This window comes from Triticum urartu, chromosome 5 (genome assembly GCF_003073215.2).
Source record: "Triticum urartu cultivar G1812 chromosome 5, Tu2.1, whole genome shotgun sequence".
In the NCBI taxonomy this organism is placed as follows: domain Eukaryota; kingdom Viridiplantae; phylum Streptophyta; class Magnoliopsida; order Poales; family Poaceae; genus Triticum; species Triticum urartu.
The window spans coordinates 541,931,056-542,003,144 of record NC_053026.1 but is presented as its reverse complement, the minus strand read 5'-3'; the positions used below and the strand labels follow the sequence as shown (position 1 = coordinate 542,003,144).

The 72,089-nt window shown below is 45.3% G+C and overlaps 1 long non-coding RNA gene across 1 annotated transcript; it reads right to left on the bottom strand.

The window, feature by feature from the left end:
• Positions 1 to 34,301: 34,301 nt before the first annotated feature.
• LOC125505949 lies at positions 34,302 to 35,822 on the bottom strand. The gene is made up of 2 exons (XR_007282559.1): positions 34,901 to 35,822; positions 34,302 to 34,744 (listed from the first exon to the last, which is right to left on the bottom strand). It is a non-coding gene; the product is annotated as an uncharacterized LOC125505949 (long non-coding RNA).
• Between the last annotated feature and the right edge of the window lie 36,267 nt (positions 35,823 to 72,089).

The following is a 72,089-nucleotide window of genomic DNA, read 5'->3' as shown; positions in this document are numbered from 1 at the left end:
TACTATCTCAGAGTCAAGTCCATATTTAGTGCTAAATTTACGGAAAACATCGGTATCCATAAAAGATTTAACACGATCAAACTTAGGTGTTATACCTGACTCCTTACCTTCGTCGAGATCCCAATTTTCAGAGTTGCGTTTAATTCTCTCCAATAAATTCCATTTGAATTCAATAGTCTTCATCATAAAGGAACCAGTACAAGAAGTATCGAGCATGGAGCGATTGTTGTCAGAAAACTGAGCATAAAATTTTTGAATAATCATTTCTCTTGAGAGCTCATGATTGGGCATGAATATGACATTGACTTAAGCCTCCCCCAAGCTTGAGCGATGCTTTCTCCTTCGCGAGGCCAAAAATTATATATATAATTACGATCACGATGAACAAGATGCATAGGATAAAACTTCTGATGGAATTCCAATTTCAACCGTTTGTAGTCCCATGATCCCATATCATCACATAGCCTATACCATGTCAATGCATCTCCCTTCAAAGATAAAGGGAAGACCCTCTTCTTGATAACATGATCGGGCATACATGCAAGCTTAAATAATCCACAAACTTCATCCACATAGATTAAGTGTAAATCGGGATGCAATGTTCCATCTCCTGCAAAAGGATTAGCCAGTAGTTTCTCTATCATACCCGAAGGAATTTCAAAGTAAACATTTTCATTTCAGTAGGTTCAGTAGGTTGAGGAGAAACTCTTTGCTCTACCGGTCGAGGTGAAGATACCCCGAACAAGCCCCTCAAAGGACTACTTTCCATAGTAACAAGTGACAGTAAATTTCAGCACACTATATAAATTTTTCCTTACAAAATTCCACCTACCAAAGGCGCTTCACTCCCCGGCAATGGCGTCAGAAAAGAGTCTTGATGACCCACAAGTATAGGGGATCTATCGTAGTCCTTTTGATAAGTAAGAGTGTCAAACCCAATCAGGAGCAGAAGGAAATGATAAGCGGTTTTCAGCAAGGTATTCTCTACAAGCACTGAAATTATCGGTAACTGATAGTTTTGTGATAAGGTAATTGGTAACGGGCAACGAGTAAATAAAGTAAATAAGGTGCAGCAATATGGACCAATCCTTTTTGTAGAAAAGGACAAGCCTGGACAAACTCTTATATGAAGGAAAGCGCTCCCGAGGACACATGGGAATTATCGTCAAGCTAGTTTTCATCACGATCATATGATTCGCGTTCGGTACTTTGATAATTTGATATGTGGGTGGACCGGTGCTTGGGTATTGTCCTTACTTGGACAAGCATCCCACTTATGATTAACCCCTATTGCAAGCATCCGCAACTACAACAGAAGTATTAAGGTAAACCTAACCATAGCATGAAACATATGGATCCAAATCAGCCCCTTACGAAGCAACGCATAAACTAGGGCTTAAGTTTCTGTCACTCTAGCAACCCATCATCTACTTATTACTTCCCCATGCCTCCCTCTAGGGCCAAATAATGGTGAAGTGTCATGTAGTCGACGTTCACATGACACCACTAGAGGGATGACAACATACATCTGATCAAAATATCTAACGAATACCAAATTCACATGACTACTAATAGCAAGACTTCTCCCATGTCCTCAGGAACAAACATAACTACTCACAAAGCATATTAATGTTCATAATCAGAGGGGTATTAATATGTATAATGGATCGGAACATATGATCTTCCACCAAGTAAACCAACTAGCATCAACTACAAGGAGTAATCAACACTACTAGCAACCCACAGGTACCAATCTGAGGTTTGGATACAAAGATTGGATACAAGAGATGAACTAGGGTTTGAGATGAGATGGTGCTGGTGAAGATGTTGATGGAGATTGGCCCCCTCCCGATGAGAGGAGCGTTGGTGATGACGATGGCGATGATTTCCCCCTCTCGGAGGGAAGTGTCCCCGGCAGAATAGCTCTGCCAGAGCCCTAGATTGGTTCCACCAAGGTTCCGCCTCGTGGCGGCGGAGTCTCGTCCCGAAAGCTTGCTTATAATTTTTTTTCTCAACGAAAGACTCCATATAGCAGAAGATGGGCATCGGAGGGCCACCAGGGTGTTGGGGAACGTAGTAATTTCAAAAAATTTCCTACGCACACGCAAGATCATGGTGATGCATAGCAACGAGAGGGGAGAGTGTGATCTACGTACCCTCGTAGACCGACAGCGGAAGCGTTAGCACAACGCGGTTGATGTAGTCGTACGTCTTCACGGCCCGACCGATCAAGCACCGAAACTACGGCACCTCCGAGTTTTAGCACACGTTCAGCTCGATGACGATCCCTGGACTCCGATCCAGCAAAGTGTCGGGGAAGAGTTCCGTCAGCACGACGGTGTGGTGACGATCTTGATGTTCTACTGTCGCAGGGCTTCGCCTAAGCACCGCTACAATATTATCGAGGATTATGGTGGAAGGGGGCACCGCACATGGCTAAGACTATGATCACGTGGATCAACTTGTGTCTATGGGGTTCCCCCTGCCTCCGTATATAAAGGATCAAGGGGGGGTGCGGCCGGCCAGGAGGAGGGCGCGCCAGGAGGAGTCCTACTCCCACCGGGAGTAGGATTTCCCCCCCTTTCCTAGTTGGAATATGATTCGGGAAGGGGGAAAGGAGAGAGAGAGAAGGAAGGGGGGCGCCGGCCCCCTCTCCTTGTCCTATTCGGACTAGGGGGGAGGGGCGCGTGGCCCAGCCCTGGCCACCTCTCCTCTCTTCCAGTAAAGCCCACTAAGGCCCATATACCTTCCGGGGGGTTCCGGTAACCTCCCGGTACTCCAGTAAAATCCCGATTTCACCCGGAACACTTCCGATATCCAAATATAGGCTTCCAATATATCAATCTTTATGTCTCGACCATTTCGAGACTCCTCGTCATGTCCGTGATCACATCCGGGACTCCGAACAAACTTCGGTACATCAAAATGCATAAACTCATAATATAACTGTCATCAAAACCTTAAGCGTGCGGACCCTACGGGTTCGAGAACAATGTAGACATGACCGAGACACGTCTCCGGTCAATAACCAATAGCGAACCTGGATGCTCATATTGGCTCCCACATATTCTACGAAGATCTTTATCGGTCAGACCGCATAACAACATACGTTGTTCCCTTTGTCATCGGTATGTTACTTGCCCGAGATTCGATCGTCGGTATCTCAATACCTAGTTCAATCTCGTTACCGGCAAGTCTCTTTTACTCGTTTCGTAATACATCATCTCGCAACTAACTCATTAGTTGCAATGCTTGCAAGGCTTATGTGATGTGCATTACCGAGAGGGCCCAGAGATACCTCTCCGACAATCGGAGTGACAAATCCTAATCTCGAAATACGCCAACCCAACATGTACCTTTGGAGACACCTGTAGAGCACCTTTATAATCACCCAGTTACGTTGTGACGTTTGGTAGCACACAAAGTTGTTCCTCCGGCAAACGGGAGTTGCATAATCTCATAGTCATAGGAACATGTATAAGTCATGAAGAAAGCAATAGCAACATACTAAACGATCGGGTGCTAAGCTAATGGAATGGGTCATGTCAATCAGATCATTCACCTAATGATGTGATCCCGTTAATCAAATAACAACTCTTTGTCCATGGTTAGGAAACATAACCATCTTTGATTAACGAGCTAGTCAAGTAGAGGCATACTAGTGACACTCTGTTTATCTATGTATTCACACATGTATTATGTTTCCGGTTAATACAATTCTAGCATGAATAATAAACATTTATCATGATATAAGGAAATAAATAATAACTTTATTATTGCCTCTAGGGCATATTTCCTTCAGTCTCCCACTTGCACTAGAGTCAATAATCTAGATTACACAGTAATGATTCTAACACCCATGGAGCCTTGGTGCTGATCATGTTTTGCTCGTGGAAGAGGCTTAGTCAATGGGTCTGCTACATTCAGATCCGTATGTATCTTGCAAATCTCTATGTCTCCCACCTAAACTAGATCCCGGATGGAATTGAAGCATCTCTTGATGTGCTTTGTTCTATTGTGAAATCTGGATTCCTTTGCCAAGGCAATTGCACCAGTATTGTCACAAAAGATTTTCATTGGACCCGATGCACTAGGTATGACACCTAGATTGGATATGAACTCCTTCATCCAGACTCCTTCATTTGCTGCTTCTGAAGCAGCTATGTATTCCACTTCACACGTAGATCCCGCCACGATGCTTTGTTTAGAACTGCACCAACTGACAGCTCCACCGTTTAATGTAAACATGTATCCGGTTTGCGATTTAGAATCGTCCGGATCAGTGTCAAAGCTTGCATCAACGTAACCATTTACGATGAGCTCTTTGTCACCTCCATAAACGAGAAACATATCCTTAGTCCTTTTCAGGTATTTCAGGTTGTTCTTGACCGCTGTCCAGTGATCCACTCCTGGATCACTTTGTTACCTCCCTGCTAGACTTATAGCAAGGCACACATCAGGTCTGGTACACAGCATTGCATACATGATAGAGCCTATGGCTGAAGCATAGGGAACATCTTTCATTTTCTCTCTATCTTCTGAAGTGGTCGGGCATTGAGTCTTACTCAACTTCACACCTTGTAACACAGGCAAGAACCCTTTCTTTGCTTGATCCATTTTGAACTTCTTCAAAACTTTGTCAAGGTATGTGCTTTGTGAAAGTCCAATTAAGCGTCTTGATCTATCTCTATAGATCTTAATGCCTAATATGTAAGCAGCTTCACCGAGGTCTTTCATTGAAAAACTCTTATTCAAGTATCCCTTTATGCTATCCAGAAATTCTATATCATTTCCAATTAGTAATATGTCATCCACATATAATATCAGAAATGCTACAGAGCTCCCACTCACTTTCTTGTAAATACAGGCTTCTCCAAAAGTCTGTATAAAACCAAATGCTTTGATCACACTATCAAAGCGTTTATTCCAACTCCGAGAGGCTTGCACCAGTCCATAAATGGATCGCTGGAGCTTGCACACTTTGTTAGCTCCCTTTGGATTGACAAAACCTTCTGGTTGCATCATATACAACTCTTCTTCCACAAATCCATTCAGGAATGCAGTTTTGACATCCATCTGCCAAATTTCATAATCATAAAATGCGGCAATTGCTAACATGATTCGGACAGACTTAAGCATCGCTACGGGTGAGAAGGTCTCATCGTAGTCAATCCCTTGAACTTGCCGAAAACCTTTTGTGACAAGTCGAGCTTTGTAGACAGTAATATTACCGTCAGCGTCAGTCTTCTTCTTGAAGATCCATTTATTCTCAATTGCTTGCCGATCATTGGGCAAGTCAACCAAAGTCCATACTTTGTTCTCATACATGGATCCCATCTCAGATTTCATGGCTTCAAGCCATTTTGCGGAATCTGGGCTCACCATCGCTTCTTCATAGTTCGTAGGTTCATCATGATCTAGTAGCATGACTTCCAGAACAGGATTACCATACCACTCTGGCGCGGATCTCACTCTGGTTGATCTACGAGGTTCAGTAGTGTCTTGTTCTGAAGTTTCATGATCATCATCATTAGCTTCCTCACTAACTGGTGTAGGAGTCACAGAAACAGGTTTCTGTGATGTACTACTTTCCAATAAGGGAGTAGGTACAGTTACCTCATCAAGTTCTACTTTTCTCCCACTCACTTCTTTCGAGAGAAACTCCTTCTCCAGAAAGTTTCCGAATTTAGCAACAAAAGTCTTGCCTTCGGATCTGTGATAGAAGGTGTATCCAATAGTTTCCTTTGGATATCCTATGAAGACACATTTCTCCGATTTGGGTTCGAGCTTATCAGGTTGAAGCTTTTTCACATAAGCATCGCAGCCCCAAACTTTCAGAAACGACAACTTTGGTTTGTTGCCAAACCACAGTTCATAAGGCGTCGTCTCAACGGATTTTGATGGTGCCCTATTTAACGTGAATGCGGCCGTCTCTAGAGCGTATCCCCAAAACGATAGCGGTAAATCAGTAAGAGACATCATAGATCGCACCATATCTAGTAAAGTACGATTACGACGTTCGGACACACCATTACGCTGTGGTGTTCCGGGTGGCGCGAGTTGCGAAACTATTCCACAATTTTTCAAATGTACACCAAACTCGTAACTCAAATATTCTCCTCCACGATCAGATCGTAGGAATTTTATTTTCTTGTTACGATGATTTTCAACTTCACTCTGAAATTCTTTGAACTTTTCAAACGTTTCAGACTTATGTTTCATTAAGTAGATATACCCATATCTGCTTAAGTCATCTGTGAAGGTGAGAAAATAACGATATCCGCCACGAGCCTCAACATTCATCGGACCACATACATCCGTATGTATGATTTCCAATAAATCTGTTGCTCTCTCCATAGTACCGGAGAACGATGTTTTTGTCATCTTACCCATAAGGCATGGTTCGCAAGTACCAAGTGATTCATAATCAAGTGGTTCCAAAAGCCCATCAGTATGGAGTTTCTTCATGCGCTTTATACCGATATGACCTAAATGGCAGTGCCAAAAATAAGTTGCACTATCATTATCAACTCTGCATCTTTTGGCTTCAACACTATGAATATGTGTGTCACTACTATCGAGATTTAATAAGAATAGACCACTCTTTAAGGGTGCATGACCATAAAAGATATTACTCATGTAAATAGAACAACCATTATTCTCTGATTTAAATGAATAACCGTCTCGCATCAAACAAGATCCAAATATAATGTTCATGCTTAACGCTGGCACCAAATAACAATTATTTAGGTCTAATATTAATCCCAAAGGTAGATGTAGAGGTAGCGTGCCGACTGCGATCACATCGACTTTGGAGCCATTTCCCACGCGCGTCGTCACCTCGTCCTTAGCCAATCTTCGCTTAATCCGTAGTCCCTGTTTCGAGTTGCAAATATTAGCAATAGAACCAGTATCAAATACCCAGGTGCTACTGCGAGCATTAGTAAGGTACACATCAATAACATGTATATCACATATACCTTTGTTCACCTTGCCATCCTTCTTATCCGCCAAATACTTGGGGCAGTTCCGCTTCCAGTGACCAGTCTGCTTGCAGTAGAAGCACTCAGTTTCAGGCTTAGGTCCAGGTTTGGGTTTCTTCTCTTGAGTAGCAACTTGCTTGCTGTTCTTTTTGAAGTTCCCTTCTTCTTCCCTTTGCCCTTTTTCTTGAAACTAGTGGTCTTGTTGACCATCAACACTTGATGCTCCTTCTTGATTTCTACCTCCGCAGCTTTCAGCATTGCGAAGAGCTCAGGAATAGTCTTATTCATCCCTTGCATATTATAGTTCATCACAAAGCTCTTGTAGCTTGGTGGCAGTGATTGGAGAATTCTGTCAATGACGCAATCATCTAGAAGATTAACTCCCAATTGAATCAAGTGATTATTATACCCAGACATTTTGAGTATATGCTCACTGACAGAACTGTTCTCCTCCATCTTGCAGCTATAGAACTTATTGGAGACTTCATATCTCTCAATCCGGGCATTTGCTTGAAATATTAACTTCAACTCCTGGAACATCTCATATGCTCCATGACGTTCAAAACGTCGTTGAAGTCCCGATTCTAAGCCGTAAAGCATGGCACACTGAACTATCGAGTAGTCATCAGCTTTGCTCTGCCAGACGTTCATAACATCTGGTGTTGCTCCAGCAGCAGGCCTGGCACCCAGCGGTGCTTCCAGGACGTAATTCTTCTGTGCAGCAATGAGGATAATACTCAAGTTACGGACCCAGTCCGTGTAATTGCTGCCATCATCTTTCAACTTTGCTTTCTCAAGGAACGCATTAAAATTCAACGGAACAACAGCACGGGCCATCTATCTACAATCAAGCATAAACAAGCAAGATACTATCAGGTACTAAGTTTCATGATAAATTTAAGTTCAATTAATTTACTTAAAGAACTCCCACTTAGATAGACATCCCTCTAATCCTCTAAGTGATTACGTGATCCAAATCAACTAAACCATGTCCGATCATCACGTGAGATGGAGTAGTTTCATTGGTGAACATCACTATGTTGATCATATCTACTATATGATTCACGCTCGACCTTTCGGTCTCCGTGTTCCGAGGCCATATCTGTATATGCTTGGCTCGTCAAGTATAACCTGAGTATTCCGCGTGTGCAACTGTTTTGCACCCGTTGTATTTGAACATAGAGCCTATCACACCCGATCATCACGTGGTGTCTCAGCACGAAGAACTTTCGCAACGGTGCATACTCAGGGAGAACACTTCTTGATAATTAGTGAGAGATCATCTTATAATGCTACCGTCAATCAAAGCAAGATAAGATGCATAAAAGATAAACATCACGTGCAATCAATATAAGTGATATGATATGGCCATCATCATCTTGTGCTTGTGATCTCCATCTTCGAAGCACCGTCGTGATCACCATCGTCACCGGCGCGACACCTTGATCTCCATCGTAGCATCGTTGTCGTCTCGCCAATCTTATGCTTCCACGACTATCGCTACTGCTTAGTGATAAAGTAAAGCGTTACAGCGCGATTGCATTGCATACAATAAAGCGACAACCATATGGCTCCTGCCAGTTGCCGATAACTCGGTTACAAAACATGATCATCTCATACAATAAAATTTAGCATCATGTCTTGACCATATCACATCACAACATGCCCTGCAAAACCAAGTTAGACGTCCTCTACTTTGTTGTTGCAAGTTTTACGTGGCTGCTACGGGGCTTAAGCAAGAACCAATCTTACCTACGCATCAAAACCACAACGATAGTTTGTCAAGTTGGTGCTATTTTAACCTTCGCAAGGACCGGGCGTAGCCACACTCGGTTCAACTAAAGTTGGAGAAACTATCACCCACTAGCCACCTCTGTGCAAAGCACGTCGGGAGAACCGGTCTCGCGTAAGCGTACGCGTAATGTCGGTCCGGGCCGCTTCGTCCAACAATACCGCCGAACCAAAGTATGACATGCCGGTAAGCAGTATGACTTATATCGCCCACAACTCACTTGTGTTCTACTCGTGCATATAACATCAACATATAAAACCTAGGCTCAGATGCCACTGTTGGGGAACGTAGTAATTTCAAAAAAATTCCTACGCACACGCAAGATCATGGTGATGCATAGCAACGAGAGGGGAGAGTGTGATCTACGTACCCTCGTAGACCGACAGCGGAAGCGTTAGCACAACGCGGTTGATGTAGTCATACGTCTTCACGGCCCGACCGATCAAGCATCGAAACTACGACACCTCCAAGTTTTAGCACACGTTCAGCTCGATGACAATCCCCGGACTCCGATCCAGCAAAGTGTTGGGGAAGAGTTCCGTCAGCACGACGGCGTGGTGACGATCTTGATGTTCTACTATCGCAGGGCTTCGCCTAAGCACCGCTACAATATTATCAAGGATTATGGTGGAAGGGGGCACCGCACACGGCTAAGACTATGATCACGTGGATCAACTTGTGTCTATGGGGTGCCCCCTGCCTCCGTATATAAAGGATCAAGGGGGGTGCAGCCGGCCAGGAGGAGGGCGCGCCAGGAGGAGTCCTACTCCCACCGGGAGTAGGATTTCCCCCCTTTCCTAGTTGGAATAGGATTCGGGAAGGGGGAAAGGAGAGAGAGAGAGAGAAGGAAGGGGGGCGCCGGCCCCCTCTCCTTGTCCTATTCGGACTAGGGGGGAGGGGCGCGCGGCCCAGCCCTGGCCACCTCTCCTCTCTTCCAGTAAAGCCCACTAAGGCCCATATACCTTCCGGGGGGTTCCGGTAACCTCCCGGTACTCCAGTAAAATCCCGATTTCACCCGGAACACTTCCGATATCCAAATATAGGCTTCCAATATATCAATCTTTATGTCTCGACCATTTCGAGACTCCTCGTCATGTCCGTGATCACATCCGGGACTCCGAACAAACTTCGGTACATCAAAATGCATAAACTCATAATATAACTGTCATCAAAACCTTAAGCGTGCGGACCCTACGGGTTCAAGAACAATGTAGACATGACCGAGACACGTCTCCGGTCAATAACCAATAGCGGAACCTGGATGCTCATATTGGCTCCCACATATTCTACGAAGATCTTTATCGGTCAGACCGCATAACAACATACGTTGTTCCCTTTGTCATCGGTATGTTACTTGCCCGAGATTCGATCGTCCGTATCTCAATACCTAGTTCAATCTCGTTACCGGCAAGTCTCTTTACTCGTTTCGTAATACATCATCTTGCAACTAACTCATTAGTTGTAATGCTTTGCAAGGCTTATGTGATGTGCATTACCGAGAGGGCCCAGAGATACCTCTCCGGCATTCGGAGTGACAAATCCTAATCTCGAAATACGCCAACCCAACATGTACCTTTGGAGACACCTGTAGAGCACCTTTATAATCACCCATTTACGTTGTGACGTTTGGTAGCACACAAAATGTTCCTCCGGCAAACGGGAGTTGCATAATCTCATAGTCATAGGAACATGTATAAGTCATGAAGAAAGCAATAGCAACATACTAAACGATCGGGTGCTAAGCTAATGGAATGGGTCATGTCAATCAGATCATTCACCTAATGATGTGATCCCGTTAATCAAATAACAACTCTTTGTCCATGGTTAGGAAACATAACCATCTTTGATTAACGAGCTAGTCAAGTAGAGGCATACTAGTGACACTCTGTTTGTCTATGTATTCACACATGTATTATGTTTCCGGTTAATACAATTCTAGCATGAATAATAAACATTTATCATGATATAAGGAAATAAATAATAACTTTATTATTGCCTCTAGGGCATATTTCCTTCAGTCTCCCACTTGCACTAGAGTCAATAATCTAGATTACACAGTAATGATTCTAACAGCCATGGAGCCTTGGTGCTGATCATGTTTTGCTCGTGGGAGAGGCTTAGTCAACGGGTCTGCTACATTCAGATCCGTATGTATCTTGCAAATCTCTATGTCTCCCACCTGGACTAGATCCCGGATGGAATTGAAGCGTCTCTTGATGTGCTTTGTTCTATTGTGAAATCTGGATTCCTTTGCCAAGGCAATTGCACCAGTATTGTCACAAAAGATTTTCATTGGACCCGATGCACTAGGTATGACACCTAGATCGGATATGAACTCCTTCATCCAGACTCCTTCATTTGCTGCTTCCGAAGTAGCTATGTATTCCGCTTCACACGTAGATCCCGCCACGACGCTTTGTTTAGAACTGCACCAACTGATAGCTCCACCGTTTAATGTAAACACGTATCCGGTTTGCGATTTAGAATCGTCCGGATCAGTGTCAAAGCTTGCATCAACGTAACCATTTACGATGAGCTCTTTGTCACCTCCATAAACGAGAAACATATCCTTAGTCCTTTTCAGGTATTTCAGGATGTTCTTGACTGCTGTCCAGTGATCCACTCCTGGATCACTTTGGTATCTCCCTCTTTATGTAAACCTTGTAAAATAAGAGAGAGTAGGCATAAGTATTGTGACATTATGTGTAATAACAGCCCATAATGCAATAGATATCGATATAAAAGCATGATGCAAAATGGACGTATCAGCTACTAAGGATAAAACGATGGGGTCTATCTCTACATAGATAGATCTTGTCTACATCATGTCATCATTCTTATTGCATTACTCCGTTTCCCCATGAACTTAATACACTAGATGAATGCTGGATAGCGGTCGACGTGTGGAGTAATAGTAGTAGATGCAGGTAGGAGTCGGTCTACTAATCTTGGACGTGATGCCTATGTAATGTACATTGCCTGGATATCGTCATGATTATTTGAAGTTCTATCAATTCCCCAACAGTAATTTATTTACCCATCGTTTGCTATGTTTCTCGAGAGAAGCCACTAGTGAAACCTACAGCCCCCAGGTCTCTTTCTCATATTATTTGCCTTTGCGATCTATTTTATTTGCCTTTCATTTTTGGATCTATTAAATCCAAAAATACAAAAATACCTTGCTGCAATTTATTCTTATTTATTTTATTTGGCGTTCGATCTATCAATCTATTACAATATCTTTCACGTCTGTTTGCCTATCTTGGGGCGCCTCTACCCAAAAGGGATTGACAACCCCTTTTACACATGGGGTTGCGAGTATTTGTTATTTGTGTGCAGGGGTTGTTTATGTTGTGTTGATTGGTTCTCCTACTAGTTCGATAACCTTGGTCTCATCACTGAGGGAAATACCTACCGCCGGTGTGCTGCATCATCCCTTCCTCTTTGGGGAAATACCGATGTAGCTTCAAGCCGCATCAACCCCCAGGGCGGCGATGCGATCTAGCAGCTCGTTCAAAGACAAGATATCTGTCGGATCCATCTTTTCAGAGTGTTCAAGGCTGATGTAGAGACGATGTTTGGCGATTGTGGGGGCCACCGTTGGCTTAACAGTCGGGTGAGTGCCCATGGTAAAACCGCCGAGCTGGAGGGCCTGACCTGGAGCTAGGGTCCTTCCAGAAGTGACATTGTCATTGATGACAAGGCGAGCCATCGATCCTCCTGCCGACAGCACAACGGAACTCTCAATGAAAGCACCAATGTCGGTGTCAAAACCGGCCGATCTCAGGTAGGGGGTGCCGAACTATGCGTCTAAGGATCGAAGGTAACAAGGGACAGGGGCAACATGATGTTTACCCAGGTTCGGGCCCTCTTAATGGAGGTAAAACTTAACATCCCCAGTATCACACTACAGTGATCACCCTCTGATAATGCCTAGTCATCATGAGTATCAGTGCTTGATCATAATTTGGATCATAGCTCATTTCAAATTCCAATTCAAATTTAAAATGAAAAATCATTTATAAAAAAATTTGAATGAAATCATTTTGGCTCCAAACCATTTTCTAGCAGTGGTAAATATTACACTATAATTACTAAGCTAAGTCACATATTTTTACAAAACTCGATGGTGGCTAAATAATTTACAAAATAGAAAATAAAGCAAAAAGGAAAAAAAAGAAAAGGGGCAAAGGCCTATTGTACACTTGGGCTTTCAGTGCGTAGTAGCCAGCCCAGCCCACTAGGGGGGGCCTTTCCCTACCTCCTACTGCTCACCGCACGCGGTGGTCGACAGGCGTGCGTCCATGGCCGCGAATGGCCACGCGGCAGCCATTCGGCCTCTCCTCGCCGTCTACAAGGTCGTCGTCGACCCTCCCGCTAACCCTAGCTTGACCCCCTCCTCTCTCGCGCGCCCGCGCTTCTTCCTCCTCAGATCCCCTTTGACCCGAGCACGCTCACCGCCGTTCCTTGTCGCCATCGCGACCACAGCCACCACCTTGCTTCACCGTCATGTCGTGAAGCTCCGCCGGACCCCGCTGCAGCCTCCCCGACCTCGAGCCCGAGCTCTGCATCACCGTAGCCTCAGATTGAGGCTGTCCATCGACTCATGCTGCTCCTAAACTACCAAGGGCCATCGGCGTGCCGCTCGGTGAGCTTCTACGTCTTCTGCTCATCCCCGTTAACCCCCTCGCGCACCGTAGCTACCTCGTCGTCGTTGCTGTGAGCTTGTCGCCGCGGATCACCTCGCCGTCGTGGCCATGGCCCTTGTCGTGCTCGCCTGAGCATGACATCGAGCTCCTGGTGCTCATAGGAGCCCAGCAAGCACGAGCGCGTGCCTCCCCGTGCCTCCTAGCTCCGCTTTAGCTCATCGCCGACGCCGCTCCGGTCGTTCCCGGTGCCTCTCGCTAGCCTTGATGGACGCGACACTCGCTACTCGTTCGAACGCATCCGTGCGCACGCCCGTAACTATGGCCACCTAGGGCCGCACCCTACTCCCCCCGCCCTGCTACCCGCCTGCAGCGTCGTCCCCTGCTCGCTCGCGTGCCCGGCCGCGGCGGCTTCGCCCGACCGCGCCCTCCACCTGCTGGAGCTCCCCGTCGTGCTGCTCGCTCGCGTCGGCCGCCCGCTGCCTTCTTCCCCTGCCGCTGCCCGCGCTTTCCAGCGCTCGCGCGCGAGGCCTCGACCTGGCCAACCGCCGCTGTCGCCCACGGCCACTGCCCCTTTGCCACGCCTGCCTCGCCGTTGCGCCCTCCCCGCACCGCACGTCACGCCCCAACTCACCATGCTGCGGCTGCTACATCTCCCGCCGCCGATGCGCCCCGCTGTCGCTGCCTTGCTACTTCGCCAGCGCCTGACCGCACCTGCCGAGCCACGCCGTTGTCATCCCGCCACCCGTCTGCGCAGCAGCCGTCCCTCGCCGCTCCGCCCGTGATGTTGCCTGCTGCTGGCGCTCCGGGCTGCCGCTGCTAGGCACCGCCCGACGTCGGCGCTCGCCGCCGTTGCCCCGGGCCTGCAGCGCCTCGCCGCGCGTAACAACTGCCTGGATTTGTCCTCGCCCGATATCACGTAACCGTCCGCCCGCTTGGCCTTTGGGCCAATGACGACAGGGCCCCACGCCCCTCTTAAAAAATAGAAGTTTTAAAAACAATAAATATATATATTATTAAAAATAATTAATTAGTTAAACGATTAATTAAACTTAATTAGCCTAATCACCTAGTTTACTTAACTAAACTGTTAGACTAGACTAAACAGTCAATGACAGGGGGCCCACCCCTGTTGACCAGTCAAACATTGACTGGTCAACTAGGACCCCCTGGACACACTAGTCAGCCCTGGGTGCACTACATCGGGTGCAATTGGTGTTTTTGCTATTTTAATTCCAATTAATATAAATTCCAGAAATTTCAGTAAATGTTTAAAACTTTGAAAAATCATAGAAAAATAACCGTAGATCGGATGAAAATGTTTTCTACATGAAAGTTGCTCAGAAAAATCCAACGAATCCGAATACATAGACCGTTCGTCTGCCACACATCCCTAGCATAGCAAACACGCAACTTTCCCCCTCCGGTTCATCTATCCAAAAACGCGAAACACCGGGAATACTTTCCCGGATGTTTCCCCCTTCGTCGGTATCACCTCCTACTGCGTTAGGGCACACCTGGCACCGTTACTTGTCTTTTCATGCATTGATATGCATCTGTTTGCATTGTATTCATTTTTTCTTTCCCCTCTTCTCTCTGGTAGACTACGGGGCTGACTGTCGTGGTATTCTCACGCGGGGGGGGGGGTGCAAGACGACATATGCCACAAGGTGGCTTCGTGTGAGGGCAAGACTGCTGCCGGAATATCCAGGGATGGGTATGCGAGTAGCACGCGCTAGTTTACCCAGGTTCGGGGCTCTCCGGAGAGATAACACCCCTACTCCTGCATGTCTGAGTATATCTGGTATATCTGGTACAGAGTGCTCCTAGAGCTATATCTGAAAGCAGTGCCATGGGCATCTGGTTTCATAAATGCATGTATGTTATGCTAGTGGCTGGCTATGCCCATGGCATGTGGCCAAATGGATGGGTGTGCTCCTACGTGAGTGCCCATGAGAGTGTGTGGTGGATGGATGGATGGTTGCTATATATAGTGTGTAGCTAGCTTAATGTGTAAGCTAGCTAGTGGCATGGGTGGTAGTGGCTTTGGTTGTAAGCTACCTTGGATAGCTTACAAGCCAAGCTATGTAGGCATAGCTGGTGCATGTCATGCTTGTCCCCTGGGGTACTTTATAAATCAGTACCCAGGGGACACGGTACACTATAGATGACGTCGCAGTATGGTCGTCACGTCGGGGTCGCGTCAGGCTGCAGTTGACTTCGGGCAGTTGGCTGATTGGAGCAGTCGGCAGCCAGCAGCCGGCCGGGATGGCCGGGCAGTTGGCAGTCAGCAGCCGGTCGGGGTGGCCGGGCAGTCGGTAGCCAGCAGCCGGCCTGGTGGAGCAGTCGGCAGCCAGCAGCCGGCAGGGGCGGCCGGGCAGTCAGCAACCCGCAGCCGCCAGCCAGCAGCCGGCCTGGGGGAGCAGTCAGCAGCCAGCAGCCGGCCGGGTAGTCGGACTGAGGGGCTTTGCTAGCCCCGATGTTTTAATTTATTATCTCGCCGTCTTCGGGGTATCTGTGTCCAATTACTCCGACAGTAGCCCCCAAGCCTCCGGGCAACTTGGCAAAGTTGGGCGGAGGTTTTTTGGCGAGTGTTCATGGAAATGATCATGAAAAAGACAAAGTTAGTCCACGCAGATATATCAAATGTTTGCTTTTAGCATTGCAAGTTTTATGCAGAGGGTGCCGACTCGGTTTCGTCCGAGCCCCCTTAATCTTTTTCGTGTTCCCTCCGTTTTTTGGCTTGTGCTCTCGCTAGCCAGACAACCGCTCTGCGGTCTGTGGCTGAGAGTGGGCCGTGAAGTGGAGTGTACAGTACTCAGAGTCTGGGAGCAGATTCGACCGAACAGATACTTGTAAAGGAAATGGCTGGGTCGCTCGAACCGTTTTTCTTCCCGGACCTTTTTTGCGTGGGTGGCCTCCAGCGATCACTCTTGCTAGTCGAACAACCGCTCTGCGGTCTATGACTAAGAGTGGGCCTTTGGTACCGCGCACGCTACTAAGCCGTTTGCGGGAACTAACGTCTCAGGCCAAACGGCCAGCCCCCGGGCCAACTCTGGTTGGTGCCGGGGCGAACAGTGATGCTATTGTAATAAAACACGAAGACAGGCCCCGAGCTTCGCTCGGGGTTATCCGTGCTTGCGTGGTGCAAAAAATATGCGGGTGAGGAGCTCACATTGGTTTTCGCGTAGCCGAGGCGGGGTTTTCCGAAGACAGCCGGCGCGGCTCGGCGCTCGCGGAGTGCGCCGGTGCACCCGCTGGGTGTAGCCTTCGATCCCCCGGGTGCTCGAAGGGGGGTCCCGGCCGGTCAGGCTCGACCGGCCAGGCGACGAGGCGTCTTGCATCACCTTTTTTCTTCTTGTTCTCTTCTGCCGGCTGCTGGAAGCCGGACAAAACTCTTCTTTTGTCTGCAATCTTTGCGGGGGCACGTCAGCGCACCCGCTGGGTGTAGCCCCCGAGATTCGGGACGACTGTTGAGCAGTCGGGCCGGATCTCCCGGTGACTACTTTGTCTTCTTCTTCGCGGGGGCGCGGCAGCGCACTCGCTGGGTGTAGCCCTCGAGATTCGGGCCGACTGCTGAGCAGTCGAGCCGGCTCTCCCGGCAACTACTTTGTCTTCTTTCTCGCGGTGGCACGTCAGCGCACCCGCTGGGTGTAGCCCCCGAGATTCGGGCCGACTGCTGAGCAGTCGGGCCGGATCTCCCGGTAACTAATTTGTCTTCTTTTTTAAAGTTTGTGCTTTTTTCTTCTTCTCTTTGTCCGGTTGTGGATAGCCGAGCGCACATTTCTTTTTCATCCAGCGAGGTAGTCGAACTTTTGCTTTTTTTCCAGCCGGCATATCACTTCATTCATCATTTTTTTTCTTGCGGCCGGCTATTGACTTAGTCAGTCGGACCTCTTTTCCTTTGCACAAGCAGTCGGCCACAGCGGGCAGATGGCCTCTCTTTTTTCCTCTCTTCTTCTTGTTTCTTTTTCTGTCCGACTCCACGTGGGCAGCCGGACCTCTATCTCTGTCTCTTTTTTTTCTCAGCACCCGGATACTTTTCTGGCCGGCCCCATGCGGGCAGCCGGCCCCCCTTTTTTTTCTTCTCCAACCGGCCCAGGGGAGCCGGATGCGGGAACCCGGCGGGTGCGCAAGGGGCACAACTGGCCACGGCGCTCGACCCGAGAGCCGGCAGCGGAGGCGCGCGACCTGACCGGCCAGAGGCCCGGCAAGGGAGCCGGCACGGCGCACGGAGGCGCAGGCGGCCTCGGGCAGAGTCGGACGGGGCCAGCGGGAGGCGGAGAGGCGGCGACCCGGCCAGGAGGCAAGGCTGGGAGGACCCGGCATTGGGGGAGCCGGCCTGGTGAGGGCGACGCGGCCAGGCGGAGCGGCGCGCGAGGCCCAGCAGTGAGAGCAGCGACGGGCGGCAGCCGGCGCCGGTTGGTGGAGGTGGGCAAAGCCGGCCGGCGCGGGGCACGCGGCCGCCGGGCGGGGGACGTGGCGTCGAGGACCCGGCGCGGCGCTGAGGGGCCGGCCCGAGGCCGGCGAGCGGGCGCAGAGGTGAGCACGACGCGCGTGCAACGTGAAAGCGGCCAGGCGCGGCCGGGCATCTGCGGGCGCAGGGAGACGGCCGAGGCGCGGGAGGCCGGGTCCGGCCGGGGATACATGGAGCCGGCCGCGGGAAGGGCCCGCCGGCGCGCGAGGGGGCAGGCCAGCCGGAGCGGAGGACCCAGCGCGGCAAGTCGGACAGGCGCGACGACGAGGAACTGCCGAACCGGAGGCGACGCGACTGCAGACAGGGGCGAGTCGGTGCACGAGGCGGAGTGGCCGAAGCAGAGCAGGAGGGGCACGAGCATGAGGGCATGCCCGCTTGGGAAGCCGGGCTGTCTGCCTGGGGGTGAGAGCGGCAGCAGTGGTCGCAGCAGTAGGTAGCAGTAGTAGTTGGCGGTGGCGCAGATAGCAGCGGACGCGCAGAGGGCGGCCGGCAAGAGAGCACGCGCACGCAGTGGAGTAGGAGGCTCGAGTCACGACGGGCATGAAGCCAGAGTACACGCAGCGTCCGGCCATCGTCTGACCGATCCATGGTCATTATCTAGGATGTGTTTGGCCGTTGACTAGCTTGCGTCTAGGACGCGTATAGTGTATGGCTATGATTTGATTTGCTGGACAGCGTGTATGGCTAATGGTTTGACCATTGTTGACTTGCATCTAGCTAGCTTGCAAAGATGGTATGTGAAGGAGCAAACGCGCGCTCCGGCCGGAGCAAGGTGTAAGAGCAGGCGTGAGAGGCGCATGGATGGACTTGGCCGACCAAAACGAGGCCCCGCGCGCGGCGCGCGCGCGGACGGGCGGCCGGCGTCGCAACTGTGGTGATGACGAAGGCGGCGAGGCCGACGGCGAGGACGCGCCGTCCCGCGCGGCCACTCCGGGAGAGGGTCGAAGTCGAGCCCCCGAGCGCTACAAGAGAGATGGTGCGACGCCGCGGCGGTGATGGCGAAGATGGTCCCGCCCGGACTGCGAAACCAGCAGCAGCGCGGTAGCATAGTACCGCCCCACGGTGGGCGCCAAATGTCGTGATATTCTCACGAGGGGGTGCAAGATGACATATGCCACAAGGTGGCTTCGTGTGAGGGCAAGACTGCTGCCGGAATATTCAGAGACGAGTATGCGAGTAGCACGCGCTAGTTTACCCCAGATTCGGGGCTCTCCAGAGAGATAACACCCCTACTCCTGCATGTCTGAGTATATCTGGTATAGAGTGCTCCTGGAGCTGTATCTGAAAGCAGTGCCACGGGCATCTGGTTTCATAAATGTATGTATGTGGTATGCTAGTGGCCGGCTATGCCCATGGCATGTGGCCGAATGGATGGGTGTGCTCCTACGTGAGTGCTCATGAGAGTATGTGGTGGATGGATGGATGGTTGCTATATATAGTGTGTAGCTTGATTAATGTGTAAGCTAGCTAGTGGCATGGGTGGTAGTGGCTTTGGTTGTAAGCTACTTTGGGTAGCTTACAAACCAAGCTATGTAGGCATAACTAGTGGCATGGTACATGTCATGCTTGTCCCCTAGGGTACTTTATAAATCAGTACCCAGGGGACACGGTACACTGTAGATGACGTTGCAGTATGATCGTCACGTCGGGGTCGTGTCAGGCTGCAGTTGACTTCGGGCAGTTGGCTGGTTGGAGCAGTCGGCAGCCAGCAGCCGATCGGGATGGCCGGGCAGTCGACAGTCAGTAGACGGCCGTGGTGGCCGGGTAGTCGGCAGTCAGCAGCCGGCCTGATGGAGCAGCCAGCAGCCAGCAGGGGCAGCCGGGCAGTCAGCAGTCAGCAGTCAGCAGCCCGCAGCCGGCAGCCAGCAGCCGGCCTGGGGGAGCAGTCAGCAGCCAGCAGCCACCGGATAGTCGGACTGAGGGGCTTTGCTAGCCCCGATGTCTTGATTTATTGTCTCGCCGTCTTCGGGGTATCTGTGTCCAATTACTCCGACACTGACACCGCTGCTGGTGCCTTGATCGACTACGTTGATGACGACCCCTCCTTCTTATCAGAGCAACCAGGCAAGCCCCCCCCCTTGATCACCAGATATCGTCTATTCTTCTCTCAACTGCTTGCATTAGAGTAGTGTAGTGATAACCCACAAGTATAGGGGATCGCAACAGTTTTCGATAAATAAGAGTGTCGAACCCAACGAGAAGCTAAAGGCAGAACAAATATTCCCTCAAGTTCTATCAACCACCGATACAACTCTACGCACGCTTGACGTTCGCTTTACCTAGAACAAGTATGAAACTAGAAGTACTTTATAGGTGTTGTTGGATAGGTTTGCAAGATAATAAAGAGCATGCAAATAAAAAGTAGGGGCTGTTTAGATAAAGACACAACTAAGTTAGTTTTAGTAGAGAGCTTGTTGTTATGAGAAAGTTATTTTTCCCTAGGCAATCGATAACTAGACCGGTGATCATTATTGCAATTTTATTTGAGGGAGAGGCATAAGCTAACATACTTTCTCTACTTGGATCATATGCACTTATGATTGAAACTCTAGCAATCATTCGCTACTACTAAAGATCATTAAGGTAAAACCCAACCATAGCATTAAAGTATCAAGTCCTCTTTATCCCATACTCAAACAACCTACTTACTCGGGTATGTGTTTCTATCACTCACGCCACCCACCATAAGCAAATCATGAACATATTGCAAACCCTACAGCGAGAATCCCTCACGCTTGCGCGACACGGAGAGCACCATAGGACAGCACCAATAATAAAACATGCAACTCAAACCAATCACGATCATCAAATAATCCATAGGACAAAACGGGTCTACTCAAACATCATAGGATAGCCATACATCATTGGGAAATAATATATAGCGTTGAGCACCATGTTTAAGTAGAGATTACAGCGGGTAAGAGAGGGGTTACACCGCTGCATAGAGGGGGGAAGAGTTTGTGATAATGGCGGTGAAGTTGTTGGTGAAGATTGCGGTGACGATGATGGCCCCCGGTGGCACTCCGGTGCCACCGGAAGCAAGGGGGAGAGAGCCCCCTCCTTCTTCTTCTTCCTTGACCTCCTCCCTAGATGGGAGAAGGGTTTCCCCTCTGGTCCTTGGTCTCCATGGCATGGGAGGAGCGAGAGCCCCTCCGAGATTGGATCTGTCTCTCTATTTCTGCGTTCCCAGATTATGCCATTTCACCATTTCTTATATTCCCGGAGATCCGTAACTCCGATTGAGCTGAAATTTTAACACGATTTCTATCCGGATATTAGCTTTCTTGCGGCCAAAGAAGGGCATCAACCACCTTACGGGGTGGCCACGAGGGTCAGGGGCGCGCCCAGGGGGTGGGGCGCGCCCCCCTGCCTCGTGCCTCCCTCGGGCACCGTCTCGCGTGGATTTTTCTTCCCAAAAATCATATATATTCCAAAAAAAATCTCCATCAGTTTTTATCCCGTTTGGACTCCGTTTGATATGGATATTCTGCGAAAGAAAAAACATGCAACAAACAGGAACTAGCACTGGGCACTGGATCAATGTGTTAGTCCCAAAAATAGTATAAAAAGTTGCCAAAAGTATATGAAAGTTGTAGAATATTGCTGGCATGGAACAATCAAAAATTATAGATACGACGGAGACGTATCAGCATCCCCAAGCTTAATTCCTACTCGTCCTCGAGTAGGTAAATGATAAAAAAGATAATTTTTGATGTGGAATGCTACCTAGCATAATCTTGATCACATATCTAATCATGGCATGAATATTAAAATACGAGTGATTCAAAGCAATAGTCTATCATTTGACATAAAAACAATAATACTTCAAGCCTACTAATAAAGCAATCATGTCTTTTCAAAATAACATGGCCAAAGAAAGTTATCCCTACAAAATCATATGGTCTGGCTATGCTCCATCGTCACCACACAAAGTATTCAAATCATGCACAACCTCGATGACAAGCCAAGCAACTGTTTCATACTTTTTAACGCGCTTCAGCTTTTTCAACCCTCACGCAATACATGAGCGTGAGCCATGGACATAGAACTATAGGTGGAATAGAATATGATGGTGGAGGTTGTGTGGAGAAGACAAAAAGGGAGAAAGTCTCACATCGACGCGGCTAATCAACGGGCTATGGAAATGCCCATCAATTGATGTCAATGTGAGGATTAGGGATTGCCATGCAACGGATGCACTAGAGCTATAAGTATATGAAAGCTCAAACTGAAACTAAGTGGGTGTGCATCCAACTTGCTTGCTCATGAAGACCTAGGGCATTTGAGGAAGCCCATCGTTGGAATATACAAGCCAAGTTCTATAATGAAAATTCCCACTAGTATATGGAAGTGATAACTCAAGAGACTCTCTATATGAAGAACATGGTGCTACTTTGAAGCACAAGTGTGGTAAAAGGATAGTACCATTACCCCCTTCTTCTCTCTTTTTTTGGCGGGCTTCTTTAGCCCCCCTTTTTTATTTAGGCTTCTTTGGCCTCTCTTTCTTTTTAGCGGGCAATGCTCTAATAATGATGATCATCACACTTTTATTTACTTACAACTCAATATTACAACTCGATACTAGAACAAAGATATGACTCTATATGAATGCCTCCGGCGGTGTACCGGGATGTGCAATGATCTAGTGTAGCAATGACATCAAAAAACGGACAAGCCATGAAAACATCATGCTAGCTATCTTACGATCATGCAAAGCAATATGACAATGAATGCTCAAGTCATGTATATGATGATGATGGAAGTTGCATGGCAATATATCTTGGAATGGCTATGGAAATGCCATAATAGGTAGGTATGGTGGCTGTTTTGAGGAAGATATAAGGAGGCTTATGTGTGACAGAGCGTATCATATCACGGGGTTTGGATGCACCGGCGAAGTTTGCACCAACTCTCGAGGTGAGAAAGGGCAATGCACGGTACCAAAGAGGCTAGCAATGATGGAAGGGTGAGAGTGCGTATAATCCATGGACTCAACATTAGTCATAAAGAACTCACATACTTATTGCAAGTGTTTATCAGCCCTCGAAGCAAAGTACTACTACGCATGCCCCTAGGGGGATAGATTAGTAGGAAAAGACCATCGCTCGTCCCCGACCGCCACTCATAAGGAAGACAATCAATAAATACCTCATGCTCCGACTTCGTTACATAACGGTTCACCATACGTGCATGCTACGGGAATCACAAACCTCAACACAAGTATTTCAACTAATCCACAACTACCCACTAGCATGACTCTATTATCACCATCTTTATATCGCAAAACTATTGCAAGGAATCAAACATATCATATTCAGTGATCTACAAGTTTTATGTAGGATTTTATGACTAACCATGTGAATGACCAATTCCTGTCATCTGTCTAAATAGATATAAGTGAAGCAAGAGAGTTTAATTCTTTCTACAAATGATATGCCCGCGCTCTAACAAATATAAGTGAAGCAAAAGAGTATTCTACAAATGGTGGTTTTCTATGTAAAGAAAAACAGGCAATCCAAACTTCAAATGATATAAGTGAAGCACATGAAGCATTCTATAAAGCCATACTCAAAAGATATAAGTGAAGTTAATAGAGCATTCTATAAATTAACCAAGGACTATCTCATACCAGCATGGTGCATAAAATAAAAATGAAAACTAAATGCAAAAGACGCTTCAAGATTGCACATATCGCATGAACGAAACGAATCAGAAAACATACCGATACTTGTTGAAGAAAGAGGGGATGCCTTCCGGGGCATCCCCAAGCTTAGACACGTGAGTCTCCTTGAATATTTACTTGGGGTGCCTCGGCATCCCCAAGCTTGAGCTCTTTCCTCTCTTCCTTCTTCTCATATCGAGACCTTCTCGATCATCGAACACTTCATCCACACAAAACTTCAACCGAAAACTCGGTAAGATCTGTTAGTATAATAAAGCAAATCAATACTCTAAGTACTGTTGTAAACCAATTCATATTTTGTTTTTGCATTGTATCTACTGTAATATAACTTTTCTATGGCGTAATCCACTGATATAAATTGATAGTTTCATCAAAACAAGCAAAATATGCATCAAAAACAGAATCTGCCAAAAACAGAACAGTCTGTAGAAATCTGAACATTCACCATACTTATGATACTTGAAAAAATTCTGCCAAAATTAGGAAAAATAAAAAATTTGTATAGAAAGACAGTGCAAAAATAACCAGAACCATTTGACGTTCCAGTAAAAAATGTAAAATCGCGCGCTACAGCCAAAGTTTCTGTCCTGCACCATACAAACCAACAAGCATCTAAAACATCCTAAAGGCAAATCTTGGCACATTATTTTTATGATACAATGGAATTGTACAAGGGGATAATTATTTTTGTTGAAAATTTTCTGTAATCAAGATTCACAAAGTTTTTGTGAGCATGGACAAAGTTCAAGGCTAGCTCCCACTTCAACAATGATTGTCTCTCTCACTTTCGCTTTTCTGGGTTCCCCTCTTTATTTTTGTTGTTTTTAAACTATATGAAAGCACTCAACATAAATAAATGACTCTCTAAAACTTCCGGGTTGTCTCCCTGGCAGCACTTTCTTTAAAGCCATTAAGCTAGGCATATAGTGCTCAAGTAATGGATCCGCCCGGATCCCAAGATATATCAAAGCCAATTTTAATTAACAATGATTTGTGATTTAGTAGTGAGCACAAAGTAACATATATTATGTAACAACGAAATATAACTCTCTTCCTATGCATCGGCATGTCATAAAAGAACAATTCATGCACACATAGTAAAGGCCAATGCATAGTATAAACAGTTTCTTGCAATTTTATCGTATTGGAAACATAGAGAGGTGGAGATATAGTTCCTTTCTCATAATAATTGCAAGTAGGAGCAGCAAGCACATGCATATTATATCTATCAAAATCATCATGTGTAGTAGTAAAAGGCAACCCATCAATATAATCCTTAATAAGCACAAACTTCTCCGATATAGTGTAGTTTGGAGAGTTCAAAAAGATAATAGGACTATCATGCGTGGGTGCAATAGCAACAATTTCATGTTTAACATAAGGAACTATAGCAAGTTCATCTCCATAAGCATAATTCATATTGGCATCTTGGCCACAAGCATAGCAAGCATCATCAAAAAGGGATATTTCAAGAGAATCAACAGGATCATAACAATCATCATAGCAATCATCCTTCGGTAAGCACGAAGAGAAATTAAACAATGTATGAGTTGAAGAGTTACTCTCATTAGAAGGTGGGCACGAGTAGCTAATCCGCTCTTCCTCCTTTTGTTCTTCGCTCTCCTCATCATCTTTTTCATCTAATGAGCTCACAGTTTCATCAATTTCTTCTTCCATAGACTCCTGCAAAATATTAGTTTCTTCTTGGACAGCGGAGTAGTCATCAATATATGGTTCAACATAGGCATTAGAAGCATAATTATCATAGCAATATTTAAGTATGGCAAAATTTTCAGATTTGTAAAGAGTAGCATCATACTTTTCAATCAAAGAAGCAATTTCATAAGCACCCTTAAAAGCAACAAATTATTCAATTTTTGAACATCATAGTAACTATAAACACCTTTAGCATACGAAGATACGATTCCATTATCACTAAACTCACATTCATAGGGAAGGTGTTTCTTAGGGTTTTTAGAACAACAAGTAAAATCATATATTTCACATAAATTCCAAGCATAGCATTGCAAACGATGAATTTGACCCAGTAGAAATTTCCCTTTTTCAGATATACCGTGTCGCACATAACAAACATGCTCATCTAAAGATTTGCCGTTAACTAAGCTAGTTGGGGTTTCACCACGAGCACAAAGGGATCGAAGATGATCCAAGTAATAAGCTTTAGGACTGTGATAGATTTTGAGTGGTTCTTCAACCATTGGTTCAGCAGGTATAACTAATTTTTTTAGTATTTTGCGTTTCCTACCCATAATTAAAGATAGAAAACAACTAACAACAGCAAATAAAAATTACTTAGTGATAAAGCAAACAAGCACACACAAGAATATTTACCCCACGCTATTGCTCCCCGGCAACGGTGCCAGAAAAAGGTCTTGATAACCCACAAGTATAGGGGATCGCAACAGTTTTCGATAAGTAAGAGTGTCGAACCCAACGAGGAGCTAAAGGCAGAACAAATATTCCCTCAAGTTCTATCAACCACTGATACAACTCTACGCACGCTTGACGTTCGCTTTACCTAGAACAAGTATGAAACTAGAAGTACTTTATAGGTGTTGTTGGATAGGTTTGCAAGATAATAAAGAGCACGGAAATAAAAAGTAGGGGCTGTTTAGATAAAGACACAACTAAATTATTTTTAGTAGAGAGCTTGTTGTTATGAGAAAGTTATGTGTCCCTAGGCAATCGATAACTAGACCGGTGATCATTATTGCAATTTTATTTGATGGAGAGGCATAAGCTAACATACTTTCTCTACTTGGATCATATGCACTTATGATTGGAACTATAGCAAGCATCCGCAACTACTAAAGATCATTAAGGTAAAACCCAACCATAGCATTAAAGTATCAAGTCCTCTTTATCGCATACGCAAACAACCTACTTACTCGGGTATGTGTTTCTATCACTCACGCCACCCACCATAAGCAAATCATGAACATGTTGCAAACCCTACAGCGGGAATCCCTCAATCTTGCGTGACACGGAGATCACCATAGGACAGCACCAATATTAAAACATGCAACTCAAACCAATCACGATCATCAAATAACCCATAGGACAAAACGGATCTACTAAAACATCATAGGATAGCCATACATCATTGGGAAATAATATATAGCATTGAGCACCATGTTTAAGTAGAGATTACAACGGGTAAGAGAGGGGTTACACCGCTGCATAGAGGGGGGAAAGTTGGTGATGATGGCGGTGAAGTTGTTGGTGAAGATTGCGGTGATGATGATGGCCCCCGGTGGCACTCCGGTGCCACCGGAAGCGAGGGGGGAGAGCCCCCCCTCATTCTTCTTCTTCCTTGACCTCCTCCCTAGATGGGAGAAGGGTTTCCCCTCTGGTCCTTGGTATCCATGGCATGGGAGGGGTGAGAGCCCCTCCGAGATTGGATCTGTCTCTCTGTCTCTCTCTATTTCTGCGTTCTCAGATTCTGCCATTTCACCGTTTCTTATATTCCCGGAGATCTATAACTCTGATTGGGCTGAAATTTTAACACGATCTCTATCCGGATATTAGCTTTCTTGCGGCGAAAGAAGGGCATCAACCGCCTTACGCAGTGGCCATGAGGGCCAGGGGCGCGCCCGGGGGGGTGGGGCGCGCCCCCCTGCCTCGTGCCTCCCTCGGGCACCGTCTCGCGTGGATTTTTCTTCCAAAAAATCATATATATTCCAAAAAAATCTCCATCAGTTTTTATCCCGTTTGGACTCTGTTTGATATGGATATTCCGCGAAACAAAAAACATGCAACAAACAGGAACTGGCACTGGGCACTGGATCAATATGTCAGTTTCAAAAATGGTATAAAAAGATGCCATATGAAAGTTGTAGAATATTGGCATGGAACAATCAAAAATTATAGATACGATGGAGACGTATCATGTAGCATGTTACTGCTTTCCGTTAATCCTATCCTGATGCATAGCCTGTCTTTGCTACTACTGTTGTTACCTTTACCTGCAATCCTAAATGCTTAGTATAGGATGCTAGTATTCCATAAGTGGCCCTACATTCTTGTTCGTCTGCCATGCTATACTATCGGGTCATGATCACCCGGGAGGTGATCACGAGTATATACTTATATACATATTATATGATACCTGTGGTGACTAAAGTCGGGTCGGCTCGTAGAGTACACATAGTGATTCACGGATTGGGTCCGAAAGGACGTTTGTCCCGACGGCCCTTTGAGTGCATCTTTGTGGCAGAGCGACAGGGCAGGTTGAGACCACCTAGAAGAGAGGTGGGCCTGGCCCTGGTCGGCGTCCACGATTAATTCAATTAACACGCTTAACGAGATCTTGGTATTTGTGAGTCTGGCCACTGGCCTATACGCACTAACCAACTACGCGGGAACAATTATGGGCACTCGACGTCGTGGTATCAGCCGAAGCCTTCTTGACGTCAGCGACTGAGCGGCGCGCGCCGGATTGGATTGGAACGTCTGCTCTTGTATTAGGGAGGCTAGGTTTGCTTCCGGCCGCCCTCGCAACGTGCAGGTGTGCAATGGGCGATGGGCCTAGACCCTTGCGTGCATAGGATTTAGACCGGCATGCTGACCTCTCTGTCGTGCCTAGGTGGGGCTGCGACGTGTTGATCTTCCGAGGCCGGGCATGACCCAGGAAAGTGTGTCCGGCCAAAGGGGATCGAGCGTGTTGGAAAATGTGATGCACCCCTGCAGGGAAGTTTATCTATTCAAATAGCTGTGTCCCTCAATAAAAGGACGACCCGGAGTTGTACCTTGACCTTATGACAACTAGAACCGGATACTTAATAAAATACACCCTTCGAAGTGCCAGATACAACCCGGTGATCGCTCTCTCACAGGGCGACGAGGAGAAGATCGCCGGGTAGGATTATGCTATGCGATGATACTTGGTTAACTTACCATCTACTCTCTTCTAGTGCTTCAAGATGGAGGCTGCCAGAAGCGTAGTCTTCAATAGGACTAGCTACCCCCTCTTATTCTGGCATTCTGTAGTTCAGTCCACATATACTACCCCTTTCATTGATAATAATGCATATGTAGTGTAGCTCCTTGCTTGCGAGTACTTTGGATGAGTACTCACGGTTGCTTTACTCCCCCCATTTTCCCCTTCCTATATCTGGTTGTTGCGACCAGATGTTGGAGCCCAGGAGCCAGACGCCACCGTCGACGATGACTCCTACTACACTGGAGGTGCCTACTACTACGTGCAGGCCGTCACCGACGACCAGGAGTAGTTTAGGAGGATCCCAGGCAGGAGGCCTGCACCTCTTTCGATTTGTATCCCAGTTTGTGCTAGCCATCTTATGGCAACTTGTTTAACTTATGTCTATACTCAGATATTGTTGCTTCTGCTGACTCATCTATGATCGAGCTCTTGTATTCGAGCCCTCGAGGCCCCTGACTTTGTAATATGATGCTTGTGTGACTTATTTTATTTTTTAGAGTTGTGTTGTGATATCTTCCCATGAGTCCCTGATCTTGATCGTACACGTTTGCGTGTATGATTAATGTACGATCAAATCGAGGGCATCACAAAAACCCAATGTCCTGCTTGATTGAATTTGATATGTATAGGGGTTACAAGAGTTGATCTACCTCGAGATCGTAATGGCTAAACCCTAGCTGTCTAGCCTCTATGAATTCCGATAGCCTCTACGGACTAAACCCTCCGGTTTATATACACACTGGAGGGGCCTAGGGTTGTACAGAATCGGTTTGTAGAGGAAGGAAATTACATATCCGGACACCAATCTTGCCATCCACGCATAAGAGAGTCCTACCCGGACACGGGGGAAGGTCTTCTGCCTTGTATCTTCACGGCCCATATCACATAGCCTGGACACCCGAGGACCCCCTAATCCTGGACTCCCTCACCCTACCCCCTGGGCGCGCCCTCCACCCTTGTGGCCGCCTCGTGGCTCTTCTAACTTGCACTCCAAGTCTCCTGGGTGTCTTCTAGTCCAAGAAAAATCACCACAAAGGTTTTATTCCGTTTGGATTCCATTTGGTATTCCTTCTCCGCAAAGCTAAAAAACAAGGAAAAAAACAGAAACTGGCACTGAGCTCTAGGTTAATAGGTTAGTCCCAAAAATAATATAAAATAGCATATTAATGCATATAAAACATCCAAAACAGATAATATAATAGCATGGAACAATCAAAAATTATAGATACGTTGGAGACGTATCAAGCATCCCCAAGCTTAATTCCTGCTCATCCTCGAGTAGGTAAATGATAAAAACAGATTTTTTGATGTGGAATGCTACCTAACATATTTATCCATGTAATTTTCTTTATTGTGGCATAAATGTTCAAATCCATAAGATCCAAAACAAAAATTTAATATTGACATAAAAACAATAATACTTCAAGCATACTAACAAGGCAATTATGTCTTCTCAAAATAACATGGCCAAAGAAAGCTTATCCCTACAAAATCATATAGTCTGGCTATGCTCCATCTTCATCACACAAAATATTCAAATTATGCACAACCCCGATGACAAGCTAAGCAATTGTTTCATACTTTTGATGTTCTCAAACATTCTCAACTTTCACGTAATACATGAGCGTGAGCCACTATAGGTGGAATAGAATATGATGGTTGTGGAGAAGACAAAAAATAAGGAGATAGTCTCACATTAACTAGGCGTATCAACGGGCTATGGAGATGCCCATCAATAGATATCAATGTGAGTGAGTAGGGATTGACATGCAACGGATGCACTAGAGCTATAAGTTTATGAAAGCTCAAAAGAAAACTAAGTGAGTGTGCATCCAACTTGCTTGCTCATGAAGACCTAGGTAAATTTGAGAAAGCCCATCATTGGAATATATAAGCCAAGTTCTATAATGAAAAATTCCCACTTATGAAAGTGACAACATCAGAGACTCTCTATCATGAAGATCATGGTGCTACTTTGAAGCACAAGTGTGGAAAAAACATAGTAACATTGCCCCTTCTCTCTTTTCTCTCATTTTTTATTTTGGGCTCTTTGGCCTCTCTTTTTTTTCTCCTTTTTTGTCTAGAGTCTCATGCCAACTTGTGAGGGAATCATAGTCTCCATTATCCTTTCCTCATATGGGACAATGCTCTAATAATGAAGATCATCACACTTTTATTTACTTACAACTCAAGAATTACAACTCGATACTTAGAAGAAAATATGACTCTATATGAATGCGTCCGGCGGTGTACCGGGATGTGCAATGAATCAAGAGTGACATGTATAAAAATTATGAACGGTGGCTTTGCCACAAATACTACTAACCTAGTCGCTGCCGCCACCGCTCTTTCTTCGGCTGATGTCGCCGCTACCTCCATAGCCACCGCCGCCGCCCGTCCACCCCCTTCATCTTTGTCCAGCACCAGCCCGTCGCCAGCGTTGCCGTCATCTACCCCGACCACTTCGTCTACTCCGACCACCGTTGGTGACATCGGCCTCGCGCCGATGGACGCCGCAATCGCCGTCGAGTTCTTCTTTGCTGGCCCCTTTGACTTCTCCGACATGGCATATAGCTCGTGCAGGTCCCTCGTCTACGCATGCCCGGTACTGGCAACACCGGTGCATGACTTCGTCCACGACGTGTCCCCGGGCCTGGCAAGCCTAGAGCAGCGCTTCGTCAACTTCATTTTCGTCTGTCTACGCATGCATGGTGCTGGCAACACCGGCGCGTGCCTTCGTCTACGACGTGTCCTCGGGTTTGGCACACCCGCTGCGACGCCTCGTCAACACCATCATCCTTCCGGCTTTCCACTACCTCGATACCACTGCACCCATGACTAACTCGATGCCTCCTTGCGCCCGCAGCTCCACGGCGATTCCCTCGACACCGGCTACCCCGACTCGACATCGACCATGGCATTCTTCGCACGGCTACCTCGACTACGGCTACACCACCCTATGCTCTCGGCTACCTCGACATCGGCACAAAGGGTTATCATCCACTTGAGCAACTCGTCGGCTTCCTTTATAGTCAACGCGTCTGCAATGCTCCTGCTACGACTGCGGGGGGATGTCAGCCCGTTGGCTGCTATTCTCTCCAGTCTGGTCGTCTGCGACGCTCCTGTTGTTCGCAACGCTACCGCTACGATTGCGCGCGCGGGGGGGGGGGGATGTTAGAGATATATTTGGTAGTAGATATTGCCCATGATTAGATAGATTCATTTTCATCTTATCTTTAGGAGGTGTCTTGGCCTCCAAGTCTTGTACTCAATATATACTCACCCTCAAGACTCAATAATACATCCATCATATTCCGCAACAATCCCTCTTTATCCCTTCTAACACGGCCGACCCAAACAGACAAAAACGGACAAAACCGCTGTCCGTTTGGGTCGGCGCGTTGGAGTTGCTCTAAGGGAGTTGTCACCTGAGTGACCCTGATTGTAATCTTGTAGACATGTATAGTTTGGTTATAGGTCTAACCATGCCACACTTTGCCATACAATATTGCCACTCTTGCCTAAGGTTAGTTGTTCAAAATGAGAGCCACAAGTTAGCAAGCCTAAGGAAATATTGCCACACTTTTGAGTGTATGTGATGTGGGACCCTAGTGTGGCTTGCCTAAGATGTGGCTTGAACCAAACACCCACCCAAATTGGTCAAACTTGCCTAACCTTAGGTGTGGGTGTGGCAACCTTAGAGCATCTCCAACAGCCACCCAATGCGCGATACGCTAAAAAAAATCAGTTTGCAGCGTGCCGATCGCCTGCTTTGGCACGACGGGGAGCGCTGGCTCCAGCAGCCGCGGTAAATTTAGCGCGTGTGCGTAGCTCCAGCAGGCGCGCGCTCTCGCACAAACACTCTGGACTACGGTGCATAGATATTTTACATAGACAAAATAATTCATAGCATAGATAAAAACGGTACATAGATATTTTACATAGTTCATAGCATAGATAGATAAAAGAACTACGGTGCAACAATAAAAACTACAGTGCAACTAGATAAAAACTACGGTGCAACTAGAACCTACTCCGAGTCGTCCTCATCATCACCCTTGCTGGTGTTGTCCGAGGTAGAGATCCACACGTCATCCCAACAATCATCGTCTGACAAGAAGAATGACCTCCCATCGACGTTAACGAGATCGCACTGCGATATGGCCAGTGCCTTCCGCGGACATCTATCCGCCCGCTCCGCATGACGCCTTGCCGTCCCCCCCCCCCCCCAAAAGGCGTTCTCGTTGGCGACGTCCTCCGGGTGGCGCTAGCGCCACTCCGCCATGGCTCGCTCGTCCTCCTCGGCGATGAGGAAGCGGCGCCGCCGCCGACGGTGTTCCTCACGGTCCTGGTTTGTTATAAGACGAGGCGGAGGGGCGACGGCATGCGCCTGCTCGCGCATGTAGACGTCGTGGAAGTTTAGCTGCGAGCTAGGCCTCTCTAGGCGTCACGCGCCGTGTCGTATGCGGGCGGCCTCATGCACGGTCTCGAACGTGCCGAGGCTGAGGCGGACGTGCTAGACCGGTCAGCGTAGTACGCGCCGGAAGGGCGCTCGTGGACGCCGCGGTAGCCCGAAGATGCCCGGCGGCGCGTCGGTGGCGGGGCGCTGAAGCGGCGAGGAAGCAAATGAAGTGGCGAGGAAGCGGGGGAGAGCGCGCGTGGTAGTATGGATAGCCGCGTGACGAACACCGCAATTTATAGACGCGCGAAAAGCGGCGCAACAAATTTACCGCGCGACCGCCAACTTTCTTCCCCGCGCGCAGAGGTTTACCGTACGCGCTTGTTTCCCGCCTTCGCTGAAGCACGCGAAAATTTTCCGCGCGCGTTAAATAGGCATTTACCACGCGCGCGTCTTTTGACGCGGCTGTTGGAAATGCTCTTAGGCTAGTCTCAAATCAAACAGCCCGTAACATCCGCTTGGATTCGGACCAAGATACGGCGAAATTGTCTCTCGGCGCCGGAGAGAACCCGCCCAAGGCGACGACGGCGGCCGGTCTACGTGATGACGCATGTGGCGGGAGTAGGGACAGGATAAAGTTGGTGCGATTTGGCCGCACGACCATGGACGACAGCAAAGGAAACGGCAGAAAAGGCGATGGTAATTGCTCCCTTTTCCCATACCGTGGCGTGCATGATCCCTCGCTTTTGGGGAGATATCGGTCGACGCGCCTTTACTCGCGCCATCATGATCTCTGGTGACGGTGTGCCGTAGCAGCATCCGTTCGGGTTCAGACCAAGCCGATCTGACCGACCCTCGTGTCCGGAAAGGCCCTGAGATACATATGCCTCATGACAAAATGTAATTTGAGGCACCTACATTTATTTTTTCTCCTCAATACAAGCTACCACTAGTGGACCTCATTAAAAAATAGAAAATAAAGACTCTATTACACATGCATCTCTATTTTTTACTCTAACCTTTTTAGCTTTTGTCATCGGACCACACTTTTTCTCTTTAAGCACCCACCTCCTGAAGAAGATCTCGCTTCCTTATCCGAACCTACTTTACGTCATATCCGATTCTACATGGCATGCGAGGCATCACCTTGAGGCTATGCATTGTACATGCCCTAATAATTCAACAAAGTCTGAATTGCAACGAAGGTTTTATTGCACGAAATGTTTTTCTGATGTGTTATTGCACGAAATGTTTGGTGTCATGTCGATGTCAACGGCGTCGGTTTGTTTATCTGGAGTATTTGCCAAAACGAAGATTCTGTTAAGAAATAAAATATGTGATCAATTATATGGGAGGGATGTCTTCAAGGATGTGTCTGTTGGGGAAGAGGTGTCTCCCCAACACACCCCTTTAGTCTATATATAAATGGGTCTTTCACATTGCAATAGACTAACAGAATTATTTGTGTCTCTCCTTTGTCTTCTTTACTTTGATATTACAACACGTTATCAGCACTTTCGTTCTCCGCTAAGAACAGGCCACCACAGCAAGGCATGGCGGAGCGACATGACACTCACCAGCGCATGTCATGGCGACGGCGTCCTTCGACTTGGAGGAGGTGTCACTAGCCAGGCATTGACGGCGTGCGGCCACGTAACGGCGAGATGCGCTGCGACACGGCCTCGACACCCGGCAACGACAACGAGAAAAGCAACTCCGACCACTACGCTCATCGCTGTCCGGGAGAGATTTTCCTTGAGAAAGAAAAGGGAAATAAGGTGCTCCTTCTCCGATTTTGTTTCTGCAAACAGCGTATGCTTTAACAGGGAATGGGAAGGATAAGAGAACAGAAGAACACGGGGGTTGGCATCATCAATAGATCAAAGGAACGAAGCCTTCAACGCTCGGATCGAGCGTGTATGTAGTACTCCAAGCAAGAATTTGGGGAACTACTTACCGTATGTACGTCGTGGCGGCAGCGGGCTCACTTGACTGGTTGGCGGAGGAGCAACAGCGGTTGCTCACCCGCAGGGTCCGCCTGCTCGGACGGCCCTGTCCCAATGCTCCAGGAGACAGGGCGCAGCGCCGCCGATGCATGGATACAGAGCGGACGTCGTCCGTGGCGCATGGCTAGGTGTCACTGGCAGCTCGCGCGGCGCGCATCGTCGCATCGAAAGATCGGTGGCTCGCGGCTCAGCATCCAGCGCGCGGCCAGACGCAGACTCGTCCTCCCAGACGGAGGCAACGGCTGCGCACCGACCCCTACGGAGAGGGGGCGTCAGACTGCTCGGTGCAAGGCCCGGGTTCCGGCGTGGATGCCGTGTCGTTGGTGGCGTGCGGCTGCTGGTACCCAGGCGCGAAGGCGCAGCATATCACGCGGCGACATCAACCGCAGCACACTGGTCCTCGTGACCGGCGGCGGTGCACTGGAACTCATAACCAGAGTTGCGCCACCAGGGCTGTCGGCTTGGCCTCCCAGGGAGGAGGGGTGCCAGACAGCACGCACGGCGGCGACGCCTCTCCACGGTGGTGCACGGGTAACCGGCGGCAGCGGTTATTCCCAAAGGGAATTGGTAACCGCACACACGGGAAGAAATTGGGGATTTTCTTATCCTTTGGTGATTTTGCAAATCGGCTCTTGGAGTTATGATAATCCCTTATAAGTCTCTGCAATTTCTGATTCAGCTTATCATATCTTTCGCTTTAGCCCTTCGGTTTTATCACTAATAGCCCTTGGCTTCAGAGCAAAGATGTGGAGTAGACCGGTCTTGTTCAATTGCATAATAATTAAATATGCATCATTTTACATCATGTAAAATGACTGTATAAGACCATAGGTCTTATTGTATTACGTGAGTAATACTGTTGCAAAGCAATATGTTGACTCCATTATTCAAATGGATTATGGAATTTGCTTGCAAAATTTTGAAAAACAAAAGGTGGTACAGTGTATGATATTGCATGACTATGTTATGTCTACACACCTTATGTCAACAAACCGATATGACAATTTTCAAATCTGCACACAACTTATGAATTGGTTAAGCCAATGTATAACTTTGTTCACAACTAAGAGGTCTATGTCACCGTGTGGCGACCACCTTCAATGTGCTTTAATTAACACAAGGTTGTGCAAAGTACCATAAGGGTGAGGTTTACACCACTTGGTGCTGATTACCTCTGTGTGTTCTACAAATATGATCTACACCATGTTATGGTGACTATCTATTTGTAGAAAGTCATATTATGGGTCGTTTAGGCTTTTCCTAGACCTTTATGTGGATTTAGCACATCATAGTAACGAAATAATTTTTCGTTTGGAGCTATGATGTTTGCATTATTGATGACTACCTTCATGATGTTTTTCCAAATACTTGTCAATTTCATGGCATTTGTTATTGGTTGTGACTATAGTGTCACATACTCCATCAGAAGATGAATCCAAGGCATTGGTGACTATGCTACATATTATGCTACGAAGAGAATTATGCAAAACACTTGCATATTTTGGTGATTACCTTCCATGCATACACACCTTATGAGACACCATCATAGCTATGAATTAAGTTTATGCACAACTGAGAGGTTTACGCCATTTTTATGGTGATTACCTTCATGTTTGATAGATAACATAAGGTTGTGGAGGCTATGATCAATGGGAACTGTCCATAAGAGTGAGGCACCACTAGGTGGTCGACTACCTCTATGTGTTTTAAGAAAATCAAAGGTTTGTCTTTTTTGAGGTGACTAACTTTACTTGGAAGATCCACACCACACTATGGTGTTCTTCTAGAAGGCTTGCCCTGTGGGTCACTAAGAATCACAATCACCATGATTATGCTTAGCCATAGCATTTTCATCCTACTTAATTTACTGAAGGTAAATTAATGCATGATAATATCATGCAACATATGGCTGATCTTTTTGGAAAGGAAATGCGATAAGGTGACATTTGGTGGGAGTAACTATTTAAGATGGGTCATGGACATTAAAGATTTCATCGACCTGCAGCCTTGTCTGCACAGAAACTCCACCTGTAGAAAATGTCATGGCTATCTAAGAATATGCATATTTGCATTTATGTGCCATCACAATGGCTCGGTTCTCAAACTGAGTATGTAATGGATGATGAATATCCATTTTCCCTTTGAGCCTTCATTGAGGCGAGATATATTGTTATAAGCATCACATGAATGATTATCCATTCGTTGTCAGGACTTCGAGTCCGTTGAGGCTTATAATTCTGTTGTCTATAAATCAACACTAAGTTGAGATTATATGATAAGGCAGTCTCAGATCTTGATCTGATTGTATGTCCTTACTGCACTTTACATTCTCCTATGATGGTAAATGAAATACCATCTTTATTTCAGGGTAAAAATACGATGAACTCCTTGTGAAGAATCAACTGGTACCCCCTAACGGGTGCTATACCATTACCTGAAATTTGTGCTAGTGCTTACAGTACTTAGCAATTTTGTGGTTAAAGAACCACGAGGAGTTGAATGTAAAGTGAATAAAAAAATGACAAGCAGAAATGGAGTGTATATCTCAAAAGGGAATGGATCATTTAATCTAAATGATCATAATGACAACTTTCAAGTTTGTCAAAGTGGTGGTTGTACGAAATATCGTACCAATGATTACCAGTTGGTCAAGTATTGGATTAATCATACCACCGACTCAATCGAGGCAAATGATTTTAATGGTATAAGTTTGAAGTTCTACTTCAAAAGGAAATGACCAAAAAATATTCTGGCATGGTAGAAGGAGAATGGACTCCTCTATATTGATGATATGCTTGTGGAATGATATTCCCAAGATATTTTGGACATCTCGTGTAGTCTCCTAGTTATCTCTAAATATCATTAGCCTATAATTGTACTACTACATATAGTATAAATTGCAACATCTTGTCCCTCAGACATGATAGTTGAGATAATTGAGTGTATGAGTCAGTTCATACTCAATCTTGTTGCATACATAATAATTTTTCCTCCTTTATCATCATGGTATTGGACGATTAGAGAAATTATTAACAATTCTGTTGGCTACAACTTGACAAGTTGCAATATTCCCAACAATCATCCGATTGTTTTGTGCACTACATGTGACATTGGGGAATTAATTTTAAGGCACTCTCACCTTAAAATTTGAAATGAGCCAGCCAATATTCTTGATTGAATGCAAGAATATGTTTGGATTATTCAACCATTATCTGGGTTATCTTGGTACTTCATGGTGTTCATAGACGCATCTAGAAGATGGTCTTATGTGTGTATATCCACACATAACCATGCATTTACTGAATTAATTGCTCAAATTGACGAATTTAGAGCAAATAATCCTCACGTGGGATAATTCCATTGGAATAGAAATGTCATTAATTAACTTGATTCATGGGCATTCAATGGTTATATTCAGTATATGGTACATAACCAGAATGGTTTGGCTTGATCTCTTATGAAAGAGATTCAATATTGCATAGCCAATGTTGCAGAATTGTGATTTACCAACATTTTGTTGATGATAACATGCGGTCTCACACTCCGCATATTTGGTCTAATGAAATCAAATGATACTGCACCCCCTTGCAGTTTGTACGTGGAAATAAGTGAAGTATTTCCCATCTGCAGTAATTCGGTTGTATACCGATATCACCACCGCAGCGTACATCATGGACCTTCACATATGGTTGGGATCTATGTGAGGAATAACTGTGGTATGTTTGTTAATCCGCCGAATACCTTAACCTTTACAAGGGAGTTATTTGCAGCACATACGCAGATTGCTTTTGCAATAAGAACATTTTTTGGCATTAGGGGGAGATGAGTACCACAAAGAATGCCAGGAAATGGATAAGAAATGTCATAGACAGTTTGTCCACGTACTTAAGAATCTGAACTGCAGGTTCAAGTTATGAGAAATTTGCAGCGTATTGCAAATAATCTGCCAAGTATATTTACTAATGACAAAGGTGTCACTATGGTCAAGTACCAGAACGAGTGGAGGTACCTAATAAACCACTCGTCTCCCTAGATGAGAGCAAGAGGGGGAGAATTCTGGTAGCATGAGATTAAGTTCTCATATGTTTCAGCGAAAACAGAGGAGTTGACCCCTCGATCAGTAAATATGATTCAACCTCGGGTTGAATGACACCTGAGGGATGCGTGGCATCCAAAGTCCAACACATATGTGCACACATTTTAGGTGTTGGGATATCGAAACACCTTGACTCCGTTGTTGTGGGAAATCACAAGGAGTTAAGAGGTGTAATAAGAATTCCACAATGATATTGATTCATGAGAATCATATATGAGAAAGTCTACATATGTCGACATAAAATTCTTCTCGAGAATTGCTAGATTCCTTATGGGCCCTGAACCAAATCCATGGACAATGTTGTTGCACTTATATTGGTTCAAATGAAAGGAAGCAATTAAGGAAGAGTGGCACTCGCTCATCAAAAGAGAGGTATTTACCATTGTAAAACCTGCTCCTCATAAGTATCTTCTAGAGGGAAGAGAAGTGAATTTTTGTTTGAAAACGAAAATAAATGAGGTGGTGAGAAAGCGAGGCATGTAGCAGAAGGGTTTTTCGCAGAGACCCGACATCGGTTACGATGTAGCATACCTTCTTGGTATGAGTGCAATTATGTTTCTATACTGAGTTTTAATGGCAGTATAGATCCACACGGTTGATGTATGTAATGTCTACATACTCACATGGGTCAATTAGTTTGGATGTATATATTGAAGTCATTGAATGACGTAATATTCTGAATCCAAAGGTAAATCGCAACATGCATGTGTGGAACTTCTGAAGTCATTCTATGACTTGAATTAGTCAAAGAATTGTGTGGTGCAACTGACTAAGTGAGTTATTCCTTGACAAGGATTACTCTCATACTAATGATTGTTGACGTGTATTCATGAAGAAATCCTGGTTTGGATTTTACATCACCTTAATTTGTGGTGTCTACGATCTTATCATCAAAGTCTATATAAGACATGAAATACACACAATCATGTTAAGACGGATATTTGGGTTAAACCAAATTATGCTAAGCTTATGACTTGAGCATATCCCCCTAAGATATCAGTCTTCATATATCCGAAAGTATTGGAGAAGTTCAATATGGATATATTATATCAAAGACACATATGGTCATGTTATACCTAATATGGGATATAGATCCTTGAGACATAGGGGAGATGGTGAAGTGATAGAGGAGCATGAATTGCCATATCTAAATACCATCGAAGCACTCATATATCTTGCAAAATATGTCAGGTCTGACACTATAGTTTTTGGCAATTTATTGATAATGCAATTCCCTGAAAGGTATAAGCTTTGTATAAGGAATATCCCTCGGATATATCCAGGGCACAAAGGGTCTTAATCAATTCCATCTAGAAAATCAAGATGGGACCATGGTTTGATATATTGATAGTGGCTAATATTATCTGATCCCACAATGCCATATCAAAGACTGGGTTCGTTGGAAGAGTATTTTGAAGGAAGTCTTCAGAATAGACACTAAACGAGTCCTTCCAATTATCATTCTATTTTATTTGAGGCATCACAATATGTGGATTACTTCATAGAATGATTGGCCACATGTGAAATCATGTGGAGATTATCATTATCTACCAAGATAATGTCACTTGTATTGCTTACGAGTTATATTTATCCTCATGAGTTACAGAAATGTAAGAGGGAAATTTGCAAACAAATTATTGTGATATTCACTATATCTCTACCAATGTTTTGTAACACCCTCGATGCGGCTATATCTCCCACGTGTCGAAGCACGACTTAGAGGCATAACCGCATTGAAAGCAATGTCGCAAGTGAGGTAATCTTCACACAACCCATGTAATACATAAGGGAAAGATACATAGTTGGCTTACAATCGCCACTTCACACAATTACATGAATAAAGCATTACATCAAACAGATACAATCAAGGTCCGACTACGGAACCAAAATAAAAGAAGAACCCCAAATGCGACAAGGTCCCCGATCGACCCCAACTGGGCTCCACTACTGATCAACTAGAACGAAACAACATAAAGGACAAGATCTTCATCGAGCTCCTCCTTGAGCTTGGTTGTGTCATCTGCACGGACTCATCGGCACATGCAAGCTGGTTTTGAAAGTATCTGTGAGCCATGGGGACTCAGCAATCTCGCACCCTCGCGATCAAGACTATTTAAGCTTATGGGAAAGGTAAAGGTATGAGGTGGAGCTGCAGCAAGCGACTAGCATATATGGTGGCTAACATACGCAAATGAGAGCGAGAAGAGAAGGAAAAGCACGGTCGAGAAACTATGATCAAGAAGTGATCCTAGAACAACCTACGTCAAGCATAACTCCAACACCGTGTTCACTTCCCGGACTCTGCCGGAAAGAGACCATCACGGTTACACACGCGGTTGATGTATTTTAATTAAGGTCAACTTCAGGTTTTCTACAACCGGACGTTAACAAATTCCCATCTGCCCATAACCGCAGGCACGGCTTTCGAAAGTTCAAATCCCTGCAGGGGAGTCCCAACTTAGCCCATCACAAGCTCTCACGGTCAACGAAGGATATTCCTTCTAGTGGGACGACCCGATCAGACTCGGAATCCCGGTTACAAGACATTTCGACAAGGTAAAACTAAACCAGCAACACCGCCCGAATGTGCCGACAAATCCCGATAGGAGCTGCACATATCTCTTTCTCAGGGTACGGGTAGGACAGCCCAGAGTTGCCCCTGGTGGCCATCGGCAGCTGACAGGTTGGACCAACACTCAGAGGAGCACTGGCCCGGGGGGGGGTTAAAATAATGATGACCCTTGAGTCTACAGAACCCAAGGGAAAGAAAAGGCTAGGTGGCGAATGGTAAAACCAATGTTGGGCATTGCTGGAAAAGTTTTACTCAAGGCGAACTGTCAAGGGGTTCCCATTATTACCCAACCGCGTAAGGAACGCAAAATCCGGGAACATAACACCGATATGACGGAAACTAGGGCGGCAAGAGTGGAACAAAACGCCAGGCAAAAGGCCGAGCCTTCCACCCTTTACCAAGTATATAGATGCATTAATTAAATAAGATATATTGTGATATCCCAACAAGTAAATATGTTCCAACAAGGAACAAACTTCAATCTTCGCCTGCAACTAACAACGCTATAAGAGGGGCTGAGCAAAGCGGTAACATAGCCAAACAACGGTTTGCTAGGGCAAGGTGGGTTAGAGGCTTGGTTCAACAATATGGGAGGCATGATAAGCAAGTGGTAGGTATCGTAGCATGGGCATAGCAAAAGAGCGAGCAACTAGCAAGCAAAGATAGAAGTGATTTCGAGGGTATGGTCATCTTGCCTGAGATCCCGCAAGGAAGAAGAACGAGTCCATGAAGAAGACAAACTGACGTAGTCGAACGGTTCCTCACAAACACGACGTTATCGGAACCAACCCGAAGAAGCAATACCGGAAAGAAGCACAGAACATAGTAAACAACCACCACATAGACATGGCATGATGCGCAAACAAGTATGATGCATGTCCGGTTTAATGAAGCATGGCATGGCAAAATGCACAAGCAACCCTACAAATTAAGTGGAGCTCAATATGCAACGAGTTGCATATTGACGAAACACCACGACAAGTTATTTAGTTCGATCTCGTTTATGTACCCCAACAATATTAAATGATGTTAAACATGGCAAGAGGGGAAGCATGATGAAACTATCTAATCTGGGCAAGTTTGAATGAGGCCGGAACAACAAAACAACAAGTCCGGAAACTCCTCATATGCATATATTAGGTTTGTTACTATTCTGCCCTAAACATAATTTTAGAGTTGTTAAACATGCTAGGTGAGTGCATCATGTTAAACTAGGCATTTTTCTACCCCATTTACATATAAAATTTATTAAATTCCGAGTTACGGTTATTTAGTTATGAATTAAACCATTTTAGCATGGCATAGAGCAAAAATTAATCAAACAACATTTTAAACATGGTTGGAAATGACATATTATGAAACTAGATGCAATTCTAAGCATATTTCATATATAAAGTTTTTCCATATGATGCACAGTTGAGAAGTTATTAAATGCATGAAGCACAAGGGGTTTTCTGTAAAACAGGCAAACTCTGGATTAATAGCAAAATCGTCCCGAGGAAAAAAATACTAAAAGGGCCGGATCTGTCCAGCCCAACAGTGGGAGGGGGCGTAGCGGTGAGGCTCACCATGGGCCTGGCCCAGCTCGATGGAGATGTGGTAGTAGGGAAGCGGCTTGGGCCGAATCTCACTACTACCTGGCGCGGTCGATACAGAGGGTCAACGCGGGGCGCGCCTGGCTCGTCCTCGAAGCAGAGGCGAAGCGCCCGTCGGGAAGAAACAAGACGGCGGCAGCGAACTTGGCGGGGAGGAGGCAGGGAACGCAGGGCCTCGCCGGACCTGGCGAATCCTGGTGGCGGCGATCACTGAGGTGCTCTGGTTGTTCCCTGCGAGGAAGAACAGAGGGAGGAAATGAAGAGAGAGATACATGAGAAGGAAACAGAGATGGCGAGGAAAGGAGCAGGGCTCGTCGGCGGGACCTGCGTCGGGCTCGAGGACGAGCTCGACGTGGAGTGCAGGTGCACAAAGGAGGCGAACGGGACGATGCTGCGTTCATCTCCGGGTGGGCACTGGCAGAAGGATGGCGAGGCTTGGCGGAAGCAGGCACGGGAAGCAGCAGTGAGGCAAGCTGAGCAGATGGGCACCGACCTTGGCGCGATGAAGACGAGGTAGGCGACGACTGGGAAAACCCCGGCGTGGACGAGCCAAATCCGAAGGCTCGCTAGGACGGCTGGGGAACGAGGCCAGCTCGGGTGCGGCCGTGGCATCTCTGACGGTAGAGGAGACAAACGGCGGCAGGGCGGAGCTGCAACAGGCTCCGGCGAGGAGGCGTCGGAGATGGCTGGATCCAAAACCAGGGCGACGGTGGAGCTCCGTTCTGACTTCGGAGGTAGCCCGCGGGCGGAGACGAGGCGGGTCCTGCTGGATTGGTCGGCCGATGACGAGGTGGATGCGGAGCTTGTGTGAAAGCAGAGGCGCTCGGGGCGGAGCTGTCCCTGGTGGTGGTTGCCGGCAGCGGCGCTGGTCGTCGGGCGAGGAAGGAGGCCGCGGAGGAGCTTCGGTGGCCGGCTGGTGCACGGGTTGTTGGGGCCTCGGGCGCTCGGGGCTGCAGGAGGTGGACGAGGGAATCAGGGGAGGCGCTGGTTGGAGGGGGGAGATCGACAGGATTTTTGGATCAGGGACGCACAAACTGATTGGATGGGGATCGATCCCGAGGTGGGAGATGTAGTGTGGCGGCGGCAGGGACAAACCCCCTAGATTTTATGGTTGGACAATATATATACATTAGGTGGATTAGGTTAGGGGCTACCTCATCCCTACGATCGTAATCGGACGGTCGCGAATAAAATAGTTAGGGATCCCAATTAAGAAAACAGTGATATATTTTAGATGTTTGGGGATGATCCGGACACGACAGTGACGACTGCTCGGGTCGGGTCCGCGTAAGTTTCGGACGCGCACGAGAGGTCTATGCGCGGCGCAAAGAGAGGTAGGCTGGGCCTAGGAGGACCGTGGAGAGCGGTTTGGTCTGAGAGGAGAGGGGAGAGATGCAGCCCGACACGGTTTCCGGAGAACGAAAACATCCGACGTTAGACCGGCTATACTGCCGCTATAGTTATCCGTTGGGGCATCAAACGATCTCCGAATGCGTTGAAACTTGACAGGCGGTCTATCTACACTATAATAAGACCACACGTCAACTCTCATCTCATTCCGAGAACATTTTCTGGCCACTTATAAAATACTATTTCGGACATGTCGCGGGCGCGTGCAAGTGTGGTTGGGCTCAAAACGGACAACGGAGAGAACTCGGAGAACGAGACGGATGCAAGTTTCGAAAACATGATGATGCAATGCAGATGATGACATGGCAAGATGCAACACGCAAGCGAATGACAAGGCAACAATAGCGAATAACTGGAGGACACCTGGCACAATGGTCTCGGGGCGTTACAACACTCCACCACTACGAGAGGATCTCGTCCCGAGATCTGGAATGGCACCGGAGGGACAATGGAAAAGAAAGAGAAGAGGTAAAACTAAGTTGCTTCATTGACAATCGAGTGAAACCACGAACCTTGAGAGGTTGGTCAAATGGAAAGAAAGAATGCAACGGAGATGAACGAAGTTGAAAAACACTCCGTTAGCAAAGAGGAACAAGGAAGAACAACTTTGGGCAGCACTCCGGTTGGAAAGATATGCAAGGCTTGATAAGGCGAAAAGAACTTGAGCAAAAGGGCACAACACTCCTGTTAAATGGATAGGCATGAAAAGATTAAGGTTCTGACAAAAATAAGAAGAAAGGTTGAAAAGAGCAACAACACAATGCCTCCGAAATGAAAGAATAGAAGTTGGATCATCGGAACATAAGAACGGATAAGAAAACAACATCTTGTACCTCCGATGAGCTTGGAAAGCATTTTAAGGAGAAGGTTCGCACGGAGTTGTTGGAAAAGCCAGCAACGAAAAGAATAAGCTTGATATGGTCTTATGGAATACATCTCAAATTATGAGGTGACAACCTGCCACTCACGGGAAAAGAATTGGATTGATATGAAAGAGGAGACGAGAAACTTATTCACCGGGAGGATAATTGAAGAACTTGGGTGATTATAAGCACCATGGATAGCAACAATTCTCAGGGAATGCTTTAGGTGAAATATACCCCAAGATAACTCCAAAGAAGAGGTTGATTGGTTGGAAAGAAGACTTGAGCGAAGAGAAAATGATGGATTTAAATACCTCACTCTTGAAAACATGTGAATCATGAAACACGAAGGGAAATTTGTCAAGAGTGACATAACACCACCTCAAAATATAAGAAAGAAAGAATCACACTTTGGAATGCAAGATGAAGAATGCTTGAGCTCCTCTGAAAAGAATGTTGATGACCCTTCGAGAAGGAATTAAATCCTTGATGAACGATCATGTAGACCTCCATGAAGAACTCCGGTAAGCAAAGGGATGATCAAACAAAAGGATAGAGAAGTTGGAAACACAAGGTGAATCCTTGCAATGATTAGATAGATCTTTGGAATGATATAATTGCGAGAGCTTGGAACTCTGGAAAAGAAAGATGAAACAATTGAAACCAAGAATTTTGATGAGGCTCTGGAATAGGAAATTAATCACTTGGATGAAATAAGAATAAGGATTACATTATGCTTATCCTTCACCAATTAAAATGATGACAAACAATGGAATTGGCATACTACTTATTCTCGTAGAAAGGATTAAAAGAGATATATCAAAACTTGAGAACATCTTCAACGAACCACCGTAAGAATTGAAAAATGAAAGTGGCAAGGACACAAATCGCCGGAAAGAATTGGAAAACGAAAGACGATACTTGAGGGGATTTGATACATGAGGACGAATAGATCTCGAACTGATTAGAGGATATTTGCACGAAACACCGGTAATATTTAGAGAATGAGAGCTGAAAGCTGAGAATGAATAAACCTGAATTGATGGCCTTCGGATAATCAAACTGAAAAGACTTCTGAATTACTCTGGATGGGTGAAAAGAAATACTCACAACCGAAACAATTATGGGAGGATGGCAGAGAATGGGGCAAGATTTAAAAGAAACTCTTCTTCAGTCTTCAAAATCTGAGAATGACGACGAGAAACACCACCAAGAATTGTTTAGACACTCCGGAAGAATCAAAACAAAGAGGTTGAGCCAATGATGAAAAGAATTTGGAAGATCTAGGAGAAAGGCATTTGACTGATGACAATTCATTCTTACGTCAAACTTGGAAAAGAATTTGAGAGTAATGCCGGGAAAATAAGAAGAGGCAGGTAAGATCCTGGAAAAAGACATGTGGGTTAGGGCCCACTTAAAAGAAAACACCGTTGAACGATTTACAAGAGAGAAAGCACCGGTTGAATTAAATGGCTTGAATAAGATAGCATTCCCGAAAGATCTTGACAGAATGAGAATAAAATCCAACATCTTCTGAGGTATCTTCAGCACTCCGGAACAATAGAATAGCAAGCGGTGAAAGATTGTGAGGTGCACCGACATGAGAAGGTATTTGAAACGATGAAAAAGGATATGATCAACACCAAAGCTTGATTTGAGTCCACCGGAGAAGAAAAGAATGAAGAATGACGAACTAGAAGAGCATCTTCATGTGAACCACCGGGTAAAAACATGAAGGAGAGACTTCCATCAATAAAATGGATAGTGATTAAGAAATCTGAATCCTTGAAGAAAAAGGGTGGGTGGGTGAGAAAACAAAGACAACTTGGAACGGATGAAGCAAACACCGTTGAGAAAGCTGAGATTGAATCTTGCGGATGTTGAAAATGGACGGATCCGCTTGAAGAGAAGCACACCGGTTGAAAAGGATTGACAGCACAATCTCGATGACCGAGAAGGATTAGTACTCACATCGGAGTATGAGAACACCATTTGGGGAAGGTATGGAATCAACACTTGACATTAAGCAACTCGAATACCACAACTCAAAAACAAAAACAAAGGACTGGCTTGCAGAATAAGCCGGAACAAACATATGATAGAGATTTCGTCCGAAGTTTTCATGGTGGGGCCTACACGGGCTCGATCGTACAGCACCATCATGTACAAGGCAGTGCACATGACATACGAAGCGTCCCCGAGTCGGCATAGCCAAGGACTCTTTAAGACACAACGAGACCACTGTAAAACCGGCCGTGAATAGGCGGACCACTAGACATCGAACCCCAATTTCATATCATACATCTGTCGGAAAGATATCCTAAGAGCTACTTGAATTCCCACTTATAAACTCCCGAAATTTTCCGGTTATGCAATCAGGTGTTGGGGATACAGGGGAAGCACAATATCTCACCCAAAACTAACAAATCCTACATCCAGCTGTATCCATCCTTCAACACATAACCAAGAAACCTTCGGAAATCATCTACCTCAACCTTCGACAAGCATCCGTTATACGAGTTATGGCAATACTCCCGAACTCCCGCCCCAGTACTGGGTGGCGTCGAGGTTATCTCACCAACAACTGCATAAAAGAGATTTTCGATGTCGGCGAACTAAACTCAGGTATTCCAGAACTGCAACGATAAAATTGTGACGACAACACCTCGGAGCTCAACTCCCCGGGACACTTCCATAAAAACCCTGACAGGAGGCACCAAGACAATGTTCTCGTCACAAAACCATCGGAGCGATTCCAAGATACCCGCGTGATCCTAAATTTTTTTTAGTGAAATTTGAGAAGAGAAGAGTCAAAACTCTACATCAGGATGCCTTATCAGAGCGATGAAGGGACTGGGGAGTAAAAAGAATTCCTAAACTCTCCGATATATAATTCCTAAATGACTCAAAACATTTTCTAGACTCAACAACGACTGCTAAAAATGATCAAGCAGTGGGGCTCCTAAGGTCAGAGAAGGCTCTGATACCAACTTGTAACACCCTCGATGCGGCTATATCTCCCACATGTCGAAGCATGACTTAGAGGCATAACCACATTGAAAGCAATGTCGCAAGTGAGGTAATCTTCACACAACCCATGTAATACATAAGGGAAAGATACATAGTTGGCTTACAATCGTCACTTCACACAATTATATGAATAAAGCATTACATCAAACAGATACAATCAAGGTCCGACTACGGAACCAAAATAAAAGAAGAACCCCAAATGCGACAAGGTCCCCGATCGACCCCAACTGGGCTCCACTACTGATCAACTAGAACGAAACAACATAAAGGACAAGATCTTCATCGAGCTCCTCCTTGAGCTTGGTTGTGTCATCTGCACGGACTCATCGGCACCTGCAAGCTGGTTTTTGGACGTATCTGTGAGCCACGGGGACTCAGCAATCTCGCACCCTCGTGATCAAGACTATTTAAGCTTATGGGAAAGGTAAAGGTATGAGGTGGAGCTGCAGCAAGCGACTAGCATATATGGTGGCTAACATACGCAAATGAGAGCGAGAAGAGAAGGCAAAGCACGGTCGAGAAACTATGATCAAGAAGTGATCCTAGAACAACCTACGTCAAGCATAACTCCAACACCGTGTTCACTTCCCGGACTCTGCCGGAAAGAGACCATCACGGTTACACACGCGGTTGATGTATTTTAATTAAGGTCAACTTCAGGTTTTCTACAACCGGACGTTAACAAATTCCCATCTGCCCATAACCGCGGGCACGGCTTTTGAAAGTTCAAATCCCTGCAGGGGAGTCCCAACTTAGCCCATCACAAGCTCTCACGGTCAACGAAGGATATTCCTTCTAGCGGGAAGACCCGATCAGACTCGGAATCCCGGTTACAAGACATTTCGACAAGGTAAAACTAAACCAACAACACCGCCCGAATGTGCCGACAAATCCCGATAGGAGCTGCACATATCTCTTTCTCAGGGCACACTCAGATTGTCCTAGGTACGGGTAGGCCAGCCCAGAGTTGCCCCTGGTGGCCACCGGCAGCTGACAGGTTGGACCAACACTCAGAGGAGCACTGGCCCGGGGGGGGGGGGGTTTAAAATAATGATGACCCTTGAATCTGCAGAACCCAAGGGAAAGAAAAGGCTAGGTGGCAAATGGTAAAACCAATGTTGGGCATTGCTGGAAGAGTTTTACTCAAGGTGAACTGTCAAGGGGTTCCCATTATTACCCAACCGCATAAGGAACGCAAAATCCGGGAACATAACACCGATATGACGGAAACTAGGGTGGCAAGAGTGGAACAAAACGCCAGGCAAAAGGCCGAGCCTTCCACCCTTTACCAAGTATATAGATGCATTAATTAAATAAGATATATTGTGATATCCCAACAAGTAAACATGTTCCAACAAGGAACAACATCTCCATGTTCCAACAAGGAACAAACTTCAATCTTCGCCTGCAACTAACAACGCTATAAGAGGGGCTGAGCAAAGCGGTAACATAGCCAAACAACGGTTTGCTAGGGCAAGGTGGGTTAGAGGCTTGGTTCAACAATATGGGAGGCATGATAAGCAAGTGGTAGGTATCGCAGCATGGGCATAGCAAAAGAGCGAGCAACTAGCAAGCAAAGATAGAAGTGATTTCGAGGGTATGGTCATCTTGCCTGAGATCCCGCAAGGAAGAAGAACGAGTCCATGAAGAAGACAAACTGACGTAGTCGAACGGTTCCTCACAAACGCGACATTATCGGAACCAACCCGAAGAAGCAACACCGGAAAGAAGCACACAACATAGTAAACAACCACCACATAGACATGGCATGATGCGCAAACAAGTATGATGCATGTCCGGTTTAATGAAGCATGGCATGGCAAAGTGCACAAGCAACCCTACAAATTAAGTGGAGCTCAATATGCAACGAGTTGCATATTGACGAAACACCACAACAAGTTATTTAGTTCGATCTCGTTTATGTACCCAACAATATTAAATGTTGTTAAACATGGCAAGAGGGGAAGCATGATGAAACTATCTAATCTAGGCAAGTTTAAATGAGGCCGGAACAACAAAACAACAAGTCTGGAAACTCCTCATATGCATATATTAGGTTTGTTATATTCTGCCCTAAACATAATTTTAGAGTTGTTAAACATGCTAGGTGAGTGCATCATGTTAAACTAGGCATTTTTCTACCCCATTTACATATAAAATTTATTAAATTCTGAGTTACGGTTATTTAGTTATGAATTAAACCATTTTAGCATGGCATAGAGCAAAAATTAATCAAACAACATTTTAAACATTTTAAACATGGATGGAAATGACATATTATGAAACTAGATGCAATTCTAAGCATATTTCATATATAAAGTTTTTCCATATGATGCACAGTTGAGAAGTTATTAAATGCATGAGGCATAAGGGGTTTTCTGTAAAACAGGCAAACTCTGGATTAATAGCAAAATCGTCCCAAGGAAAAAAATACTAAAAGGGCCGGATCTGTCCAGCCCAACAGTGGGAGGGGGCGTAGCGGTGAGGCTCACCATGGGCCTGGCCCAGCTCGGTGGAGATGTGGTAGTAGGGAAGCGGCTTGGGCCGAATCTCACTGCTACCTGGCGCGGTCGATACAGAGGGTCAACGCGGGGCGCACCTGGCTCGTCCTCGAAGCAGAGGCGAAGCGCCCGTCGAGAAGAAACAAGACGGCGGCAGCGAACTTGGCGGGGAGGAGGCAGGGAACGCAGGGCCTCGCCGGACCTGGCGAATCCCGGTGGCGGCGATCACTGAGGTGCTCTGGTTGTTCCCTGCGAGGAAGAACAGAGGGAGGAAATGAAGAGAGAGATACAGGAGAAGGAAACAGAGATGGTGAGGAAAGGAGCAGGGCTCGTCGGCGGGACCTGCGTCGGGCTCGAGGACGAGCTCGACATGGAGTGCAGCTGCACGAAGGAGGCGAACGGGACGATGTTGCGTTCATCTCCGGGTGGGCACCGGTAGAAGGATGGCGAGGCTTGGCGGAAGCAGGCATGGGAAGCAGTAGCGAGGCAAGCTGAGAAGATGGGCGCCGACCTTGGCGTGATGAAGACGAGGTAGGCGACGACTGGGAAAACCCCGGCGTGGACGAGCCAAATCCGAAGGCTCGCTAGGACGGCTGGGGAACGAGGCCAGCTCGGGTGCGGCCGTGGCATCTCTGATGGTAGAGGAGACAAACGGCGGCGGGGCGGAGCTGCAACAGGCTCCGGCGAGGAGGCGTCGGAGATGGCTGGATCCGAAACCAGGGCGACGGTGGAGCTCCGTTCTGACTTCGGAGGTAGCCCGTGGGCGGAGACGAGGCGGGTCCTGTTGGATTGGTCGGCCGCTGACGAGGTGGACGCGGAGCTTGTGTGAAAGCAGAGGCGCTCGGGGCGGAGCTGTCCCTGGTGGTGGTTGCCGGCAGCGGCGCTGGTCGTCGGGCAAGGAAGGAGGCCGCGGAGGAGCTTCGGTGGTCGGCTGGTGCACGGGTTGTTGGGGCCTCGGGCGCTCGGGGCTGCAGGAGGTGGACGAGGGAATCAGGGGAGGCGCTGGTTGGAGGGGGGAGATCGACATGATTTTTGGATCGGGGACGCACAAACTGATTGGATGGGGATCGATCCCGAGGTGGGAGATGTAGTGTGGCGGCGGCGGCAGGGACAAACCCCCTAGATTTTAGGGTTGGACAATATATATACATTAGGTGGATTAGGTTAGGGGCTACCTCATCCCTACGATCGTAATCGGACGGTCGCGAATAAAATAGTTAGGGAGCCCAATTAAGAAAATAATGATATTTTGTCGATGTTTGGGGATGATCCGGACACGACAGTGACGACTGCTCGGGTCGGGTCCGGGTAAGTTTCGGACGCGCACGAGAGGTCTATGCGCGGCGCAAAGAGGGGTAGGCTGGGCCTAGGAGGACTGTGGAGAGCGGTTTGGTCGGAGAGGAGAGGGGAGAGATGCAGCCCGTCACGGTTTCCGGAGAACGAAAACGTCCGACGTTAGACCAGCTATACTGCCGCTATAGTTATCCGTTGGGGCATCAAACGATCTCCGAATGCGATGAAACTTGACAGGCGGTCTATCTACACTATAATAAGACCACACGTCAACTCTCATCCCATTCCGAGAACATTCTCCGGCCACTTATAAAATACTATTTCGGACATGTCGCGGGCGCGTGCAAGCGTGGTTGGGCTCAGAACGGACAACGGAGAGAACTCGGAGAACGAGACGGATGCAAGTTTCGAAAACATGATGATGCAATGCAGATGATGACATGGCAAGATGCAACACACAACCAAATGACAAGGCAACAACAGCGAATAACTGGAGGACACTTGGCACAACGGTCTCGGGGCGTTACATGTTTATATTCCAGAACTAGGTTCGTGGATTTGGTATGAGATAACCTTGAGGGTTGCAAAGTTCAGGGGGAGTAAAATCCCAAATTATAACCCATTGGTGATCTTGTGATCACTCATATTGTACTCCTTTTCCCTCTATGAGTTTTTCATGATGGTTTCTCATATAAAGTTTTTAACGAGACAAACGAGACAATATAAATACAAGTGCGGACGTATGTCATATGGTTTCTCCTTATATTTTTCCCACTAGGTTTTTAAAGGAGTTTTTGGTGGCATATCATTATAATGTTACTCTTCAAATTTTTCCCACAGGGTTTTTTAGGAGGAGTTTTTGGATTGCAATATACAGATGACGAATTGATCAAGGGGGAGTGTTAAGAAATAAACTATGTGATCAATTATATAGGAGGGATGCCTCCAAGAAGGTGTCTGTTGGGAAAGAGGTGTCTTTCCAACACACCCTTTCAATCTGTATATAAATGGGTCTCTCACATTGCAATAGACTAATAGAATCATTTGTGCCTCTCCTTTGTCACATTGCAATTGGTTACTCGGCTGCACGGGCTGTTAGTTGTACAGTTGTACTGCTAGGTCTTTTTGCACCGGGGCGCCGCCATCATCTACCAACGTGCATATACAAGAATATTCTCCTACTTTGCCCCGCACGTAGTACGTACGGCGGCACAAAGTCAAGAGACTCTTTACCGACTCACGATATGACGCTGCACTACTGGTGGCTGCTAATGAGTAAATATTAAATGTCTAATCCGTGGATTTGATGTCGTGGTGAAAAGGGCAATGGAAGCGTACCATCCGGCCGGTGCGACCGTGGGCAACCGTGTGGCAAAGTACTCCGGTGCGCTTCTGCTGCCGGATACGGAGGTTCGTCGGCCGAAGCTCAAAGATGACCCATGGCGGCATGGCGGTACGTAAACGCGCGTAAAGCCAATGTGATCCGGCGGGCGGAGACCACGACCGAATTAAAACGGCGCAGCGCAGCGATGCATATCCCGACTGATCGACCACTAGCCCTGAAGTTAGGCCGGCCAATTAAGGACTTATAAAATGCAAGGTGTTAAGGAAGATGCGTAGTCTAAAAAAAATAGTTTAGAGATATGCAGTGATGGTCAAGCAAAAACTCGATTTATTTTATGAAACATTGAAGCATCTCGCATTGTACAAGGTCTAAGGGGCACCCGACCCGTTTTCCTAGGATTGTTTTTAGAAAGCTTCCTCACCAGGTTTGGGGAAACTTCAAGCAGTTTTCTATTATGTGGTCTTCTTTGCTATTTTCTTATTTGTGTTTTCGGTTCTTGCGTTTTTGTTCTATTTATTCAAATTCAGGCACAATCTTGAAATCCATGAATATTTCTAAAATTTATGAATATTCTTCATATTTTTGAATGTTTTCATATCCAAGAACATTTCTAAAACTTCCTGAGCATTTCTCAAAACCGTGAATGATTTTCTAAATTCATGATTTTATTCAAATTCACACAAAAGATCATGAAGAAAATTTAAATTGCTGATTTTTTGGAATTCATGAACATATTTTCTATTCATGAACATCTTCAAATATGTGAGTGTTTTGAAAATTAGTGACAATCATTAAACTGGAGTAAATTTTAAAATTTCTGGACATTTTGTTCAAATTAATGAAGTCTTATTTGAGGTTGTGAACATTTTTAAAAACTTGTGGCTATTTTTAAATTCGTGAATATTTAACAAACACGCAAGCATTTTTTTCGTTCACGATCATTTTTTGAATTCGTGAACTTTTTTAAAATCATTATTTTCTAAATTAGTGGACTTTTTAAAAATCATGATTTATAAGAAAATTTGCAACCAGTTTCTAAAAATAAATACGGTGAAACCATGAGAGAAAACTACAAATAAGAAGAAAATCTAGTCGAAGAAGCTTCTAGAAGTTTCCCAAAAATTGAAGGGACACGCTACGCATTGGCCGGCGGATTTTTTCGGCCGCCTTGGCAGCTGTTAGATCTGTTGCCAACCAATGGCCTAGCCTCGACCTTACAATTGCAACAACGACAATGTTGCGGAACCTTTTTCAATAAAGGTCATGTTGCAAAAAAAATTGCAAGATCCGCCGGTTGATTGTTAGCGATTCCCAAAATTGAAGGGGGAAAGGAGCGAGCATGACCTGTTTTCGTGCTTGGCAGATGGCTTACACGACGACCAGCCTAGAGCTGCGCAAAAGGGGACACGCGAGCGACGCACTAGTATTGCTCGCTAAGAGCGCCTATCGCGGGAGGAAATGACACATTAAGCATCTAGTTGTCCCCATCCCACGCAGGGAGTGCCCAACTGGGCTGACCCACTAGCGCATAGTAGGGATCGGCACGTATACCGAGTGATCGAACACCGTAGCCTATGGTACAACCGGTTACTTCAACATTTTTTTGAAATTGCATATTTTATATAAATACAATTTTCCCGCAATTTTTGAATATTTATGAAAACATGAGCATTTTTCAAAAATTAATAAATCTTTTGGAAACATCACAATCTTTTTAAAAATTATAAAATTTCTGAACCTTTTTGTGAAAATGCGTCCGGTTTTTCAAGAAATTCAACATGTCTAAGGAATTTTTAATATTTTTAGAAAATTATAACATTTTTTTAAAATGTAAAACTCATTTTTTTTCTCAACTTAAGAAATATTTTTTAATACTGCACATAATTTCCCAAATTTATAATAAATTTTTGAAAACAAAATATTTTTTTCAAAATGCAAACGTTTATTCAGGCGAACCTTTGTTGAAAATGCAATCATTTTCTAATTTGTGAAGTTTTGAAAGAAAAGAAATGGAAAAGAAAAAAAAATAAAATAGCACCAAAAAACAGTAATGGGAAAAACCCAGTAAAAATTGGTCGGAACCTCCTAGAAGGTTCCCAATGAGAACCCTAGGCCTAGCGCTAAAATGGCCCGTTTGATTTGATCGTTGCGCGCTCCTCCCTGTGCGATCCGAGGACAATTGGACGCTTAATGTGTCCCAAAACCTATTTAGCGCCTTAAGCGCTAGTTTTGTTTTGAGCAAACCTTAAGCGCCAGTTACCTGCTTCACACCTCGCCGCCCAACGTTGGCCCAATTAACTTTTTTTTATTGCATCGTAGATGGCGCCTGAGGCATCGCAATGGGTCGGCCTATCTAAGCCAGTTGTTCTTATATAAAGAAAAAAACAAATCTAAGGCAGTTGTGACAGTCTTGGGAAGCTCGTTTGGTTTCAAGCATTTTTTTTCCTTTTACCCTTTTTGCTCAACACGTGAAAATTAGTGAACCTTTTTATATCATGAACCTTTTCCAAATTCGTGATTTGTTTATTCAAATTTTTGGACTTTTTTCAAATTTGTAAACCTTTTCAAAATTCACGTACTTCTCAAATTAGTGAACTTTTTTCAAATTTATATCCTTTTTCAACTCCATGAGTGTTTTTCAAATCCACAAACGTTTTTCAAACCCATGGTTTTTTTAAAATTCACGAACTTTTCTCAAATTAGTGATTTTTTTTTTCAAATTCATGAGATGTCATGAATTTTGCGAACCTTTTTCAGATCTACTCCCTCCGTCCCAGTCAAAAAACGTCTTACATTATGAGACAGAGAGAGCATGTTTTTTTAAAGTCAATGGGCAAGTGGTGACCGGTCAACTCTTGACCGAGCAAACCAAGCAGTTGTGTGATCAAACGATGCGGCGAGAGAGCGGCTGCGTGGGCGCCAGCTTGTGAGCTCATGCCTCAAACGTCGATTAGGAGGACTCTAATGCGTCATATAGGACATTCCATCTACATCAGCGTCTTTGTGGTGATGCTATCCATTTTTTAGGAACAAGTTGACTTTATGGCTTATTCAAAATCTCTCTGTATACAAGGATGATCCGGTGGATCTTGCAGCCAAACATGGCGCCCCACTACTAAAGAAGTAGCGGATCTAGCTAATCTATGGGGTTCCCCATTATAATCATGTTGTTCAAAACGAAAGTAACAAAACAGGAAGTTCTTCCTCCTATCCTCAATCTCCTCAAGACCATGCAGTAAGCTCCTCGGTACATCGACGAATGCAACTCGTTGGCGACTTTCAGATAGTCAGATGCAACGGTCAATTTATTTGCATGCAGGTCCTCAACCAGACTCAAGGCCTGCCTCCATGTTAATGCTTCAAGTGTTTCTACACCATTAGAAACTACTGTCGATGCTCCCAGGAAATGGCATCCTCCGTCTCTACAAACTACTTCCACCGCTGCTGTGTCATCATGCTTCGAGACATCCCCATCTATATTGATTTTAACACTACCCGGTTCAGGCTGCTGCCATCTAGGACAATCCGCTTGAGCTCCTGGGAGGAGGGGTCTAGCCACTGTAGCTTGCTTTTGTTTGCTCATGTCAATATCTTGCAAATATTGACGGATGAAAACATGTGTAGAGAGGGGACTTTGATACGCATCCTCATGGATAACACGCTTCCTCGCCCACCATAACGCCCACAGGGTAACTAAGACCTCAATAAACTGATCACTGCTTAATGTTTTTCTCAACCCAAACAACCAAAGTCTGGCATCTGGTGTCTCATCACCAAGGAGGGGTATGACCAAGTCATCCTCATGTAGTGCCCACACACTCGTTTCCATGTTACAATCGCACAACGAATGATGCCATGAATCGTTTGTGCACCTGCAGACCGGAAAAATAGGCGAATCAGTCATATGTCGCCTGACTCTCTCTTCACCCGTAGTCAAGGATGATCCCATGAGTCTCCATGTGAATATCCTAAGTTTTGCCAGCACCTTCATCTTCCAAGTCACTTCCAGTTTCTGCTCCTCCACTTCCCTGCTCGATGTTTCTGTTGCACCCTCCAACCAACTCTCCCTCTGGAGTTTTGTTTCAATTAACATGCGATTAGCATATCTTACTGAAAAATTCAAGATTTTTCATATTGCCAAGCCCAAAAATCCTCTTGAGGGACATAACTCATCGGTTTCTGCTTGATAGCTTCTACGTCCAGGCAACATGTGCCTTTCTAACTCCTGCATGTTCAATTGCCTCAAGGCATGGATGATAAAATCTGAAACTAGCCTAGGTGGGTCATTGGTCACATGACGTGTTGGCCTCATACGATAGTCTCTAGGTATCCAATTATCTCTTCATGCATCAGTAGTTCTACCATTACCTATTTTCCTTACCAGACCAACACACATGACATATCTCCCTTCACACATTGATCTCCACACTTGAGAGGGGTGTGAACCAAACTCAGCAGAGAGGATATACCCGTTAGGGAAGTAGACAACCTTTAAAATTCTTGCACTCGAAGTGGACGAATCTTGAAGTAGCCTCCACACTCTTCTTCCCAAGAGCACAAGGTTAAATAATTCCATGCCGCTGAAACCAAGTCCCGTGTCCTCCTCGACATCCATGCCATTTTCCTGTCACCGGTTTTACTTCCCCACCAAAAATTCCCGATAAGCGATGTTATGTGCTAAGAGATGTGGTGGTTAAAGAATCGAAGATGGAGATGCCATCCAACGCGGCGGCAGTCACTCGCGATTCGACTATGCCCCGATTTGAGACAGGATACTGTAGATCAGGGTTATGCGTGGGCCACGGGTGCAGTCGGACAACTGACGGGATTCATTTTCCCAAGTTCGTCATCAGTTGATGGCTAGGACGCATGGGTCTCTCGGAGGGGCCCTTAACATGGGTTTCGATGGTGCCTGATAGTTGCGTCATCGCCCGTTATCCATCTCATACGAGCACAACTTTTGGTCACTTTGATCAACTATGTGCATGAGCAGTGGTTGGAAACCCCAACATTCTAGCCGAAGACATTTTGAGATGTCATGTTCCATGGTCCTCGTGCACAAGTTGCATATTTGTTTGTCGAGTGGTCTGGTCTGCATTGTCAAGGATAGAAGGAATGAAGGTGGTGGTCAAGCGGATGCGGCAACACATTGTTGTTGCGTTTTGGTGGTGCTAATTCAGTACCAGGACTTGAGTTTCAGGGTGAAAACTCTTGGTGTGACCTTCGTCCGTCATACCTGGCAATGACAGTATTTCGACATGGTTACCTTATTGAAGACATTGCATGGATTTTTGCTCCATTATGCTCTCAGGGTGAAAACTTAGGATTTAGTATTTGACTGGATCTGGCAACAATGACACTTGTGTGTCCTTATCTTCCTAAAGGCGTTGATTTTGGAGAACCTTCTCCTAACCTTGTGTTGTCACGGTAGTGGTCGATGTTGTTGGTTACTGCATCCCTTAGATCTTGTTTTATTCTTCTTTTCTTCTTGCTTTATTTTATTGGCTGTGTGCATCCTCGATGCCCCGAGTTGATCGCGGCATTGTATTCTTGTAGAAGCCGACTGTACTTGATATTGTCTTTTTAGGGCAAAGCAAAGCTTTATAACTTAATGATGTTCGGGCGCATCGCTCGAGACAGAAACAACCACTTGTGGCGGTACAATAGTGTTCCAGCCGACACTATCATTCAGCAAACAATAACGACCAAGCTTAGCTAATTCATGCGCTACAAAATTCGCACTGCAACGACAAACATCAACGGATTGCTTAGAGAACCACATCTTGAGCTGGAGCTTAATGTCTTCTATGACGACTGCATATGGCGAGGAGTCCACCTTGGTAAGGTCCAGCCGAAGGAAATATGCTCTAGAGGCAATAATAAAGGTGTTATTTTATATTTCCTTATTCATGATAAATGTTTATTATTCATGCTAGAATTGTATTGATAGGAAACCCAAATACATGTGTGAATACATAGACAAACATTGTGTCCCTAGTGAGCCTCTACTTGACTAGCTCGTTGATCAAAGATGGTTAAGGTTTCCTAACCATGGACACGAGTTGTCATTTGATAACCGGATCACATCATTAGGAGAATGATGTGATGGACAAGACCCATCCGTTAGCTTAGCATATTGATCGTTCAGTTTTATTGCTATTCCTTTCTTCATGTCAAATACATATTTCTTCGACTGTGAGATTATGCAACTCCTGGATACCGTAGGAATACCTTGTGTGCTATCAAACGTCACAATGTAACTGGGTGATTATAAAGATGCTCTACAGGTATCTCCGAAGGTGTTTGTTGGGTTGGCATAGATGGAGATTAGGATTTGTCACTCCGAGTATCAGAGAGGTATCTCTGAGCCCTCTTGTTAATGCACGTCATAAGAAGCCTTGCAATCATAGTGACTAATGAGTTAGTGATGTCTACTACACAACCTTCTTCTTGTAGACGTTGTTGGGCCTCCAAGTGCAGAGGTTTGTAGGACAGTAGCAAATTTCCCTCAAGTGGATGACCTAATGTTTATCAATCCGTAGGAGGCGTAGGATGAAGATGGTCTCTCTCAAGCAACCCTGCAACCAAATAACAAAGAGTCTCTTGTGTCCCCAACACACCCAATACAATGATAAATTGTATAGGTGCACTAGTTCGGCGAAGAGATGGTGATACAAGTGGTATATGGATAGTAGATAAAGGTATTTGTAATCTGAAATTATAAAAACAGCAAGGTATCTAATGATAAAAGTGAGCGTAAAGGGTATTGCAATGCGTGGAAATAAGGCCTAGGGTTCATACTTTCGCTAGTGCAAGTTCCCTCAACAATACTAACATAATTGGATCACATAACTATCCCTCAACATGCAACAAAGAGTCACTCCAAAGTCGCTAATAGCGGAGAACGAACGAAGAAACTATGGTAGGGTACGAAACCACCTCAAAGTTATTCTTTCCAATCAATCCGTTGGGCTATTCCTATAAGTGTCACAAACAGCCCTAGAGTTCGTACTAGAATAACACCTTAAGACACAAATCAACCAAAACTCTAATGTCACCTAGATACTCCAATGTCACCTCAAGTATCCATGGGTATGATTATACGATATGCATCACACAATCTCAGATTTATCTATTCAACCAACACAAAGGACCTCAAAGAGTGCCCCAAAGTTTCTACCGGAGAATCACGACAAAAACATGTGCCAACACCTATGCATAGGTTCATGGGCGGAACCCGCAAGTTGATCACCAAAACATACATCAAGTGAATCACGTGGTATCCCATTGTCACCACAGATACGCACAGCAAGACATACATCAAGTGTTCTCAAATCTTTAAAGACTCAATCCGATAAGATAACTTCAAAGGGCAAACTCAATCCATTACAAGAGAGTAGAGGGGGGAGAAAACATCATAGGATCCAAATATAATAGCAAAGCTCGCGATACATCAAGATCGTATCACCTCAAGAACACGAGAGAGAGAGAGAGAGATCAAACACATAGCTACTGGTACATACCCTCAGCCCCGAGGGAGAACTACTCCCTCCTCATCATGGAGAGCACCGGGATGATGAATATGGCCACCGGAGAAGGATTGCCCCCTCCGGCAGGGTGCCAGAACGGGTCTAGATTGGTTTTTGGTGGCTACAGAGGCTTCTGGCGGCGGAACTCCCGATCTATTGTGTCCCCGGATGTTTTTAGGGTATATGGAGATATATAGGTGGAAGAAGTATGTCAGGGGGGCCACGAGGGGCTCACGAGGGTGGAGGGCGTGCCCCCTGCCTCGTGACCTCCTCGCAGATTCCCCGACGTGCACTCCAAGTCTTCTGGGCTTCTTTCCTTCCAAAAATGAGTTCCGTGAAGTTTCAGGTCAATTGGACTCCGTTTGGTTTTCCTTTTCTTCGAAACCCTAAAATAGGGTAAAAACAGAAACTGGCACTGGGCTCTGGGTTAATAGGTTAGTCCCAAAAATGATATAAAAGTGTATAATAAAGCCCATAAACATTCAAAACAGTAAATAATATAGCATGGAGCAATCAAAAATTATAGATACGTTGGAGACGTATCAGCATCCCCAAGCTTAATTCCTGCTCGTCCTCGAGTAGGTAAATGATAAAAATAGAATTTTTGATGCGGAGTGCTACTTGGCATAATTTCAATGTAATTCTTCTTAATTGTGGTATGAATATTCAGATCTATAAGATTCAAGACAAAAGTTCATATTGACATAAAAATGATAATACTTCAAGCATACTAACTAAGCAATTATGTCTTCTCAAAATAACATGGCCAAAGAAAGTTCATCCCTACAAAATCATATAGTTTAGTCATGCTCCATTTTCGTCACACAAGAATGCTCTCATCATGCACAACCCCGATGACAAGCCAAGAAATTGTTTCATACTTTAGTAATCTCAAACCTATAAACTTTCACGCAATACATGAGCGCGAGCCATGGATATAGCACTATGGGTGGAATAGAATAATGAGGGGGTTATGTGGAGAAGTCAAAAAGGAGAAAGTCTCACATCAACGAGGCTAATCAATGGGCTATGGAGATGCCCACCAATTGATGTTAATGCAAGGAGTAGGGATTGCCATGCAACGGATGCACTAGAGCTATAAATGTATGAAAGCTCAACAAAAGAAACTAGTGGGTGTGCATCCAACTTGCTTGCTCACGAAGACCTAGGGCACTTGAGGAGGCCCATTGTTGGAATATACAAGCCAAGTTCTATAATGAAAAATTCCCACTAGTATATGAAAGTGACAAAACAAGAGACTCTCTACTATGAAGATCATGGTGCTACTTTGAAGCACAAGTGTGGTAAAAGGATAGTAACATTGTCCCTTCTCTCTTTTTCTCTCATTTTTTGGGCCTTTTCTTTTTTATGGCCTTTCTCTTTTTTGGGGCCTTCTCCTTTTTATGGCCTTTATTTTTTTATTCCTCACTTGGGACAATGCTCTAATAATGATGATCATCACACTTCTATTTATTTACAACTCAATGATTACAACTCGACACTAGAACAAAGTATGACTCTATATGAATGCCTCCGGCGGTGTACCGGGATATGCAATGAACCAAGAGTGACATGTATGAAAGAATTATGAATGGTGGCTTTGCCACAAATACTATGTCAACTACATGATCATGCTAAGCAATATGACAATGATGAGTGTGTCATGATGAACGGAATGATGGAAAGTTGCATGGCAATATATCTCGGAATGGCTATGGAAATGCCATAATAGGTAGGTATGGTGGCTGTTTTGAGGAAGATATAAGGAGGTTTATGTGTGAAAGAGCGTATCACATCACGGGGTTTGGATGCACCGGCGAAGTTTGCGCGAACTCTCAATGTGAGAAAGGGAAATGCACGATACCGAAGAGGCTAACAAGGATGGAAGGGTGAGAGTGCGTATAATCCATGGACTCAACATTAGTCATAAAGAACTCACATACTTATTGCAAAAATCTACAAGTCATCAAAAACCTCGGCACTACGCGCATGCTCCTAGGGGGATAGATTGGTAGGAAAAGACCATCGCTCGATCCCGACCGCCACTCATAAGGAGGACAATCAAATAACACCTCATGTTTCAAATTTGTTACACAACGTTTACCATACGTGCATGCTACGGGACTTGCAAACTTCAACACAAGCATTTCTCAAATTCACAACTACTCAACTAGCACGACTTTGATATTATTACCTCCATATCTCAAAACAATCATCAAGCATCAAACTTCTCTTAGTATTCAATACTCTATATGAAAGTTTTTACTATTCTTGGATGCCTAGCATATTAGGATTATTTAAGCAAATTACCATGCTATTTAAGAATCTCAAAATAATCTAAGTGAAGCATGAGAGTTCATCTATTTCTTCAAAATAAAACTACCACCATGCTCTAAAAGATATAAGTGAAGCACTAGAGCAAATGACAAACTACTTCGAGAGATATAAGTGAAGATCAATGAGTAGTTGAATAATTATGCAACTATGTGAAGACTATCTAACATTTAAGAATTTCAGATATTGGTATTTTATTCAAAAAGCAAGCAAAGCAAAATAAAATGACATTCTAAGAATGGCAAACATCATGTGAAGAAGCAAAAACTTAGGATCAACCGAAACTAACCGATAGTTGTTGAAGAAGAAAGGTGGGATGCCAACCGGGGCATCCCCAAGCTTAGACGCTTGAGACTTCTTGAAATATTATCTTGGGATGCCTTGGGCATCCCCAAGCTTGAGCTTTTGTTTGTCCTTAATTCCTCTCATATCACGGTCTCCCTAAATCTCAAAAGCTTCATCCACACAAAACTCAACAAGGACTCGTGAGATAAGTTAGTATAAACCATTGCAAAAACCTTATCATACTCTACTGTAGCAAATCACTAAAATTATTATTCAACATTGCATACCAAATCCATCTGCATATTTAATAGTCCTATCCTCAAATAGAATCATTAAAGAATCAAACATATGCAAACAATGCAAACAATGCAAACATAACAGCAATCTGCCTAAACAGGACAGTCTGTAAAGAATGCAGCAACATCCATACTTCCCTAGCTCCAAAAATTATTAAAGAAAATTCACACTGTAGTAAATTTATCATAGCTTAATATGCAAAAGTTTTAAACATTTTATCACATTCTTACTTTTCTAGGGAATTATTGCAACAGCGGTAAACTTTCTGTTTTCAAACAGCAACATGTGGACTTCTAAAATAGGCATAGTAAAGGCTATTAATGCCACTTTTATTGAAATAAAAGATACAAAACATTGTGATAAATAACAGAAAGCAAATCTAACAAAATAAATTTACTCTCCAAGCAAAACACATATCATGTGGCGAATAAAAATATAGCTCAAAGTAAAGTTACCGATGAACGAAGACGAAAGAGGGGATGCCTTCCGGGGCATCCCCAAGCTTAGGCTCTTGGCTATACTTGAATATTACCTTGGTGTGCCTTGGGAATCCCCAAGCTTAGGCTCTTGCCACTCCTTATTCCATAGTCCATCGAATCCTTACCCAAAACTTGAAAACTTCACAACACAAAACTTAACAGAAAACTCGTAAGCTCCGTTAGCAAAAGAAAACAAAACACTACTTCAAGGTACTGTAATGAACTCATTCTTTATTTATATTGGTGTTAAACCTACTGTATTACAAATTCTCTATGGTTCATACCCTCCGATACTACTCATAGATTCATCAAAATAAGCAAACAACACATCGAAAACAGAATCTGTCAAAAACAGAACAGTCTGTAGTAATCTGGATCAAACGTATACTTATGGAACTCATAAAATTATCAAATAAATTTATGGACCTGAGGAATTTATATATTAATCATCTGCAAAAATAATTAACTAAATAGCACTCTCCAAATAAAAATGGCAGCAATTCTCGTGAGCGCTAAAGTTTCTGTTTTTGACAGCATGATCAACAAGACTTTCCCCAAGTCTTCCCAAAGGTTCTACTTGGCACAAACACTAATTAAAAGCATAAAACCACATCTAAACAGAGGCTAGATGAATTATTTATTACTAAACACGAACAAAAAGCAAGGAACTAACATAAAATTGGGTTGCCTCCCAACAAGCGCTATCGTTTAACGCCCCTAGCTAGGCATGATGATTTCAATGATGCTCACATAAAGGATGAGAATTGTAACATAAAGAGAGCATCATGAAGAATATAACTAGCACATTTAAGTCTAACCCACTTCCTATGCATAGGGATTTTGTGAGCAAACAACTTATGGGAACAAGAATCAACTTGCATAGGAAGGTAAAACAAGCATAACTTCAAAATTTTAAGCACATAGAGAGGAAACTTGATATTATTGAAATTCCTACAAGAATATATTCCTCCCTCATAATAATTTTCAGTAGCATCATGAATGAATTCAACAATATAACCAGCACTTAAAGCATTCTTTTCATGATCTACAAGCATAGAAAATTTACTACTCTCCACATAAGCAAAATTCTTCTCATGAATAATAGTGGGAGCAAACTCAACAAAATAACTATCATGTGATTGAAAATTAAGATCAAGATGACAAGTTTCATGGTTATCATTGTTCTTTAAAGCATACGTGTCATCACAATAATCATCATAGATAGGAGGCATGCTTTCATCATAATAAATTTGCTCATCAAAGCTTGGGGAACAAAAAATACCATCTTCATCAAACATAGCTTCCCCAAGCTTGTGGCTTTGCATATCATTAGCATAATGGATATTCAAGGAATTCATACTAACAACATTGCAATCATTCTCATCATTCAAATATTTAGTGCCAAACATTTTATAGATTTCTTCTTCTAGCACTTGAGCACAATTATCCTTTCCATCATACTCACGAAAGATGTTAAAAAGGTGAAGCGTATGAGACAAACTCAATTCCATTTTTTTTATAGTTTTCTTTTATAAACTAAACTAGTGATAAAACAAGAAACTAAAAGACTCGATTGCAAGATCTAAAGATATACCTTCAAGCGCAAGCCTCCCCGGCAACGGCGCCAGAAAAGAGCTTGATGTCTACTACACAACCTTCTTCTTGTAGATGTTGTTGGGCCTCCAAGTGCAGAGGTTTGTAGGACAGTAGCAAATTTCCCTCAAGTGGATGACCTAAGGTTTATCAATCCGTAGGAGGCGTAGGATGAAGATGGTCTCTCTCAAGCAACCCTGCAACCAAATAACAAAGAGTCTCTTGTGTCCCCAACACACCCAATACAATGGTAAATTGTATAGGTGCACTAGTTCGGCGAAGAGATGGTGATACAAGTGGTATATGGATAGTAGATAAAGGTATTTGTAATCTGAAATTATAAAAACTGCAAGGTATCTAATGATAAAAGTGAGCGTAAACGGTATTGCAATGCGTGGAAATAAGGCCTAGGGTTCATACTTTCGCTAGTGCAAGTTCTCTCAACAATACTAACATAATTGGATCACATAACTATCCCTCAACATGCAACAAAGAGTCACTCCAAAGTCACTAATAGCGAAGAACGAACGAAGAGACTATGGTAGGGTACGAAACCACCTCAAAGTTACTCTTTCCAATCAATCCGTTAGGCTATTCCTATAAGTGTCACAAACAGCCGTAGAGTTCGTACTAGAATAACACCTTAAGACACAAATCAACCAAAACCCTAATGTCACCTAGATACTCCAATGTCACCTCAAGTATCCGTGGGTATGATTATACGATATGCATCACACAATCTCAGATTCATCTATTCAACCAACACAAAGGACCTCAAAGAGTGCCCCAAAGTTTCTACCGGAGAATCACGACGAAAACGTGTGCCAACCCCTATGCATAGGTTCATGGGCGGAACCCGCAAGTTGATCACCAAAACATACATCAAGTGAATCACGTGGTATCCCATTGACACCACAGATACGCACGGAAAGACATACATAAAGTGTTCTCAAATCTTTAAAGACTCAATCCGATAAGATAACTTCAAAGGGCAAACTCAATCCATTACAAGAGAGTAGGGGGGAGAAAACATCATAGGATCCAAATATAATAGCAAAGCTCACGATACATCAAGATCGTATCACCTCAAGAACATGAGAGAGAGAGAGATCAAACACATAGCTACTGGTACATACCCTCAGCCCCGAGGGAGAACTACTCCCTCCTCGTCATGGAGAGCACCGGGATGATGAAGATGGCCACCGGAGAAGGATTGCCCCCTCTGGCAGGGTGCCAGAACGGGTCTAGATTGGTGTTTGGTGGCTACAGAGGCTTCTGGCGGCGGAACTCCTGATCTATTGTGTCCCCGGATGTTTTTAGGGTATATGGAGATATATAGGCGGAAGAAGTACGTCAGGGGGCCACGAGGGGCTCACGAGGGTGGAGGGCGTGCCCCCCTGCCTCGTGACCTCCTCGCAGATCCCCCGACGTGCACTCCAAATATTTTGGGCTTCTTTCCTTCCAAAAATGAGTTCTGTGAAGTTTCAGGTCAATTGGACTCTGTTTGGTTTTCCTTTTCTTCGAAACCCTAAAACAGGGTAAAAACAGAAACTGGCACTGGGCTCTGGGTTAATAGGTTAGTCCCAAAAATGATATGAAAGTGTATAATAAAGCCCATAAACATTCAAAACAGTAAATAATATAGCATGGAGCAATCAAAAATTATAGATACGTTGGAGACGTATCAGTTAGTTGTAGGATGATGTATTACGTAACAAGTAAAGAGACTTGTCGGTAACGAGATTGAACTAGGTATGTAGATACCGACGATCGAATCTCGGGCAAGTAACATACCGATGGACAAAGGGAATAACATATGTTGTCATAAAGGTTCAACCGACAAAGATCTTCGTAGAATATGTAGGATCCAATATGAGTATCCAGGTTCCGCTATTGGTTATTGACCGGAGAGGTGTCTTGGTCATGTCTACATAGTTCTCGAACCCATAGGTTCCGCACGCTTACATTCGATGACGATATTGTATTATATGAAGTTATGTGATTTGGTGACCGAATGTTGTTCGTAGTCCCGGATGAGATCACGGACAGGACGAGGAGTCTCGAAATGGTCGAGAGGTAAATATTGATATATAGGACGATATTATTCGGACACCAGAATTGTTCCAGAGTGTATCGGGTATTTATCAGAGTACCGAAGGGGTTACCGGAACCCCCCAGAGGGATATATGGGCCATATGGGCCATGAGAGGGGAGCACACCAGCCCACAAGTGGTGGCGCCCCCCCCATGGAATGAGGCCGAGTGGGAGAAGGGAAAGAGGGGGTTCGCCCCCCTTCCTTCTCTCCTTTCCCTTCCCTTTCCCCCTCACGCAATTATGGAAGGGGGGAGGCCGTATTGGGGAAGACCCCAAGTAGGATTCGGCCTACTTGGGGCGCCCCCTGGCTGTCTCTCATCGCCTCCCACCTATATATATATATATGTGGGGAGGGGGTGCCTAGAGCACACAACATCAATTGTTAGCCGTGTGCGGCGCCCCCCTCCATAGTTTATACCCCCGGTCATATTCTCGCGATGCTTAGGCGAAGCCCTGCGCGGATCACTTCACCATCACCGTCATCACGCCATCATGCTGATGGAACTCTTCTACTACCTCGACACCTTGCTGGGTCAATAAGGCGAGGGACGTCACCGAGTTGAACATGTCTAGAACTCGGAGGTGCCGTACGTTCAGTACTCGATCGGTGGAGCGCAAAGAAAGTTCAGCTACATCAACCACGTTGTGAAACGCTTCTGCTTACAGTCTACAAGGGTACCAGACACGCTCCCCCCTCGTTGCTATGCATCTCCATGGATAGATCATTGCGTGTGCGTATAATTTTTTTTGTTTTCCATGCAACGATTCCTAACACCAGCACCTCCAGTAGGAGTTGTGAATCCGTCTCAAAGACTACCCTGAGTGCACGAACATCTGCCGCCAACGATACAACCTCTGACATAGCAGTTACCTCAGCCGCAAAAGGGTCAGCGACTTGTTCCTTCCTCCCTGCTCGATCCAATAGTACCTCGCCAGCCTCATCCCTGATCACCACGCCCTAGTGAAAAGATCGAGAAGAGGTGTCTAGAGGGGGGTGATTAGACTCTCAACAAAGAAAAGTAGCAGTTTTTAAGTTCTAGTTAAGGTGCAGTTTTAGCACATGTTTAAACATTCACAATACATTTCAAGAAAGCATGGCAAGAGTATATGAGCAGAGGAAAGTAAAGCATGCAAGTTGCAAGAAAGTAAACGGATGGGATTGGAGTGTGCAAACGCAATTGGAGACATGGAGATTTTTGGCGTGGTTCCGATAGGTGGTGCTATTGTACATCCACGTTGATGGAGACTTCAACCCACGAAGGGTAACGGTTGCGCGAGTCCATGGAGGGCTCCATCCACGAAGGGTCCACGAAGAAGCAACCTTGTCTATCCCACCATGGCCATCGCCCACGAAAGACTTGCCTCACTTGGGTATATCTTCACGAAGTAGGCGATCTCCTTGCCCTTACAAACTCCTTGGTTCAACTCCACAATCTTGACGGAGGCTCCCAAGTGACACCTAACCAATCTAGTGTTGGGGAACGCAGTATTTCAAAAAAATTCCTACGATCACACAAGATCTATCTAGGAGATGCATAGCAATGAGAGGGGAGATAGTGTCCACGTACCCTCGTAGACCGAAAGCAGAAGCATTTAGTAACGCGGTTGATGTAGTCGAATGTCTTCGCGATCCAACCGATCCAAGCACCGAACGTACGGCACCTCTGTGTTCAGCACACGTTCAGCTCGATGACGTCCCTCGATCTCTTGATCCAGTTGAGGATGAGGGAGAGTTCTGTCAGCACGACGGCGTGGTGATGGTGATGATGAAGTTACCGACGCAGGGCTTCGCCTAAGCACTACGATGATATGACCGAGGTGTGTAAATGTGGAGGGGGGCACCGCACATGGTTAAGAGAAACTTCTGTGTTCTAGGGTGCCCCCTTACCCCCATATATAAAGGAGGGGAGGGGGAGGCCGGCCGGCCCCTGTAGGGCACACCGGGAGAGGGGAGTCCTACTAGGACTCCAAGTCCTAGTAGGATTCCACCTAGAAGAAGGGGGAAGAAGGAAGGGAGACGGGGAAGGTGTAACACCCACGATGCGGCTATATCTCCTACGTTTCTAGGCACGACTTAGAGGCATAACCGCATTGTGGTTTTGTCGCAAGAGGGGTAATCTTCACACAATCCTATGTACTGAATAAGAAAGGGATAAAGAGTTGGCTTACAATCGCCACTTCACACAAATAACAAGTTAAACATACATCATCCAGAATACAATCAAGGTCTGACTACAGAACCAAAAGTAAAAGAAGAAAACCCCAAATGCTAGATCCCCGATCGTCCCAACTGGGCTCCACTACTGATCAACCGGAAAAGACACAAAACAACGATCAAGATCTTCATCGAGCTCCCACTTGAGCTCAGTTGCATCACCTGCACTGGTATCATCATCACCTGCAACCATTTGGAAGTATCTGTGAGTCACGAGGTCAGCAATCTCACACCCGCGAGATCAAGACTATTTAAGATAATGGGTAGGGGAGGTAGTGAGGTGGAGCTGCAGCAAGCACTAAGAATATATGGTGGCTAACATACGCAAATAAGAGCGAGAAGAGAAGCAACGCATCGGTCATAAACTAGAAGTGATCAAGAAGTGATCGTAAAACTACTTACGTTCAAGCATAACACGAGACCGTGTTCTCTTCCCGGACTCCGCCGAAAAGAGACCATCACGGCTACACACACGGTTGATTCATTTTAATTAAGTTAAGTGTCAAGTTCTCTACAACCGGATATTAACAAATTCCCATCTGCCACATAACCGCGGGCACGACTCTCGAAAGTTTATACCCTGCAGGGGTGTCCCAACTTAGCCCATCACAAGCTCTCATGGTAAACGAAGGATATTCCTTCTCCCAGGAAGACCCGATTAGTCTCGGAATCCAGGTTACAAGACATTTCGGCAATGGTAAAACAAGACCAGCAAAGCCGCCCGATGTGCCGACAAATCCCGATAGGAGTCGCACGTATCTCGTTCTCAGGGCAACACTAGATGAGACTAGCTACGAGTAAAACCAACCCTCAAGTTTCCTCGAGGTGGCCCCACAGGTAGCTCGTTTTGGACCAACACTCAGAGGAGCACTGGCCCGGGGGGGGGGGTTTAAAATAAAGATGACTCTTGAGTCTGCAGAACCCAAGGGAAAGGTATATGGTGGTAGGTAGGAAAATGGTAAAACCAAGGTTGGGCCTTGCTGGAGGAGTTTTATTCAAAGCCAACTGTCAGGGGGTTCTCATAACACCCAACTGCGTAAGGAACGCAAAATCAAGGAACATAACACCGGTATGACGGAAACTACGGCGGCAAGAGTGGAACAAAACACCAGGCATAAGGCCGAGCCTTCCACCTTTTACCAAGTGTATAGATGCATTAAAGTAAATAAGAGATAATAATGATATCCCAACAATATCCATGTTCCAACATGGAACAAACTTCATCTTCACCTGCAACTAGCAATGCTATAAGAGGGGCTGAGCAAAAGCTGTAACATAGCCAAACAACGGTTTCTAGGAAAGGTGGGTTAGAAGCTTGACATGGCAATATGGGAGGCATGATATAGAAAGTGGTAGATAGAAGTGATTTGGAGGTATGGTCATCTTGCTTGAAATCCCGCAAGGAAGAATAACGAGTCCAAGAATAAGACAAACGGACGTAGTCGAACGGATCCTCACAACTCCAGAACGAAACCGAAGCTATCGAGAGAAGCAACCTGGAAAGAAGCAAGCAACATAGTAAACAACCATCACATGAACATGGCATGATGCACAATCCAGTATGATGCATGTCTGGTTTAAATATGCATGGCATGCCAAAGAGCATCAA